Below are 60,738 nucleotides of genomic sequence, written 5' to 3' on the forward strand. Positions count from 1 at the left end.
TTTCCTATCTGGTCTACATGGGAAGGTTGACTCTCCTCAACCTTCTCTTCTGCAGGCCAAATTTATTTATAATTTTTTACTCCTCTTCATAAAACTTCATTTCCAGTCCCTTCTTCATCTTGGTAACACTTTTCTTAATTTGCTCCACTTTAACAATGTCCTTTTAAAACTGGACCATCACAACTGAACATAATACTCCAGGTCTGACTAAGGCAGAAAAGAACTGATAATTACTTCCCACAATCTGAACTTTATGACACTCATGATACTCTTCTAGATGCTGTTGGCCTTCTTTGCAGCTGCGACGATATACTGTACTCCATGAAAATGGCTTTGTCCTTATCTCACCAACAATTCTCTTCCATTTTGAAATAGCCATCAGTGGAATTCTTTTGGTGAAACCACTTAGCAGTGAAATGTTTTCCATGGTGTTCATATATATATATATATAATTTGCAGTAGGAGTCACATCTTCAGTTCCCAAAGCAATGAAAGATCCATAATTTAGAGAATCTCCTTTTAAAAAGTAAGGAGTGTTGTTTTACACCCTAAGGTCACTTTCTTATATGGTAAGGAATATCCACTGCACTTAGAAAGCAATCTGTTTTAGTTGCTTATATAGCATGTGTTTGTAAAAATGCTGAGATAGCACTGCTGAACACCTTGCTACATCTATATCTGGACACCTCCAATAAAGTATGAGATATTAAAAGGTTGCATCACTTCAGACAGGAAACCAGCAAGGAAGTTCAGATGCAGTATTTTAAGATTATTCTTCTTGTCACTTTTTTTGCATACAATTCACTGTGGCTGGTTATGATTAACAGTTAACATCCAGATATCAATTTATATGGCAACTTGTCAATCATAAGCAAGAACACAGCAAGGAATCGACCTTAAGGATAAGGTCTGCAATTTATATTTCAAATGTCTGATTGCCACCACTTAAGGAGGACACTAGTGTTTCATACCCTACATCTTCCAAACGCACAAGCAACAAGGAAACCCTCTCCCCCCATAGACCATGCCTTATAAACCTTAGGTAAACAATTTTGCCATGAATTTCCTCCTTCAATATAAACAATCAACAGGTGGGATTTTCATTCCATTTCACTATTTACTATTCTGGGCTAAAGCACAAAACTCAATCTAAACCTTGAAGCGTCTTGTCCTTCTGGAAATGTATATAAGTGCTATCGCCGGCACCACCGAATAAACTGCAGCATGACCTACATTTACCTCGGCGCTGAGATGCGGGGAGATGCAGAACAAGAGCGTCAAATCAGTTCTGACCTCACTTTTTTTAGTTTGGAAACCCTCTCCCCGCTCTCTTCCTTTTTCAGTGTTCCTCTTCCTCTTTCAGCGTTCCAGTGTTTACGGTCGTGTGCGGTTTCCCTTTGCTATCCAAAGCAAGGGCGGGGCGGGGGAAAACCTCCCAAACTGATCTAAACCGCCGCGAAGCGAAGCGAGGCGCAGCCCCGGAGAAGCAGAAGGAAAACAAGAGCACGTTTACCCTCAGAGAGTATGCCCCGCCCCCTTCGGCCCCTCAGCCAATAGGGCTCAAGCGCCGGCAGGATGCTGAGATAGAACCGCCCTGGCGAAGAAGCGGCCGGTACCTCGACCGGCCCTTTTTTCCCTTTGCTTTCCCGGTGCCGCTTCTAGACTAGCAGCCGATCAATCTCGGCTCACTGCGGGCGCTGCTGCGGGTTCTTCTCCGCCCAATCCTTCCAGTCCTCTTGGTTTGTTCGTCTCCTGGTCTCCTCTTCTCCTCCCTTGATTGCAGCCTCTCGGCTGGGGGCACATGGCATGTCTGATGGCTGCTTTCTCCTTGGGCACCGTTCTGGTAAGTAGATGCTTTTGGGGTCTCTCTCTTTTCCCCTCCCTTCCTTGGTAAGGTGCAACATCGAAGCTGGCACCAAACCTCTGCTCATCGTAGCAGGATCTTACCTTGGCTACCTTTGCCGTAGGCATTTTGAATACCCCTCAGAGGAAGCCGGGAGCTCGAAAATCGTGGGAGGAATCGAGCAAGCAAAAAAAAAAAGGTGCCCATTTGGGCACCTGGCAGGAAGCGTTGCTGGAGTTTGAAGGCGCGGAGAACAACCCCTGCTGCCTGCCAGTCCTCCCTGCCCTCCCTTTCCGCGTCTGCATCCTTTGATCTTGTTTGCCCCTCTGGCTGGTTCCTCTTTTCCGAAAGAGAAGCCGGGCTCTTAGCTGGATCTCTATTTTTAAGCCGAGCGCTTAGAAGCCCCCGAGAGAGGAGGCCGAGTTCAAAGCGCGGGGTTCATTCATGTGTAGACCGAGGGGAAGGACGTCGCTCTCTCCTCTCCAGAAGGGACCCGGAGAGCCTGCTCGGAGGTGGGTTAGCGGTGGCTTTCTAGATCCGACTCTCCTTGCCAGTCCTTGCTCTTATTGGAGGGACAGAAGAAGAATCCTTCGCCTTTTCTCTTGCGTTATTTCCCAGCGCGCAAATTGCTGTGGTAAGCGAATGTTTCTCCCCCTTTTTTCTTTTTTCTTTTGACGGATGTTTTCTGGCTGTTGACTCGTTTGCTTTTTGAAGGTATCCTTGACACGGGAATGGCTGGTGATGTCAGACGCGGAAAGGTAGAATGTCATTTGCACAATGCAAATCCCCCTAATGTCATGGTATATAAATGTATTGCCCATCGGCTCGGCAGGCAGATGCCCAAACCGAAAAAGTTAGACAAGATCTAATGTATTGTAACAAAATAGACGGATGAAAATCGAAAGGTTTATGTTTATTTTCCTCGGCGCGGGATGGGGGGTGGGGGGGGTGGGAGAGCGTCGTTTACATCAGCCTGTATTTGAAGTCAGCTGCATGTAGCTGGGTTTGACCGAAAGTTACCTCAGTGTTGCGCTCATTAAAAAAAATGGAGAAGGGGGGGGGGTTGAGAGGATGATTTTCTGAGCATGCGCAGACTTTCACGGGCGCATCCTGTCATTCGAAAACACTTCTAATGAAGCACAAATACCTTTCCAGCTCTTTAGATAATTAATTTGATGTAAAAGGAACAAGCAAGTCCATTTTCTTAAAATTAATCTTAGTTGGAAGATAAACTCTCTTTTTTTTGTAATCAAATACTCTGCTGGCTAAGGAATGGATTTACAGTTACTGTTGTGTAACAGGATTTAAAATCCCCCCCCCCCAAGTGATGAAATCTGGATTTAAAGAGCCACAGGAAAGTGGAACGAGCAGAGAGAGGTTACTTAAATTGTGATGGAGAGAGCATATCTGTTACATCATGTAATGCAGGAAGTTAGACGTATATAAGTTAGGCATGCATACTATTAAGTCTCTTCATTACAGTTTGGAATGATGGGCTCTTTCTACATTATCCAAGACTGAACTGTTTTTGCAGGCTGCAATCTGGGTGCGTATAGGGAATCAAGAGGTTTAGTTTTCTGAGCTTTCGATTTGTGGCGGAGCCCATCCTCAGAGAACTTCTCTACCAGAATGTGTTAGGTTTTTCTATGAACTCTCATTTCCCAAAATAAGCACCTTAACATTATTATGATGACTCAATTTACTATTACCAAATTAAATTCCCTGCCTCATACCCAATAAAACTCTTACATATGGTAGCTAGGGATGAAGAATTTAAAAGGAAATAATTTATTAAATTTGTATGCTGCCGGACTCCCAGTGGTTTATAATTGTTAAAAACATTTAAGAACAAAACTAAAATCTTACAAAAACAGCACAAGACAAAAGAACAATCATGGCAAATAAAAGTGGGAAACAAAGGAGAAGAAAGGGGCATCAGTTGTCCTCACCAAAGGCCTGGATGAAGAACCATGTCTCTAGGCTCTTTGAAATACCAACATAAGGTAGGAGCTATTCAAATTTGGTGGGAACCTCATTTCAGAAACCAGGTGCTGCTATAGAGAAGGCGTGCTTCTGGGGTCCAGAGAAATGGCATCCAGATTAAACAATTGTTTAATCAGTAAAATATGAGCATGGCAGCTCTGTAGGATTAAACCAGCCAGTCAAATACAATGGGAGACAGGTGGTCCCTTGAATAACTAGGCCATATGTCAAGCAGGGCTTTATATGTGGTGACCAGCATCTTGAATCACAACCAGAAGCAAACTAGAATTAATTAGTTTGGAAATGCTCATTTTATCATCTGAGGTTTTAAATTAAGTTTCTGAATTCTTGCCCAAATTGCATGTTTCTCTTTCCCTCTGCACTGCAAAAGAACTACGTATCTAAACAAGGCAACAGAAACAAACATCAAAATGATGTACTTTGACCTAAGCCCAAGTATCTCTTTGGAATCAGAAGTCCTTCCTCAAGAGAATTCTACATGCAGTTACAAAGCAGTTTTCCAATTTTGTGGTCTCCTACCATCAGAATGCTTTATTTCAGGAAAAGGCATAGAACATGAAGTAGAGGATGTGTGTGCATGCAAGCAATTTAATATTTCCCCCTTTTTGGGAGTGGAATGAGAGAATTTTTGTACTGCAAGACCTGTAGCAGCTGAAGACAGGATGGTAATTCTTTTCTCTGTGTTCTCAATGTTATAAGATCAGGAGAAAAGGAAGTTACAGCTTATCTTCACATTTCTTTTGAGGGACTAGAGAGTGGAAGTTGTGATGGAGTGGAAGTAGTCTAAATAATCCAATAGATTGAAGGTATGTCTGAAGCAGATAAATTGATCCTTAGTTCCTGCTATGTGAAATATGTGTTTATGGTCTTAAATATGACTTTAAGTTGGGGCTAATACTAAAAATACTATGGATAACCAAGAAAACACATGGACCACAGATCAAATCAATTCACTCATTTAGGGCACAAATGATCAGGGTCATATTTTGGGCTCTCTTGAGAAGTCTGCAATACTGATAAAATGGAAGAAAAGAGAAAAAGATGACCAGCAGCAAGGTGGAAGGACTCAAAGTGTATGCCATTAGAAAACCCAAAGGACTTCCTTGGGGGATAGATCGTTCTCAAGAAAAACTATGTGATCAGTAAAAATTGACACCAAAGATGAACATAAACAAATACAAATGTTCTCATATTGGCACAAAGTGTATATATCAATGTCATAAGTATTACGTATACCAAGAATAACTACAAGCCTGTAAACCATTAGTATCTGACAGCAATGTGTATGTCTGGAGTCGAAGTTATAAGCTCTCTCATACTCTACCATCCCAAATTGGAAAGAACCAGGAGAGACCTTGAAGCAAATATTCAGAAACAGTTATGTAAACAAAGAAGACAGTCCTGGGAAGAGGAATAGTTTTAAGAAGAGACACAGGCTGACTCCTTACTGATTTAGTGGGGTATAAGAGGGAGGGGAGGAGAAGCACAATCAGGTTTGCAAAACTCTGTTTTTATAAGCTATCTCAGGAAAATATAGTTCTATGGGGTGTGTTTCCTGATATGGCCCATCTCAAAGATCCCACACAAATTCATGTCAAGACATTTCCCTTGGCTCCTTAATTACTACACTGCATTGTAAAAGATGCCATATAAATGGGAAACAATAAACAACCTGTTTCTGACTGGTTGTCTGGAGAGGTTACTTATTTAATAGCTATTTAGACATTCCCTTCTGTTCTACCAACAGATAGAAAGGTGAAGAAGCAAGTTCAGTGTCATCCTGAACACAAAATATAAGTGCATTTTTGTCAACTTTCTTGCCCTAACAATCTCCATGCCTTATGAAAGTTGTTCATGAGAGTTTGAAAGAATATGAATTGCACAGAAACATATTTTATAGTCTGAGGAAATAGCAGAAATCTGGTACCCTATTTAGCGTAAGCATAAAAGGAGGGCTTTCTGTTATCTCTTAAGACACTGATATAGCCAAGGAGTTTATTCTGTGTTCTTTCATTTTGGAATCCACCTTTGATCTTCCATTGATGTTATAGAAATATGATGACTCCCAGAATGGCCTGATATAGTGCAGCTCCATAGATTATTGAGTACTTCTATATTTGATTTTGTCAGATGTTTTACACATTATCAATTTATAACATCTTCATTTTATTGCCTGAATATACAAATAAGTTAAGTAACATTATTACTATCAAGTTGGCACAAGACTCATTGGATGACTCTGGAAGGTTCTCTAAACCTTTAACGGTGTTGTTCAAATTTATCTTTGGTGTGTAGCCTAGCCTTAGCAATAAAGTTTTGTTGTAAGCTTTCCACATTGACTATACTAATGACACTGTTACTAGCTGCTGCTAGTACCTGTGCCTATGGATACTCATTCAGTTATGAGGTAGCATACAGTATTACAATAAACAGTAATGAATATTGTTTCACATGTTACCATCTTCTGTCCTAGCATGGCCACAAAGAAAAATTGTGGAAGCTTTCACTTATGGTATTTGGATCAAACAATGTGCAGTTGATTTTAACTATGGTTAATGGATCCCTAATGGTAGATTATCCAACTGATAATTAGAGTTAAAATTAACCTTAGTGTTCAATTTTAGTACAATACCATACTAAACTGTGGGTAATATAAAATATGAATGTTATGTGGACCTGACAGAGGCAAAAAAGAGAGGTAAATAAAACCTGAAGTATTATGAATGTACTGGATTCTTGTTTATTTGTACAAATGGAAGATAAGAACATGTCAGGTTGTTTATGAAAAAGAAACATGTAAGCATCAATTTACAGAGAAAGAAACCAACATAATGCATTTAAGATTGGCAAAAATGAACACTAGACTTGAAGTAGTCCTTTCAGCATGAAAAACACATTTGTTAACTTGTGCTTTACTATGAAATAACATAGTCTAGAATTCTTGAATTTACACATTAAGTGAAATGCAGTTATGAAACAATATTTTATGGTGCAGAGTCCTATTTAAATGAGGGAAATGGGGAATGATGCATAAAGGCAGAACACATTTAAAATTGAGAAGTGAGATAGTGGGCCACACTTTGACTGATTTGTCTATTTCCAAAGTCATATTTTCTTGTAAAATAACAATGTCATCAGAACATCATAGAGTTAACTCTTTTTCTTATGAGACATGCATTTTGAGACTTGTTCTGAGACAAATATACAATAATTGCATTTGCAATGGGGGGAAAGAGAGAGAAAGAAAGGGAGAGAGGGAAGGAGGACAACGCAAGAAAGCTATCGTTTATTTTTTCCCCTCTTGTCTTCTAGAATGCCAGTAATTCTTCATCTACCATGCCTGAGCCAAAGTCAATATGTGTTTCAGTAGATGAGGTGGTCTCTGGTGGTACAGAAACACAAGAGATTCATTTGCTGAATGGCCATTTAAAGAAGATGGACAATGTTTTGACTGAAGCCCATCATTTCTCCTACCTTCCTCGAAGACCAGCTGTGAACATTGAATTTAAAGACCTCTCCTATGCTATACCAGAAGGACCCTGGTGGAACAAGAAGGGTAAGCTAGCATGAATATTTATGTAATTTACATTGAGGTAATCAGAGGTGGTATTCAGCAGGTTCTGATCAGTTCTGGAGAACCAGTAGTGGAAATTTTGAGTAGTTTGGAGAACTGGTAAATACCACCTCAGACTGGCCCTGCCCCCATCTATTCTCTGCCTCCCGAGTCCCAGCTGATCAGAAGAGAATGGGGATTTTGCAGTATCCTTCCCCTGGAGTGGGGTGGGAATGGAGATTTTACAGTATCCTTCCCCTGCCACGCCCACCAAGCCATGCCACGCCTACCAAGCCATGCCCACAGAACTGGTAGTAAAAAAAATTTGAATCCCACCAAACAGTAGCAAAAGCAGTGAATTGTTGGTTTGTACATCAGAGCATATTGTAGTGTAATTTTGCTCAGTATAGGTGTGAATTCAGTGTATCTAATTTATGAATTAAACTAAGTTATATAGCTTGCTGGGAGACCATAGTTAATACATCATGGCTAATGCATGAATTCTGTTTATTAGATGTTTTGAGGTTAAAATTAGGTCCTTAATGGTATAGGACTTCTGTTTCTCACACTGAGATCTTGCACTGCTGTTATGATGTTGATTTCTTTATGTGGTTGATTCTGTAATTTAGTGAAAAAAATATAGTCAAATGTTTTAAGAACCTCTATTACACACTTATGCTCATCTTCTTAGGTGGCATAATTGCTTGCTCTTGATTGCTATCTACAATTTCTTATTAGTTTGCTTAGGCTTAGTCTGTAAATCAGTCTAATGTAGTTTGGAACATTAATTAATTTTTTTTAAAGATTAATTTTGACTTTGAGAGGTTCTTGAGGCTCTTTGAGCTTGTTTGTTTTCTTGCAGATGTTTAATTATCCAAACTAGGTAACATCATCAGTGCTGATGCGGAGCACTGATGATGTTACCTAGTTTGGGTAATAAAATGTCTGCAAGAAAACAACACAGCTTAGAAAATACTAAGGGCCCCTCATTCCAACCCTGAACTAAAAATAGTTTCTTTTATCAATAATTTTGACTACTTGTAACTGTGGTACTTGAGAAGAGACTGAACTGCCATCTGTCAGAAATGGTGTAGGGCAGTGATGGTGAACCCTTTAGACACCAAGTGCCCAAACTGCGCATGTGCATGCACAAACTAACAGGTGCACACATGTGTGAACATGAATGCGCGCATGCGCAGCAGAGACCCAAAAACCAATTGGCTGGAGTTGGGGGGGGTGCATCCCAACCCTGGCAGTGGGCAAAAGGTAAGATCTTTTTCTTTCGTGAGCTTCTGCTTCATCATTTACAGAAGCTCACAAAAGAAATGCCACAGAGATCTGACCTGGGGCGACGGTGCGCGTGCCAGCAGAGAGGTCTCTGCGTGCCACCTCTGGCACCCGTGCCATAGGTTCTCCATCACAGGTATAGGGTCTCCTGTTTGGGCGGGATGGTGGTGTTGACTAGATGACCTACAAGGTCCCTTCCAACTCTATTAGTCTATTAATTTGGTACTTTTAATATTGTATAAATCGTTGGTGTCATGTTTTCAAAGTTTTGATTAACAAAATACGTAGTTGCAATTTAAAAAGTAGTTTGGTGGTGTTTCATTTTGGGAACTTTGTGTCTGAGATGGGAGGATTTGACATTTTAAAAAATAATTTAATTTGATACTATTTTAACAGATGTTTAAAAGTGCAACCAAGAAAAAAAGAAAATAACAATAGCAAGAAATAGGAAATATGTTTACAAGCCTTTTAAAATAGATAATTTTGAACAGAGTAACATGAGATTAGACTGTATCTAAGCATTACCATTGGGATGTTTACTCAGCCATTTTAATCAGAGTACATGTTGTCCTATATAGCTGGTATTTATAAGTCTATGAAAAGTGTGTTGTTTTTTTTACTGGAAACCAGAAGATTTAGCATCCCTCAGAAATCTATTCATTAAAATGCTATCCCAACCTAAGGAGTAGATATCTGACTATTGGGTTGACTAGAATCTTTGCAGATAGCCTGTGCAAAAAGGAGGCTCCAGCTCAGACGATCAGCTTCAAGTGTCTGATGAATCCAAAAGTTTTCAAATTGTGCTTGAGAGATCCCAGTGCTAGTTCTGTTGAGCATCTTGTTAATGTTTGAAATATAGAGGTACACAGGGTGATGGGAGAATTCTCTGGACTCTCCCTATATACCAGTTCTGGGTGGTTCCTGGATTCTCTAGAGAATGAAGCAGGTAACAAATCATCTGGACAGTTATTGGCAGAAGATGAAGAATAAGCAAGATTGGACATGTGCATAAGCTCAACTTTAAGCAGGCGTGTAATTTAGGGGCCCACTTGGACTCACAGCTCTTGCTAGAACATGGCTGGATGCCATGGCCAAGACGGGTCTGAGTAGTACACCACTTGTGGCCTTTATTGGAGCAGGAAATACTGAAGACATTTATACATTTATACTTGTCATCTTACAGTTACTGTAATTTTCTTTACATGTTAAAACTGCATCAGCTGCTGATACATTTCTGAGTGCACTTGAAGATGCTGATTATTATCTGTAAAATTGGGTCTGTACATTTGTGAGGCTACCTTTCTTAGATAGATTCTACCTGACTAACTGTCTGACCAGAAAATGCCTGCTGAAGATATGGAAGTGGGGATTCTCCGTGGGAGCTCCTGTCCTTGGAACAACTTACAACTCCCACTTGTCAAATTAAACTTTAATAAATTAAAATTGCAAATTTATGGAAGACTACAAAAAGGGTTAAGGCTTCTGTTAATACAGTTTGCAGTTTGTGTTTCAACAGAAAATTGTTGTAAAAGACTATAAGCATCATCCACATGATTAAGAATTAGAAAATGTATTTGCCAAACTCTTCAAAGTGGTCTTTGGCATTTCTGAAATGTTTGCTAAAAAGAATGGGTACTCATCCATACTGTTGTTCAACTTCAGATAGTGAAAGGCAGTGCTTTCTATTTAGTACCCAAGTTCAAATCTATATTGTACTGATAATCTCCAACGACATTGATCAGCCTGAAGGTAATTTGTTAAAACTGAACGGAATATGTTGACGGAATTATAGTGTTTAGCAGGAACGATTCTGGACTTCTAAAGTTATACATTATGCTTTAATTTTTATGATGTGTATTCTGCCAGGAAAGAAGAAGCCACACATGATATTTCCATTAGTCAATAAATCTATTGAGATAATTACTCTAGAGAAAAAAATGAAGCTCTTGAGGCTAATGTCCCATATTTATTATGAAGCAATTAGATTTTCACCTGGGTCTTTGGGCTTGGCTATATGATATCACTTGTTTGTTTTACACTTTCAGAACATAGTGATGCACAGAATTTTGTTTCTGATGGGTAATTCTCTATCATTTTTTCCACATAGTCTGCTAAAATGCTTATCCCCTTCTCCCCTTCCTTGATTAATTCAAAGATTCAGCATGTTAGAGAATGAAGTTTAATTTCACGGAGTGATGAGTGAACAAAGAATGATTTGTGATCTAAATGGTTAATGTTAAGCTAGTAGGATATAATAACTTTATGGAAAAGCTATATTTTTATGAATCCTCCATTTTATTCAGGAGAGAGAATGTTATTGATGGTCCTTGTAGCAGAGAGATGCCCTTATAGAGAGCCAAACCTAGATCAGGTTCCAGGCTGTCCACTTAACTTGGAAGCCTGGAGTAAGAATTCAACAAGGAAAGCACAACTCCCAATTCCTGAAGCCTCATTCTTTGAATCAAAGCCTACTTCCAAGTTACTTTGCAGAATCAGTAGGAAGAGAATGTTGATCAGTTTTATCCACTTCAATTCTGGTTATATAGATTAGGAGAATCCCCTTTGCAACATACGACAGCAAGTAGCTATGATTGAAAATCCTAAAAGTCAGACTTGGCTAGTCCTTGAATGGGATACCATCAAAAATCCCAGTGGAATGGGATGATGGACAACTGAAAAAACAGATCAGAAGAAAGAAGGAACCATCTGTTTCTGCACTATTGCTAAGAAAATTCATGGAAGTGCCAGCTTAAAACCAAAACAAAATGGAAATATATAGAGCTCTCATCTCACACTGCTATTCTGCTGCCATTTTAGTTCCTCTGGTTTTTTTTAGTGAAGATAGAGTTACCTACATTCAGCAAATTAATGCATTTAAGCCAATCTTATTTCATCCATTGCTACCCTGTCACCAGATCAAAGCAAGATAAAGGTTGCAAAATATTGAAATAGTATTTTTAATGAAATAGTTATAGGGGCTGTCAATTTTTGACTGTAAAAAATTATCTTATTTATCTGATACATTTTTAGAATTGATAATTTGGCTTTAAAGGGCTATGCTAGAATTTTATGAATTCTTGGGAATAAATCCCTTTAAACATTGTGAGACTTGCATGCTAGTACGCATATGTTACAATTATGCTATTAAATATTCACCTTAAAAATATGTGAAGGACTCTTACAACATTTCAGGTACAATCGATTGACTAATTCCTATGCAGCCCCCAACAAAAGATAAGTTTATAGTAAATACTACAAATATCTAATCATTGCAAATAAAGCTTTTACGTTATTTGCATAAACCTATTTTTTCTGTATATATTCATTAGTGAATTGCATGCATGCCATTAAATATTTTGCTTTTCCATTTTGTAGCAAATATCTGAAACATTCTCAACTTTTTCAGGTTATTAAGAAACACAGCTGTTTTTTCATTTGTTTATCTTGCTATGCAAATTAATGTATTTTGATTAGCTGCATATAGCTTAGATTGTTTTTTCAAATAGCAGAATTAAAGATAAACTTGATCCAGTAATAGACTTCATTTGTTAAGTATTTATGTTTAATCTGCAAACTACTATTTAAACACAATTGAAGTAGATTTTACAAAAGAATACACCCATTTGGTAAATCAAATAGTGTGGTATAAATATGCCATTGTTTCACCTTTTAAGAAAAGTAGAGGTGTTGTAAATTCCACTTTGACACATTCTTATAACAAATACATATCTTGCATTGTGCTGGCAAGATTCCACCCCCTACCTTTTGAAATGCAAATGGTGAAAAATAGGATTTATTGTATACGTTTTGCTGTTTCTAGTCAGAGAATTCAAGAAAAGCCTGTTCTTGTGTAGCAGGTGCATTGCAGTTGAGGTGCTGCATGAAGCAGTTCTCTCTCACTCCTGCTCGGTTACTATCAGTCATTGCACTACAGTAACCTCAGCCTGTGATGCTGGGGCTGTGACGAAGCAGAAGTTGATTGGTTGCATTACGTCTGTTGCTAAGAGGAGTTAGGAAAGCAAGGAAGGAAGGAAGGAAGGATTGCCAGAGAAAAATGCACATTCTTCTTAACATTCAAAATAACTAAATCTTATAGTTAGCATTTTGCTTACATTTTCTGACAGTAAGTGTGCTTACATATTAGTTAACTAAAGATTTAACCATCTTTAAAAAAAAAAGGAAATACCCAGTTAGACTGAATGAAATTCAGGATGTAGCAACTCACTGTAAAGACAGTGCTAAAGGAATCTTTTTAAAAAATTCTAAACTCTGCTTGATCAATTTAATTGTCTTTATTCTAAACCAGCAAATATAATGAAAGACTTTGTTGCTGCAACTGCTGCACATTTCAGTACTGGACTTCACAGACCGGAATCTTTGATCCAGTGAGTTATTTGATGTTGGGAAAGCAGAAATTAGCAGATGCTTTTCCCTTTTTCATATCAACTGAAGGTGGCAGAAGAAAACCATTTCTGCTTTTTAAAAAATGATATTTTTTATAAATAGCCTGATCTTAAATAGGCTGCAGGGACGTGGTGGCTCAGTGGCTAAGACGCTGAGCTTGTCAATCGGAAAGGTTGGCAGTTCAGCAGTTCAAATCCTAGTGTCGCGTAACGGAGTGAGCTCCCATTATTTGTCCCAGCTTCTGCTAATCTAGCAGTTCAAAAGCATGTAAAAATGCAAGTAGAGAAATAGGGACCACCTTTGGTGGGAAGGGAACAGCGGTCCATGCGCCTTTGGTGTTTAGTCATGCCAGCCACATGACTACAGAGACGTCTTCGGACAGCGTTGGCTCTTCGGCTTTGAAATGGAGATGAGCACCACTCCTTAGAGAGGGGAACCTTTACCTTTAAATAGGCTGCTTTAAATATTTTTCATTGATCACAGTGCATTCCTGCAATACCAATAGCTCAGTCAGTAATGGCGAACCTTTTTGTAAATGCATGCCAAAATTGTGTGTGCACATGCGATAGTACACATGTGCATGCCCACACCCACAATGCAATGCACCTCGCCCATCTGCACATACATGCATGACCCACCTGCACATGCACGCATGACATCCCCCATGTGGGGGAGTTTTTGCCCTCCCCAGGCTCCGGAGGCTTTCCTGAAGCCTGGGGATGGTGAAAACCGTCTCCTCCAGAAGCCCTCCGGAAGCCAGAAATGCATCATTTCCAAACTTCCAGTTGGCCTGTTGGGCTCGTTTTTCACCCTCCCCAGGCTCCAGAGGCTTTCCCAAAGCCTGGGGAGGGCAAAAACAGCCTCCCCTGGTCCTCCAGAAGGCCGAAAATCATGCATGTATATGTATAGGCATATGCGCTGAAGCTGATGGCTCGCATGCTGGCAGATACGACTCCGCATGCCATGTACGCCTTAGGTTCGTCATCACGGATGCTTCCCATTGTCTGATGAATTGAATCTAGTTACCTACTTTGGGAAGAAAAGAGAAATCCTTGTGTTATGAACAAAATACACCCTGGAACAACTTACACAAATTTACAGATCTATGGTTTTTATTAACAGGCTGAATGGCTCCGGACTTGATCATTGTGGCTCTATTAAAATAAACACAAGCTAAATTTTACTCTCATTATTTCAGTGAATTTAGTTTAAAGATGACTATTTATTTATATATTAAAGTTATATGGCTATCCAAATCACTCATGGGGACTCAAGGTGGCTTACAGAAATCAAATCCCAATACAAAACCTAATAAACCCCTGGCCCCTGATTATGTTTGTGTCTACCTGTGTATATGGATGTACATTGAATAAGTTTCACATACAGTACTTTGTTTTATTGAGGCTTCTAAAGAATCAGCACAAGTGTTAAAAATATGTGTGCCTGGAAATGGCAGTAGCTATCTTACCATTTATCTTTGGCTACTTGAATTTCTATTGTCAGTAAGGCTCAATAAGCACCCCAGCTTTCATCCTAATGCCTCAAGGAAGGGCAGTTCCATCTATGATAGATCTCACCTTTTGCGATCCTGGGAGCCATCCAATCCAAAATTTTGTTCAGATTGGGATGCTTCAATGGCAACCTGCAAGTGTTTATTCTGGCCAACTACCATAATCCCCAGGGAATAATTGCCTCTGTCTGTGCCCCCCCCCCCAATGGCCAGTTCATTTCCTTTCTAGCAGCAGTCCTTAAACGGATTGATATATTGTGTGTATGTGTACACAATTTGTGTACACAGAGTTAAAATAATATGTTCAAAATCATATATGTATTCATTGTATATATATTATGTACAGTATCTTATAGGTATTGTATGTATGTAAGTACATATGCATGTATTATATGTGCATGTATTGTATTGTATAGCTTGTATGTACAAGCAGACACAATAACATTTAACATCAAAATACTTTTTTTGCATTATCCTAGGTTTGACTCAGTAAAGTCTGGTACAGCTTTTGTTATAGAGGGGTCTTTCAGTAGTGGTGGTAGTGGTGGTGGTGGGTAAGTAATAACCCATATGAGAAGATGTAGCCAATCAAAATGTAAGGTTTTGTCTAAAAGAAAGTAAAATGCATAGGGTAACTGGATAGCAAATCTTATGCTGGCATAAGCTGTAAAGCAGCTGTCCCCAACCTTTTTGGCATCAAGGACCAGTTTCCTGTAAGACAATTTTTCCACAGAACAGTGGGAAGAGTGCACAATCTACATCCCATGCATGCACAATTTCGCTCACCCACTGCTATGCTATGGTTTCCTAAAAAGCTGTGGATTGACACTAGTCTGGGGTCTGGGGGTTGGGGACCCCTGCTGTAAAGTATTATGTACTTTCAACTTAACGTTAAGCACAAGGACATTCACAGTGGACTGAGGTCAAGTAATGGATGACAGTGTTCATTGTCCAGTTTTGCAGAAATGGTTGGTAGCTTGTATTTGCAAGAGGGCAACTTAGCAATATGGTTATGGCCTTAAGACTTAAGGCTCCTTTAAGTCTAAGTTTCTTATCACAGTCAAAGTCTTAGGTTGGGTCTATGATGCTGCATACATAGTCTTTTTTTGTAGAATAGAACATATTATTTATGTTATTAAAATATGTTTAAGACTTAAGTATTGAAATACTTTAAAACAGTACTTTCCTCTGCTTATTCTCTTTAGTATGTAAGTTTCTAGACCTTAAAAGATAGATATGTATGGAATGTGAAAGAGAATGTTAAAAACTGCATAGACCAGGGGTGTCCAAACTTGAGAACTTTTAAGACTTATGGACTTCAATTCCCAGAATTCCCCAGCCAGCATGGCTGGCTGGGGAATTCTGGGAGTTGAAGTCCACAAGTCTTAAAGTTCTCAAGTTTGGACACCCCTGGCATAGACTATGCAGCATTCATTTTAGAGGCAGTTTAAGAATCATTACCTAAAATGCATACAAATTGTATCTTCCACGGTTGTCTATATATTATGCTATTATCTAAACTGATCTCAAATGCTGAATGTAGGTCAGTTAGGTCTTTTGAAACAGAAGGTGGTTCAGGATTATTTTAACGGTTGTTAAGTGAATCTGGTTTCCCCATGGACTTTGCTTGTCAGAAGGTTGCAAAAGGTGATCACTTGACTCTGGGGCACTGCAACCACCATACAGGTGAGTCAGTTGTCAAGCATCCAAATGTAAATCACATAACCATGGGGATGCTGCAACGGTCAGAAATGTGAAAAGTGTTCCCAAGTCACTTTTTTCAGTGCCATTGTATCTTGGAATGGTCACTAAGTGAACAGTTGTAAATTGGGGATTACCTGTACAGTTGCTCAGTTTTAAAGTTGAAATAGTTTTTAATTGGATCTTTTATCTTAATATGCGGCTTTATATGTAAACATGATGTAAATGTGCTTCTCTCCCACCCCATGTTTATTTTCTGCACATCTATTTCCATAATCTCCTTCTTAAGTATATGCTTGTGTATTTTGACACTCTATAAGTAGATACTTACAATACTCTGAAAAAACCAACAACCCTTCATCCTTTTCCTTCTAGATTCTACACAATTGAATTTAAGGGGTCGGGGAGTCCATAATATTTGTATAAATGGTCAGTCACTCAAAATATTAACATCCTGAATCATGCAAGCATTCTCTTATTGTTTCTCCCTTTATCTGGTAAAAAAGCAAATGGGCAAATAGTGATTACTGAGCAACGTATACCTTCTTCAGGTGGATGGCAGGGAGATTGCCTCATGGAAGACGTCCCAGAAACATTTGCATGTAGTCTGGTGCCTGCAGGGTTATTATCATTCATTGACCTATTTAAAAGACTCACTCTGATTTGCATCTGCCTTAATCTTTCTCACATAATCCTTAGTGCTTACTATTGAGAAACGGGCTCTAACATGTTTGACCATTTTAAGTCTACCAGATTGCACTTTATCCAACTTTTCGAGTAGGCTAGCACTGAAGACTTTGACAGATGCTTTCTTGATCTCAAGAAACATTATATAGCTGCTTCATTTTCTCAACCTGCTATGTTACCTCATTATTTATCTGCTGAGAAAAAATAAGGTTACTATGACCTGATTGTTTTTTTATGAATTCAAACTAATTTCTGGAAATGGCAGCATTTTTTCCTATATGCTTACAAACATGGTGCTTGACGATCTGTTCTGATATTCTGTGTCCACATCACTGGAATACCTGAAGGACAGGTTAGGGGCAGATTGCCATAGAGAAAAAGGGTCAGAAAAGGTTTATGAATGAAATTGATGACAATTGCTGCTGTCAATAGTTATTATTTTGAATATGTTTGTCACCTTGAGTTATTCGTAAATATAATAAAGACAGGATATAAAGAAAGAAAGAAAGAAAGAAAGAAAGAAAGAAAGAAAGAAAGAAAGAAAGAAAAGGAAGAAAGAAAGAAAAGGAAGAAAGAAAGAAAATTATGCTATATTCATATATCATGTATTAGAGCAGGGGTTTTCAAACTTTTTCAGGCCATAGAATCTATGTTAAAAATAGCAACAAAACATTTTCCAGAACCTCTGATCAAGAGACTAAGCTTTAGGGATAGAAAATTGGCTGCGTTGGACAGAATTTGTTTTCCTTCTTATTTTCTCATGGAACTGAATAGATTTTAAATTATGAAGAGACATTTTATTTATTTATTTAATTTTTATAGCTGCCCATTTCAACAAATGACTCCTTTTAAACCATAAAAACAAAACAGTACAAAATAAATATTTATAACACTAAGTAAAAAATGATAATATGGCTCTTAATACAGCCAGGAAATGGAGCTCTTAACACTGTTGGAGCTCTGGGCCCAGGCACATAACCAAGATTCTGAGTCTGGAGAAATGCCGACAGCTTCAGGGTCATCTTGATATCTGAAGGGAGAATATGTCTCCTGATTCCAGCAAGCTGACATTCCTTGACTAAGGGACCCAAATTCCAACCTGCCTGCATGAGTTCGAAGGGTAGAAACAACTGGAAGAAAATGTTCTTTAAGGGAACCTGGCCCCACCTTGAATTGCAACCAATTCAGCTCACAAAGCAGTGGTATTATAGGTATTGAATATCTGACACTTATGCACCCATGCAGCTGCATTCTGCAGCAGTTGAATCTTCCAAATGCTCTTTAAGAGCAGCCCTATCTATAGCACATTGTAGTAATCCATATGGGAGGTCATGAGGTCGTGAATAACTGAGAACAAAGCCTCATGATCAAGATCCAGCAATGATGCTTAACAAGCTGTTTTAACTACCATGGGACTAGGAAATAGCAATGTGAATGGAATGGACCTTAGTGGTCTTCTAGTCTACCTCCTGCTCAAGCAGGAGAGCCTATACCATTTCAGACTAAGGCTGTCTAGTCCAGGGGTGTCCAAACTTGGAAACTTTAAGACTTGTGGACTTCATGGCTGGCTGGGGAATTCTGGGAATTCTGGGAGTTGAAGTCCACAAGTCTTAAAGTTACCAAGTTTGGACACCCCTGGTCTAGTCTCTTCTTAAAAACTCCAGTGATGAAGCACCCACAACTTCTGAAGGCAAGCCATTTCACTGGTTAATTGTTCTCACTGTTAGGAAGTTTCTCCTTAACTCCAGGTTGCTTCTCTTCTTGATTAGTTTCCATCCATTGTTTCTTCCTGTGGTGCTTTGAAAAATAAGTTGACCCCTTCTTCTTTGTGGCAGCCGCTCAAATACTGGAATACTGATATGTCATCTCTAGTCTTTCTTTTCTCTATACTAGCCAAACCCAAATCCTACAATTGTTCTTCATATGTTTTAGTCTCCAGGCCTTTAATCATCTTAGTTGCTCTTAGTTAGATTCTACCCAATTTGGAAGATTTTCATGTTTCCAACACATGGATTAAATGGTATATCAGATAGTATAACAACATGATTTATAGTTAAAATAGGAAATAAAGTCAAGCTTGACTTACTGGTATATATTTGTGAGGCTACCTTTCTTAGATAGATTCTACCTGACCAACTATCACTCCTGCTGAAGATATGAAAGTGGGCATTCTCTGTGGGAGCTCCTGTCTCTTGGAAGAACCAATCAAAATGACAAGTTTTTCCTCTTTTCCTTTCACTATACAGAATGATATTGATATTGCATTTTACTTTAACCTGATGCCTTCAGGTTTGGAGTCTAGTTACCAGAATTCCCAACCAGCAAATTAGGTACTGATGGTAGAAAATAAGCAGAACCTTGCAATGGATAATGAGTTTGACAGCCGAAAACTGTTTGTCCAATTGAAATGGGATCTTCTGCTTTAATATTTCAATTTTTAAAAACCCTCCTTTCTCTTACATAAAATTCTTATAGGTATTTTTAGGGACAGTTATATATATATATTATCGCTATTCAGTCTTGTATTAAAATGCTGCTACAAAATTCCAACGCTTATTTTATTTCTGACAAAGTACACCAAAACTTCCCTTGGGGTGTTTCTTGCAGTTTCTGCCTCTATATCATCCTCTTCCCCATCTAAATAATTGCCAAGACTTTAATAATCCTTTTTAAAATATCTTCATCAGAAACTTCTGGGATTGCTCTAGGCCTTTAAACAAAATCCCTTCTCTCTCAGTTCCCGTGGAGCCAGATGATCTAGTTCTGTTTCAACTTTCTGTCTATAATTTCTGTCTTACTCTCTAAAATTCCATTTTGTCATAATGTGGAATAGAGTAATAAAGACTTTAAGAACCAGTATTTGCCATTTTACTCTAATTTTCTGTCTTATCACTACAATCTTGTAGCAGTTGTAGTCTAGTTTAGATAATTAAATTAAAGTAAGTTTTTATTTTAAACCTAAACTAATTTTGATGTGTTTGTGGGATTCCTCCCCCCCAGACATTAATTCTTTGGTTTTTGGGGTCCATGTCTTTAAAGGCTGATTCACATACAAGGTATGCTTAAAAATGCCATTTTTAAGCATGAAAAGTGAGAATTTGAAATATGTGTTCACTAATAAATGCTGCAGAGGATGACAATATTTTTTAATTGTGAATTAGCTAATCAATTGTAAATTGGCTCACAGAGGTTGAAACTGATTAATCAGATCAGTATAAGACTTATGAAGGAAGTCCTTCATTCCTTTTATGCAGGATCTGCCTCCTTCAGCCACCAATTTCTTAGCTTAGCAGGTGTTAGAGATGTTGCTATGTCTTCCAATTTGTCTTGGATGACTGCACCCGTGACTAACATTTAGCACTGAATAACTAGCTGGACACAATACAAATCTTTGTTGTGAAATGATAGTGCTTTGCCATAAACTTTATTTATAGTGACTGCAATTTAACTTCTGTTTTGAAATGGCTGTATATTTTCTTTTCTCAGAGATATGATGACATATCACGTATTACCTGTGTTGGCAACTTAGCACAAGAGACAATCATACATGTAATAAATATTTGGGAAGCATCTGGTGCTTTGTTCAGTGATTAATGGTAGATATGTTGTATATATCTTTTTGTCTTTGTTAGCTGTGCAAGTAGATAGCAAATAATCAAAATGACAGTTTTTCTCTTATCCGTTCACTATACAGAATGATATTGATATTGGATTTTACTTTCACCTGATGCCTGTTTGGAGTCTAGTTACCAGAATTCCCAGCCAGCCAATTAGATAAAGGTGTAACTGATGGTACTGATGGCAGTATTTTTTTTTCAGATATCATATGGCCCTTATGTGAGTTTTGTCCTGTACTAATGTAGCTTATTTTCTCAGGCAATGACTCTTTAGTGGAATCCTCAGCCATTTCTAAACTCTTTGATTCTTGGTAATTCCATGGCAAGCAACAAAGATCTGAAAGGATCAGTATTGCCAAATATACTTGTGATGCCAATATCAAATGTATGGGTCAACACATTCCAATGAATATTCAGCCTGTTAAAGCAAAGAGTCCAGTTATTTGAAATCTATGTTTACTAATAAGTGCTGTAGAGGATGACAGCACATGAGCCATGGTGGCACAATGCTAAGAATGCAGCATTGTAGGCTAATTCTGCCCACTGCCCGGAGTTAGATCCTAACCAGCTCAATGTTGACTCAGTTGTCCATCCTTCTGTAGTCAGTAAATTGAGGACCCAGATTGTTGGGGACAATATACTGACTCTGTAAACAGCTTAGAGAATGCTGTAAACTAAAGCACTATGAAGTGGTATATAAGTGTAAATGCTATTGCTATTTGTGTCTGAGTATTTTAGATTACAAAGAGCAGCGTTGGTATTAACTAGTCAACTTGCATGGTAGATTTTCATAAGACCTTTCACCCATTTCCAGAGGGATTGCCTATGTCATAGGGTTTTAAATCCCTCTGGTCTGCAGTACTACTTAAGAAAATCCAATTTGATAAGTTTTTTATATCCTCTCCTTTTAAAATGGAAGTGCAAATATACTTGTATGGTACATTACAAGGAATGATTCAGAAGCTTAATACAGAAACATGGTATAAGATCTTTCATACCATTAAACCAGCTCTGCAATCCCACCAAATGAAATAATATATTTATAAGGACAAATAGGGATTTCTTGTTCATATACTATAAGGGCTCCCAAAATCGTTTCAGCTGCATTTTGAAAATTATTTGGAAGTACACTAAGAATCTCTATAAAAATTAAAATGTGCTGAGGTTTCCCTGGTTGCATTTGCAGTGCCAAGACTTGTACTGAGGCCAAACCAAGCCACAGCGCATGTGGGTGTGTGTAGTAAGATCCTGGGGAAGCCTTGGAGCAGCCACATGGGACTTCCTGGAGGCTGTAGTTGCTCCAGTCCTTTGGGGAAAGGCTCTTGGCCTGTATCCACAAGCTTAACATAGCTTTGATGAAGAGCAATCCAAACATAACTTGGGTTGAACAAGTACTATGAGAACTATTTTCATTCTGAAATGAATACCTCCCACCACCATCTTAAATACTTAGAAATGTAAAGGGTAGCATACTTGTTGACTCTTTGTAATTAAAAAGTGACTGAAAACTAGACAGCCTTCATGAAAAAAGATAAACATGTGAAAAACAACAGGCAGATAAAGCATTTTTCCAAATCTTTATGTCAAATATAAGAAACAAGGAGAAAAGAGAGATACAGAAAGAGAAGCAAAAGGCATTTTTAATTGATTTTTTTAATGTCCACTTAATCCAGAACAGATTCAAGGAATCTTTTAAGCATCCCTTATGAATGGCTATAAGTAAGGCATTGAGTATAGCTCATGAGATTGGTGCAAAATGCTTGCAGTTTATCCATTATAGTGCTAATGAATAATGAAGATAGAGAAACCCAAAGAATAAAATTTGCTGAAGGTTTGTCCAGTCACTGGCTGAGAAAAGGAGCCCTGAGAGATCATGCTGTTGATACTGCAATGATAAAATCTTGTCCAAACATTCTAACTCAGAATTCATATTGGAGCTCTGCCTGTACACTTATATGCTTCAAATCACCAATAGACACTGGGGATAGTTTATGCAACTGAGAGCAGATTCTTTCAAATGTGATTTGGACTGATTCAAAGATAATCCTATTCACAAAGTAGGCAAAACAAAGGTGAACAAACTTCAGAGGGTTGCCTTGGGGTTGTGAACCGAAGGGAGGGTTGAGTTTTTTTCCCTTTTATAAGTAGTCCTTGACTTATGATCTCAATTGAGCCCAAACTTTTTGTGGTTAAGCAAGTCATTTGTTAAGTGGACCTTGCCCCATTTTACAATATTTTTTTTTGCCACAGTTGTTAAGTGAATCACTGCAATTGTTAAATTAATAACAAGGTTATTAAGGGAATCTAGCTTCCCATTGACTTTGCTTGTCAGAAGATCACAAAAGATGACCACATGACCCTGGGACACTGCAACCATCACACATGTGAGACAGCGCCCAAATATGAATCATACGGCCACCAGGATGCTGCAACAATTTTAAGTGTGAAAAATAGTCATAACTGACTTTTTTTCAGTGCTGTTGTAACTTTGAACAGTCATCAAATGAACTGTTGTAAATCAAGGACCACCTGTAGTTGAGGTTTGGAAACTATATTGACATCATTCTTTGTTTCTGTTTTTATATTTGAAGTATATACTTTGCTACAATAGAGAATTCAGTTTTAAAAAGAATTCAACAAAAATGTATCTGTAAGCTAAAATTCCAAAGTAGGAATTTGTCTGTTTTTATTTTGGGAAAACAGCAATTGTTTATACGTTTTAAACTCACCATGAAACTGTGGTTGACTGACTATGGGACATTTCAGTGTGCCGTTAAGACAGAGAAAGATTGGTAGGGTCTTCTGAATAACCATTCTAGTCCTCATTAATGACAGCCTGTACATAGCAGTGTCCCAATACAAATCTGACCTTTATTTGTGCCCTGACATCAGATTTAAGCATAGAGGCCACAGGGTTTGTTGTCCCCACTGCTTGGATGCCTGTGCAATTAGCCCTGAATTGTAAAAGATCCATGAAAATAGAACCAAAATATACGTTTTGAGTTATGGGTTGTAACAAAGCAGTTGATGTGTATAAAATGGAACACCTAGATGTCCTGAATGAATTACAATGGTTAATACAAAGTAATATTACTTTATAGGCACCCATACACAATCCTAAATATAGTGTAACTGCCTTTATGCCTGCTCAAAATCTAGAAACTTTATTGTATTCATTACATGAATCTTATTCACCAAATTAAAATGCAGCCTTTGCTGAAATTATCAGGGAAGCTTCTAAATAGTCATCATCCAAGTAAGTTTGTTGGTGTTGAAGCTAATGTCTTTGTGGTAGTAGAAATATTTATATGCATATGTTTTGCACCTCCTAAACAATTTTGATTGCTGAAAGAAATAAGGAAAACAAGCACTACGTCTGTCTAAGAACGTGGCAGATTACTCCTTTTGCAGTTGTTACTCAACTGGCTGGTGTTTCTTTTTAGCCTGGTCAGCTAACTTTGCTTTGTGATTAAGAGGCAGAGAAAATGTAATGGAGCAAAACAATGAAAAAGAAAATAATTCTGTCACAGCATGCTGTCTGCTAAATGCCATCCTGCTTTCTAAAATATCTGTTGATCGCTTTAGAAATCTCCTGAATCTTCAAGTAGGGAAAATATGCAAAATTTGGTTTTTATCTCATTCTTCCAGTCCCTTCACTGTATCTTCTTCATCTCAATATTTTTCTTCCTTCATGATAGACCATGGTTCTTGAGGGACTTATTCTATTACTGTTGTAGTACAAAACTGATAATGCAAAAACATGTTTACCAGAAATAAATATTCTCATTTATTCCATATCTTCCTCCTTTTACATTTTTCAATCAAATTACATTTACATTTAAGATCTCCCAGTTTCCATTAAATACAAATCAGGAAAAAGGGAATAAAAATGAAAAAAATGGGAAGAAATATAAGAAAAATGTCATAATACCTGGCTTTTGTAAGATAAGCAAGAATCAATTAGATAGATAGATAGATAGATAGATAGATAGATAGATAGATAGATAGATAGATAGATGATAGATAGATGATAGATAGATAGATAGATAGATAGATAGATAGAGACATCTATGTCTCTATATCTATATTAGCCAAGAAAAAATGTAACCAATATTATTTACAGTTGCTAATGTCTGATCAATATCATTTTATTTATCTGAACATGGTTAAGATTTTATTTCTATTAAAGTAGCTAAGTTTTGTGAAATGGGTGACACCTTCACCATACCAGGTTTGTAATTAGTGGGTTTCACTGTGCTCTTTTACTTGCTTTCTTAATCTGTTTTTTTTTATTTGTTTCTTTGTTTGGTTTGATTTGAGCTGGTCTATGGCTGTAACGAGGTGCCTACCTATTTTAGAAAACTATGTTTTCTAAATTTTAACTCTCTCTCCCTTCCATTTGTATAGGTTTCAAGACTTTGCTGAAAGGAATTTCTGGAAAGTTTAGTAGTGGCGAGCTGGTGGCAATTATGGGTCCTTCTGGAGCTGGGAAGTCGACACTTATGAATCTTCTGGCAGGATACAGGTCAGTAAGTGGTATTACCAAGATGTACTGTGATTATATATGTGTGTGTGTGTGTGTGTGTGTGTGTGTGTTTGTGTGTGTGTATGTGTGTTAGGTAATTTATGTTTATGAGATAGGCTACATCTCTTTGTCAAGTTTAAATATTAACAATGGTTTCTGTCTAAAAAAGAAAAACTCAGAGGTTGAACAGTTGGAATCAGGGTGAAAGATTGGAGGTCTCATACCCTTTCCTTTCCAGAAATCATCTGCATCTTTACATTTTGGCTTCATCTATTGCTTAAAATAAGCAGTTTGGACACTTCCTCTGCTATGATCTATTTTCTAGGGGTACTTGATCTGTCATCTTGTCCATATCTCTGATCTGTGGGACCGCCTTTGCAACAAATACTGCCATTCTAACAATTATAAGGAAAAATATTATTCATTCTTATCCATTCTTGGCCATGAAGCTTAATGCAGAGGTCACCAGCCTCTGGGCTGCAACACACTAATGGGCAGTGAGCTTTTTGCAACCAGGCTGTCTCTCTCTGTGTGTGTGTGTGTGTGTGTGTGTGTGTGTGTGTATGTGCATTCCCGCTTGCGTGAGCAGAGGGTAAGTACACGCTCCATATGCAGAAAAGGTGGAAAGGTTGGTGAACTCTGACTTAATGCACTTAACTTTTAATTATGAAGATATTTTCAGCCTAAATGTATTAGTCTTTCAGGAACTTCAGAGATGTGAATCCAACACTGTATGCTATTAGGAGAGTTTGCATATGATAGTTGCATATGTGCAAACTAGATAAATAAATACAATTTGTGAATGGAGAGCTTTTCTACAATTGTCCTTAAACTGTAAACTCAGATTCTGATAATAATGATTTCACACTTCATACTTACTTGCATATGATAAAAAAAGAACTGACTCCTGTACTGTGAAAAACTTGAATGTGCAGGATTGCCTGTTTAATCTGATCTAAAGGCATGAAAAAAAATAGACTGTTTCTTCTCTTACTTTCAGGGAGACTGGGATGAAAGGAGAAATTCTTATCAATGGGCAACATCGTGATTTGCGTTCTTTCCGCAAAGTATCTTGTTACATTATGCAAGATGACATGCTGCTTCCACATCTTAGTGTTCAGGAAGCTATGATGGTATGATTATTAATAATAGCAATCACATCTATATAACATACAGCTCTCCTTTTTCTGAATTAGCTTCTTCCTGGGTTAGGCAGTAATTATTGTGCATCAAAGAACATGAAAAGAAATAAGGTGCATTCATGAAAAGTATTAAGAGGAATTGTGGACAATATAATTCCTGTCCCAATTCACAAGAAGGAAAATCTTGCATTAAATCTGCCTTGCTAAAGAACTAATGGACAGATTGTATCTTTTGCCCATCAATTGTGTAAATTTCCAAAGAAAGAAAGAGTGGGGGAAGAGAAGGAGGGGGGAAGGGCGAAATAGAGAAAATGGTAAGCTATACACCAGTGTTGGCTAACCTTTTCGACATCAAGTGCTGAAATGGGAGTGTGCACATATGGGAGCGCCAGAAACCGGAAGAGCAGCTCCCAGGCACGCATGTGCTGAGCCTCCAGTTTCCGGCATGTGATAATCTCTGGACTTGCTCCAAGCAAGTCCTCCAGGGAACCAGACCACACATGTTGTGAGCAGTCTTGCAAAATATGTTTAATAGTTTCCATAGCAGCAGCACAATCACAACAAGGGGAATCTTTCCATCCCCTCTGATACAGGGCAGAGGCACTTCTTTCAGTGTCATACCTAATTCTGTACAATTCCGTCCAAACAAAACAAGTCAGATCAAAACCAGATAGTTTGGTAGAGGGATCACTAATGGTCAGACCACACAAGAAGGTACCTTGGATCATTTCTTTCTCTGGGCATTCTGTTTTGGTTAAACTGGGTTGATGTTAAGTGAATAGCTGGCCTGCGGGATTTCAGGCTCATGATGGGCTATGTATTGTCCTGGTGAATAGGGAGGGCCTTGTTTTTCAGTATCCTTGACCATAGCCAATTGAGAGCTTATTGTCTTCTAATGTGGGGTAGTATGATATTGCTAAGTATTGGTAACCAGTGCACAGGAGTGAAATGCAATGATGATACACATTGTTTGGCAGATTTGGACATCAACCATTGGGTGCTGTTAAGCCACACACCGGGACAATATTCACTTGTGAAATAAGCCAAGCTGTTTGTTTGTTTGTTTATTGGATTTATATGCCGCCCTTCTCCCAAAGGACTCGGGGCGGCATACAACATTAAAAAAACACATATTACAAAAGTTAAAAAGGAAGTTAGATAGAGTATCCAAAAACAAACCCAATTAATATTAACAATAACATTTTAAAAATTAGATTAAAATTAACAATTAAATCAATTGTTTATTTTATTTTGTTCAGGCCAGGCCGGCTTGCTGGAAAAGCCAACTTTTTAGGGCACGTCGGAAGGACTGGAGGTCGGGGATTATGCGAAGCTCCGGGGGCAGCTCATTCCAGAGGGAAGGCGCTCCCACAGAAAAGGCTCTCCCCCTGGGGGTCGCTAGCTGACACTGTCTGGCCGACGGCACCCAGAAGAGGCCAACTCTGTGGGATCGCACTGGACGGTGGGAGGCTACTGATGACAGTAGGTGGTCTCGCAGGTACCCTAGGCCTAAGCCATGGAGCGCTTTAAAGGTCATAATTAGTACCTTGAATCACACCCGGAAAACAACCAGCAACCAGTGCAGGCCGCCTAAAAGGGGTGTAACATGGGAGCACCCAGGTACCCCCATGATAACCTGCGCAGCCGCATTCTGGACCAGCTGAAGTCTCCGGGTGCTCTTCAAGGGCAGCCCCATGTAGAGAGTGTTGCAGTAGTCCAGACGAGAAAGGACGAGGGCATGAGTGACTGTGCACAGAGCATCCCGATCCAGGAAGGGGCGCAATTGACGTACTAGGTGAACCTGGTAAAAGGGCTCCCTGGTCACGGCCATCAGGTGTTCTTCTAAACTAAGCCGCATATCCAGGACGACTCCCAGATTGCGGGCCCTCTCTGAGGGGACTATGTTATTCATAGATCACATATTTTGGGGGGCGGGTGGAATACATAAATGCATTCGCAGCTTTGGAAAATATTATTTTTCTAAACAGAATTATTATAATAAAAGTATAATTTTCAGATCAAATGTTTCCAAGTAGTTTCTTGAAAAAATGGTTCAGTTAAAGGTGGATTTTTTTTTCCTTCATGAATACCTGTGTCAGGCCAGCCTTGGGCATTTAAGAAAGAAAGACCCTCAACTCCATTTGTAGAGAAATGTATAGTTTTAATAAAGCCAAGAGGTGTTATAGTATAAGCAAAGCCAGATCTGAATATTCCTGGGCAAACCTGGTGCGTTTCCCATCTCCTGGATCCTCTCCCCTTGGTCCTTTCGTCAGTGTCCATTGGTAACAGTCCTAAAGTTTGGCACCTCTTTGGTGGATGTTCACATTCTGCTCTCATGCTTGTGACCTTGGATCTGCCAGGCTCTGTTCCGGGCTGGCATCTCTGGTTCCTGTCATCCTGTCACTCCCCCTCCCTATATCCTTTTACTATTCCCTCACCCCTTTTATGGCAGGATGCCATTGAAGCAAAGCAGGGCTGAAGCGATGCAATGGCAGATCTGACAACCTGCAAGCCTCACAATACTCTAACAAATATTTATCCTAATTGAAACTATTGATAATATTTCACCTCTTAAGGATTTATTTCCTGGTTTCTATATAATAATAGCTATGTATTTTAAATAAGCAGCAACATTAGTTTCAAAAGACCTATACTGTATTATAGGAATTGGGTAAGTACTTTGCATGGCTGATATCCTCTCCCCCAAATAAATTGACTTAATAAGTATAATATTCTACTATTTCAGGTGTCTGCCGACCTGAAACTTCAAGAAAAAGATGAAGGCAGGAGAGAAATGGTATGTATATTACTTTATTCTGACTTAAAATGTGGTACTTACTTTCTTTTAGAAAAAACACAGTACACTTTTTATATTTGAAAGTATTATTTTTATATATAAAAGTAACATATTTAGAAGATTTTATACAATGATTTCTCTTTTTTTGACCAGATTTATAAAATGTTGAATGCAAAGGATACCCAGTTTGCATATAACTTATGTAATTAAAATCAGTGGGTTGAAAAGACTGAATGGAAGAAATATGGGAAATGAAGATATAGAAGAATTTGTGCAACAATAGGAATGCTTCATTGAACATTAAATTTGAGTTCTTAGCTGGATCAGTTACTTAGGGTTTGAGCTGGTGGTAAAATATGCTTTTGACCTGGCAGCCTGTCTGGTATAGTGATATTAGATCAGGAGATCCAAAGTCTATTCATTTATCAAACTTAGTGCGCAACTTTAGGCCATCACTGTCTTTCAGCCTAACTTACTATTTTAATAGGGTGATTATTATGTGATAAAATTAGGAGAGATCTGCCTGTATGCTTCCTTGAAGTCCCAGGAAAAAAGATGGGATATAACCATGATGGTGAACCTATGGCACGCATGCTGGAAGTGGCAAGCAGAGCCATCTCTCCGGGGACGTCAGCCATCACCCATTGCTCTTCCAAGTTTTGGCATGCGCATGCCAGCTGGTCTTTGCGCATGCGGGAATGCCGGAAACCAGAAGAGCTGCTCGCTGGCACTGCTCTTCTGCTTTCCGGCACTCCCATGTGCGCGTGTTCCCGCTTCGGCACTTGATGCCGAAAAGGTTCGCCAACACTGGGATATAGCATGGAACATTTAGTACATCTAGAATCTTTTCAGTGAAAGCTGACAAATTTACTTAGAAAGAAATCAAATGGATATTTGTGGAAGATGTGCATAAACTAAAAATACAATGTTCACTACATAAAAGATGATAGATGATAGATAGCTATATAGATAGATGATAGATAGATAGATAGATAGATAGATAGATAGATAGATAGATAGATAGATAGATAGATAGATGATAGATAATATTACTTCCTGAGAAAGGCTGGTATTTACCTAAAACTTAAGTGCAGGTGATTCAGAACATTCTAATTCGTGTCCAAGGGATTCTTCTTTCATAGGGCTACTATATCTGAGCTGATAAAGATGGAAGTAAAAAGATACAAAGGCGCTTTGCGGCAATTCTGACGTCCATTTTTGCAGCCCAAATTTGGTACCCTCAATTTTTCATTTGCTTTTTAAATGAAAAATAAGAAAGGGACCTCTAGTAAATGATAAAATGGATGCTTAGCAGAGCGTATAATACATGGATAATAGTCGAATAGGATCATAGTTTTCCTCCAAAATGACTACTTAGTCTTGTTTCCTTACAACCTTAACAATAATTAGAAATAGCAACTTCCAAACAGTTGAACTATATTAAAATAAATATTAAACAATGCGCTTCCTAATACTTCAGAGCTGGCATATTAGAAAAATTATGAAATATTTACCTATACACTTCCCTAGTTTCAGATATTTATGTTTCAGAGATCACTATTGTGATCTGAATACAATTACAGAAATTATTACTGAAGTTTCCCTTGTGTTGTTCCTCTTCACAGGTGAATGAGCTCCTGACAGCTTTGGGTTTGCTGTCGTGTGCCAGTACTCGTACTGGAAGCCTTTCAGGAGGGCAGAGAAAGCGTCTTGCGATTGCTTTGGAATTGGTGAACAACCCACCGGTTATGTTTTTTGATGAACCTACCAGGTAATTTGTGTTCTGGAGTAAAAAGCTGACAATTATCACAACTATGCTTTAAAACATTTATTATTTTTAGTATCTAAAGTATTAAAAAGTTGAAAGTATCCCCTTGATGTTTTAATTTTAAATTTTAAACAGATCTTTTTAAAGAAAAAAAGAGACCTTTGACTGTGGAAATTCACTTTGTGCATTTATGTCAGGGGTGTCCAAACTTGGGAACTTTAAGACTTGTGGACTTCAACTTCATTCTCCCATGCTGGCTGGGGAATTCTGGGAGTTGAAGTCCACAAGTCTTAAAGTTCCCAAGTTTGGACACCCCTGATTTATGTATTATATCAAGTTGAATATAATCCTGAATTTAAGATATTTTTCCCTCCAAAGGGAGGATAAGAAAAATATACTAAAATGCAGATAAAAAATTAGTGTAATGCTCAGCTTCCTCACCTTATCAACCTAGGATTGTCAACTCCAGATGAAACCAATATTGGAAACTTGCCTAAATTAGTCTATTAAATGTGTGCATATAAACCAGAATCAAATAAAAAAAAATATGTTGATGCTAAAATCAAACATCAAATTGACAAAAAAACCTATAAATTAAATTAACCATTAATATTGTTCAATTATCTGTAAAACAAGGTACTTATAAAATTCATGGATTTCCATCTTTGTATGTTAGAATTCATTCAATCAAACATAAATAATTCTCATATACAGGAACAGACACTTCCCCATAGGTGTCAAAAACAAAATGGGAAAACAGGATGGAGATGGGACAAAGTAGAGTAGCTACAGCAGGAAAGAAGGGAAAAAAGGAGAAAGAATGAGACAGTAAGAAGAAGAAATAGTTGGATGGTTAAAGAAAAAAAAAGAAACTAGATTTCATTATTTAAAATATTAAATTTACTGGATAGCTGGTCCTGCCAAGCAACAGCTAATCCTTAGGCTAATTTTTAGAAGCATCCATATATTTCAGAGTACACTCTGCAATTGTTTGCATCTCTCTATCCACTTATAGTGATTATTTGGGGAGTGGGGGAATCTTTCCTTCCTTTCAGGTAAATGTATTAATACATCCTTTATCTGTTCATTAAGTGCAGTGTATGTGGGTTGTGAAATCCTGCATTAACTGGAGTTGCCTACTGCTAAGTATACTACCTTGAGTTCCATTAAAAAAAACAAAATATACAGCATATGCCTATATTCATTGATCACCATGACTTCATGAGTTGGTCCCAAGGTTTTTTAAATAACTCTAATAATAACAACAACAGCCACAACAACAAATGATTTGGCATTTAGAATACCAGGAGGTTTGTGGACATATTCTTGCCACTTGCCAATCTCCCTATTTTAAAATAGAAAAAAATGACCATGAAACAAAAGGGGCAGCCTCCTACATTTTCAAGAAGCTCTCGGGGCATCCAATAAATGTATAAAATAAAATAAAATAAAAATGTTGGGTAGCTATAGTCCAGACTTTGCTTCTCCTCTAAAAAAAAGTCCAGCATAAGCAAAGATAGTAGGTAGCATCCAATATAGTGTGATCTAGAGGTTTCTGGTAGCATTGTAATAATTACATGCTTTGCAATTGTTTATATTTAAGAATTTTTGCTTTACAAAATGAATCATGTCAGTTTTCTGTTTTTCCAATATCTCATTTGTATTCAGAAAGTATTATTTAGCAAAAGTACTTTCCTATCAAATAACTTTCCTATCAAATAACCAAGCATAATATATGCTAGCTCTTTGAAAAGCTCCCAAAATGAGAGGTTAATTTGCTCTGAGTTCATGACACTCCAACATTGAATGTGCTGAGATACTTGAAAATGTATCGCATATTTATTATTATTATTATTATTATTATTATTATTATTATTGTTGTTGTTATTATTATTATTATTATTATTATTATTATTATTATTATTATTATTATTATTATTATTATTATGTTAATCTTTGGTGAGATTCACAGCCTTTGGGGCTGGTTGGTAGCCTAACAGCTCGAGTCCTAACCAAGGACCTAGGAACTATTAAGGTAACGTCAGAGGATATAAGTTGTTTCAAGTAGGGTGGTTTTTTGAAGAGTCAGAATGTTCAAGTCAGGTAAATTTAGAATTTTCAAATAGCAAGGTAGCCCTTTAGGTATTGCTCCAAGGGCTCCAATTACAATTGGGACAACACATGATTTCTTTTTCCACATTTGCTCAACCTCAATTTGCAAGTCCCGGTATTTTGTGATTTTTTCTTGCTGTTTATCTTCAATTCGTGCATCACTAGGTATTGCAATGTCAATGAACCATACTTTTTTCTTTTCAATTATTGTTATGTCAGGTGTGTTGTAGGCCAAGTGCCTGTCAGTCTGGATTCTGAAGTCCCACAAGATTTTGCCTTTCTCATTTTCTAAAACCTTCTCAACCTGATGGTCCCAGTGGTTTTTGCTGTACTCAAATCCAAACTTTTGGCACAATTTCCAGTGAATAACAATAACAATAATAACAACAACAACAACATGTATAACATATAATATGTGATAAGCTTAATAATATATAATAAGCATAAAAATCACTGATACATGAGGTAGTCAAGGCTACATTTTAGTGCACAGAATATGATATTAGCAACCTTCTAAAAGAGGAAAAGGGGAAAAAATACGTAAAGATTACTTGTAGGATTCTCATACTGAATTTTCATTCCAACTCTTCATTTCAAGTTCAGTTTTGGATATTAAAAGAACAAAGTGAACAAACTGTGTTTTCTTCCTTTTTTTTCATAGTGGCCTGGACAGTGCTTCTTGCTTTCAAGTTGTATCTCTGCTGAAGGCTTTAGCCCAGGGTGGCCGGTCCATCATCTGCACTATCCATCAGCCCAGTGCCAAACTCTTTGAACTTTTCGATCAGGTAGAATCGTAGGGCTGAAATATATGTATCTGGGCACACTGTGTCATAGCCACTTGGATCCTGGTCTTGAAAAGGCCTTTCCTCATTATTAACATATCCTTTGTTAGCCTCATATTTAATAATCATTCACAGAGAAAAGCTGTAATATATCACCTGCAGAAACGGATGAGTCAGTACAGTTGAATTTCTTTGGGAATCAGTTAGAACAGAGTGTTATAGAGAAGTTATCTTTTGCCAGCTGTTCCTTCAAAATGCCTACCTTGTAGTAAATGCATTTAGTAGGAGTATACAGATCAGAGGTGGGTTTCAGGTAGGACGGTACGCATGTACCGGTGCCAGAAATCCAGTGTGCATTTGCGTACTAGGGCTTCCGGAGGCTCCATACCGCAACGGTCCCTCCCCTGGCCTGCCCCCCCTGCTTGCTCGCAGACCTTCCCTCCCCCTCCAGAGAGCCCATGCTGGGAGAGAGGAGTCGGGTTGGTTTGAACATGGGGGAGCGGGCGGTTTAGTGGCCTCCTTCACTTGTTCGGGCAGGCAGAGAAAGAAAGGAGGCGCACGATAGCCGAGGGCAAAGGCGCTCCCCTTTGCCCTTGGTGGTGGAGGTGCATTATCGTGCGCCCCCTTTCTTTCTCTGCCTGCCTGAACTAGTGAAGGAGGCAGGTGGAGAAAGAAAAGAGACTTGCATTCAAACCGGCTATCACACGCCTCCTTCTTTTCTCCGCCTGCCTGAACGAGTGAAGGAGGCAGGCAGAGAAAGAAAGGAGACTCACATTCAAACTGGCTATCGCGCACTCTCCCAAGACCTCACTTGTTCTGGCGGCACCCAACGATAGGAGCTGAGTGCGGGAAGGAGGAATTCTGGGAGTTGAAGTCCACAAGTCTTAAAGCTGTCAAGTTTGAACACCCCTGGGGGTTTTTTTCTAAAGGGTTAAGGGTGCAAAGGTCTTGTAACTTGACAGCTTTAAGACTTGCATGCTTCAAATGCTAGAGTTTTTGAGCCAACATTTTGGTTGCTAAGCAAGAGCGTTGTTAAGTGAGCTTCACCACATTTTGCAAATTGGCCATGCCCACCTGGTCACATGACTGCCAAGCTACTCCCACCCGGTCACATGACCACCGAGCCTCTCCCACAAAACAGGCCACATCTACAGAATAGGTTCTAAAAATTTTTGAAACCCACCACTGATACAGATCATTCCTAAATATTAAACTAATTTGCTTTAATAAGGTGGTTTCCCCCACAGAATTCCACTGCAGTGCTTTGATGTGGTAATATTCTGCCTTTGTAAAAATCTAGGCAGGGTCAATCTGCTTTGCTCATCAGATCTCAGAACCATAGTAGGTGAAGTGAAAGTAACCATATCATTTTGATGAATATCAATGAGGATGTTTCATTTCACAAGGGAGAGGAGATTTGAAAAGGGTTGCTTTGGTCAGATATCAAGAAAGAGAAGTGCTGCCTTGAAGGTCTGCCAGTCCTAATGTTTAGCACAGGAATAAAACCCAAGACATTGCTAAATTCACACACATTTCCACTCATGCAGCTTTTTAACTCTCACTCAACCTTTCTCAGATTTGGACTTTATTATGTTCCACATATGATATGTAATAGGTTTAGGCAGATGTAATTAAGACATCCTTCATTTTGCTGGATGTCTAAGGAAATGTCTCTTCAAACTGCCTCTGTGAAGGGTGTCCTATTTTTCTTCAAATGAGCAGAATGACCATAGCTGCTTGATGACAATAGCTGCTGTCCATTAAATCTGTTCATTAAGATAGATGAGCCATATCATAACTCTTCATAAAGGTGGCTGAATGTAGTTCTGTGAAGATAGGGCAAAATGTATCTGTGAGGTGAAATAAGTCTTTGGAGTAGATTACCAATAATTTGTATAGTTTAACAATTCATATCAAAATTAGGAATACATTTATGATCAAAAAAAGTATTTAACATATTGAAAATTGTCAGCCATTAAAATATAATATAATGGAATTAAGAAATTGTTGAGAAATTAAAAACATTGAGGTTGTGTATTTAGGAAATTTGTGATGAGAAAAATGGGATTAAAAATTGTGTGAATGCATGTTAACATATGTAACGAATAATGTTGTTAATTAAAGTTTAGTGCTACTTTAAAACTACACCTGAGAAAAATGTTGATATGAAAACGTTGTACAAGGCTAGGCAGGTGAAAAATAGATGATTTTTTTAATGCATATCAGGAGAGAGATTAATAACTTAAAATACAAGAAATATCTTCCAGTAGTTAAACCTGGAAACAGATATTTTCTGTAAAACCCTATTGGTTCTTAGTAAGTATATTAATAACCAGGAGATTGAACTATGTCAGTGTCACTCCTTTAACTTGCATAATATTTTTGTAATAAGATTGCATGCCATAATTCAGAAGCTAGACAGGAATATTCTTCAACATTTCTTGTTTTTCTTTATTTCAGCTCTATGTCTTGAGCCAAGGGCAATGCATTTACCGTGGGAAAGTATTAAATTTAGTCCCTTATTTGAGAGATTTGGGTTTAAATTGTCCAACATATCACAATCCAGCAGATTTTGGTGAGCAAAATGATGAAGGTTCTCACTTTCTTTCACAAGCTTTTGGGAATGATACTGAGTTTCTATGTGTGCTTTGTGTCTGTTTTTGTGTGTATACCTATGCATTGTAATTATATGGTATCTATTTATTGATATCTTATACCCTCTAGTGGTAGATAAAATTACCAGAGCTAGTTCATTTAAAAAAAACTCTTTGAAATAAAACTAAGAGCAAGTAAAACACAACAGAGCTGAATTTGCTGAATTTTTTCCTTCTCTTTTATAATTAAAAATTCAGGAGCTCAAGACAGGCATTATTTGGGGGATAATTTCATATTCATATTGGAAATAAGCATACATTCCAGAGGATGTGGCAGCCATAATCAATTTGCATTAATTGATGGGTATACTTTACATACTGAAAATAGAATTTCATTAGGAAGGTGAAATGTTCATGACACTTTTTTTCAAATACTTTGGAAGTGTTCTTTTTTACATGGAGTAAAGAATAGCATACTGAAGTGTGCTTTTAAAAAAATTGTAATAACTTTGATTATTAAAGCTATCATTCTGCATGGACATTGAAATAGAATCCACATTTAAGTTCGTTGATCAGCCATAATTTTTAAAATCATTTTAAACAATTTCAGAAATCCTGCAGTTTTAAAACTTTGTTTTCTCCCCACCTGCTTTTCACAAACTGTCCTATAATATGCCCATAACAAATGAATACATATTAGATTTCAGGATTATACTGGTAGCTGTACCCATAAACAATCATGTTGTTTGTTTGCGGGGAGTACCAGATGGTTGCGGGGAGGCGGAACCGGAAAGTACCAGATGGTTCCGCCCCAGGCGCCTGATGGAACCTGATAGGTTCCAGACGGAGCTTGGGCCACCTCCTGTAACCTTGACCCGCCCCTGGGTAGAGGACCTGGTGGTCGCGTGGAATAATCGACTACCGGGGCCTTGAACCGGGTGGCACCTTTGCGGCCTCTCCGGCGGCAACGATCCACCCTGGCCCCTTGGTTTACCGAGGAACTAAGGGTGATGAAATGCCGCAAGAGACGTCTAGAGAGTCGTTGGAGATCCTCTCGCTCCGAATTTGATCGAACACAGGCACAAGCCCATTTAAGGACGTACCTTGTGGCATTGAGAGTGGCCAAATGCCAATATTGTGCCACTCTCATTGCATCCGCGGAGAACCGCCCTGCTGCCCTGTTTCGGGTGTCCCGCTCCCTCTTGTTTCAGAGGCCGCGGGAGGCCCCTCTACAGGGCAGGGCAGAGGAATTTGGTAAATATCTGCAGGATAAAATCGCTCAAATCCGGAGGGATTGGGTCCCTGTCAGTGGTCCAATGGAGACGTCCATGGCGAGTCTTGCGGAATCGATCTGGGAGGAGTTTGACTTGGTTGCCATCGAGGATTTGGACAGAATGCGTGGACGACTGCGACCCACCACATGTTTATTGGACCCGTGCCCCTCCTGGCTTGTACTGGCATCCTGGGAGGTTACACGAGACTGGCTCCTGGGCCTAGTGAATGCTTCGTTGAGCGAGGGGTCTCTCCCGGCCGCCTTGAAAGAGGCGGTGGTGAGACCCTTGCTCAAGAAGCCTTCCCTGGACCCTTTGGAGCTGGCCAATTATCGTCCTGTCTCCAACCTTCCCTTTTTGGCGAAGGTTGTAGAGAGTGTGGTGGCCTACCAGTTTCCACGTCATCTGGAGGAAAATGATTATCTAGATTGGCCAGCTCCAAAGGGTCCAGGGAAGGCTTCTTGAGCAAGGGTCTCACCACTGGATATTAGGAATACCTCTGACCTCCGCTCCTTTCGTATTAAGCTTAAGACCCACCTATTCCAAGTAGCTGGCCTGGCTCAACTTTGATCTAACCATATCGCTCCTGACGGGTTTTTAATTGGGTATTTTAATTATATTTAATTATTTAGGGGTTTTTTAATCACTGTATTCTAATTGTTTTTTATTCATCAGCCGACCTCCTCCTTGTGTATGTCTCGGTATATGTCTCTGTTATATGTTTGTTTTGTCCACATATTTATTTCATATGTTTCATTGTACGCCGCCCCGAGTCCTTCGGGAGAGGGTGCGGCTAAGAAATAAATATTTATTTATTTATTATTTATATGTTAATTATATCATCCAAACAATCTACATTCGTTCAAAGTCAGTTTGTGACTGCTAGCATATATTTCTATATTTATAGATGCAGAAAGTACTTTCCAATTCCTTATCTGATTCACAGATCTTTTGTAATTAATACTGGTTTTTTTCTTAATTTTCAATGGCTGCCATGTATCCAAAATATTGCTTCTAATTCCAGATATTGTTTGCGCTCACGTAGCTGCCTTAGATGTTGAAACAGTACAGTTTTATCACATACGCTGGAACTCAGTTTCCTATCTTTAAAACTCCAATGGATATTAGTCTTAATTAAAATTATGAATGTATGTCATAAAAATTTATGGTTACGGCATTGTTTTCAAATGCATGTGAAATGCTTTCAAGTGGCAACAGCCATTTTGATGTAGGGGAGTTAGTCAGGGTATTATGATGCAAGTCCTGACCCTTTTCTGATGTCACCCATGTCACAGCTTCACAATGCAATCTGTCCCATGTATGGCCCAAACAATTGAGGCTTGTGGCACAACTTTGTAATGCGTTATTCGCATGCTGATGAAAATGGCAAGTTCTGTAGATGCTGCCGCACTGTGTATTGAAGGTTAGGCAAATTCCACAATTTTATGCATACCTGACAGCTAGGAATAATGCTTCATGTATCTTGCTTTTATTCTACTATGTAGTAGGGTCAAATAGTTTTTTTTCTACCTGTTTAGTGATGGAGGTCGCCTCTGGAGAATATGGAGATCAGAATAGCAGGCTTGTAAGAGCTGTGCAAGAGGGAATGTGCGATACAGATTACAAGAGAAACTCTGGAGGAGAAAATGAACTTAACCCTTTTTTATGGCACAAACCATCAGAGGAGGTAATTCAAAGTAAAGGAGATCGTGTCAGTCACAGTAGCTCTTTGAGTTCTTTAGTTTTAAGCGTTTCCTTCAGCTGGGTGTTGAGCAGGGATGAGCGGTCAGGGGAGGCAGGGGAGGCAGAGCCTCACCTCTCTTCATGAAATAATATTATATAATATTATATACATCCGTCCAGCCGCGCCCGGGAGCTGCGGAGGCAGAAATGTTGTCGGCGTTCCCGGATGACGAAGCCACGAAAGCGACTGGGGAACGACGAGAACCTTCCTGCCTCTGCTGGATTTCGGCGCTCCTTGTGACTGCAATATGCAGTCGCGAGGAGCGCACAAAGTCCAGCAGAGGCAGGAAGGTTCTCGTCGTTCCCCAGTTGCTTTCGAGGACTGCGGAGCACGAGCCGGCAGAGCACGCTCAGGAAGGCGGGGAATGGGATCATGTGTGCTGGAGGCTGAGGCAGCCTGAGCCTCCAGCACACGTGGTCCCATTCCCCGCCTTCCTGATGACGTCACCAGCCTCACCAGCCATAAACCTCACCGCACGTCACTGGTGTTGAGTGACATATAAGCTTAATAAATGTATCATTATTTTGATTCAGCACATAGCAAGGCAAATGTTTAGACTAGGTTTGGTATTTTTATCCACTTATTGAGTATGATCAATATTATTGAATTATTTCTAAACTGTAATAAAAAGTGAACCTGCCTCAGCAGTTAGTTCCACAACAAAAAACCTCATCCTGCAGGGCTGCTTCTCAGGTAATTTTGTCCCAAACGTTTTATATTACCTACGTGAGCACTTTGAACTGGGCTCAGAAAACAACCAGCAACCAGTGTTACTTTTTCTTTGTAGAAATAAACCCCCCACATTATAATGCCAATTTCTGGCCCATCTGCAATTTAAGACTATCTTCAAGGATGGTCTCACGATAGATGATTTGTAATAGTCCAATTTTGCAACAACTAGGATATGTGTTACTAATTTGAAGTCTTTATTCTCCAGATAGAATTGCAATTGATTTAGCAGTCAATATGGTAAAAAGAATCCCATGCCATAGGTGTCATGTGGCTGTTCACCATGAAAGCTAGATCCAGGAGCATCCGTAGACTGCCAACCTGGAATTCCAGTCCATCCAGAATAGGTTTCTGTATGAAATTCAATCCCTGTAATTAGCAACACTAGGTTTAATTTCAGGCTTTTTCTGCCCATTCAAGTCTGGTAAAACACAAAGGAAGTGACAGATTAAGATTATAGTTGAAATCAAGTCTGAAACAGACTAAGAAAGAACTTCTCATACATGGATATCACTAGTAGTTAGTGGCAAAGGCTATGTTTAATGTTGTTGAAAAGGAGCTATATCTAAAAAAAAACTGCTTTAAATTCAAATCAAATGGTGGAGTTTTGTTTAGAAAGTGAAAGAGTTAGTTGGCCAGATCTTAAGTCTGATTCAACAAATCTTTTTTCTATCTTAAAACTGTAAATTTGAGTCAGACGTGTCATACATTATTTCAATTTAGGTTCCATTAAAATCAGGTCTGATATTACGCAATGTATTCTAATGGCCAATGCTTCATTGAGCTAAATTATTTGACTGTGTGCTGAATCTAGGTCAAACATCACTGCTCCAGCCCAGAAATGGGGAAGCTTCTATTAGATTCAGTATGTTTACATTGGTTTTCTGCCTTCTGAGAAGTCAGCTGATACAAATGTAGGTCTAGGCCAGTCTGACCTGATTTTGTGCCAGCATTGTGAATGTTTCTCTGATCTGGCTGCACTTGGTTATTTTCCTGGCTTATTTTGGCATATTTTGTTATTTCACAACATTGTCTACCTGCTAGAATATCTTAAAATCAGTGGATGATTTCAGCTGTTCCAAAAGTAACCCAACCAGCATATTTTAAAAAATAGTTTGCCCTTTAATAGAAACCAACTGCAACAAACCAAGTTTTGATTCAATATTATGCTTACTTAAATGCTAGACAGCAGATTTGTAGAATCAAAGTTATGTTCATTGATGTTGGTGTTGAAACCCGAGAAACAATACGAACCAAACATTTCTTTTCCACTTGTGTTTTGCACCAGGATTCTTCATCTATGGAAGGCTGCCATAGCTTCTCAGCCAGCTGTCTTACTCAGTTTTGCATTCTGTTTAAAAGAACTTTTCTCACCATAATGAGGGATTCGGTAAGGCTCAGATTTTAAGTATAAGAAAGAAAAGTGCATTGTAAACTATCAGTTTTTACCTATGAAGACATATTACTGAAATTAAGTGTATAAAATAAACAATAGAGAGGTTTGATTCTTTTAGTGTTGCATAATTTTATCATTACATTTCAAAAGTCAGGAGATGTAAGGGAAATATAGATATAAAGCTTCATATGGATGTATAATGTGCTTTAAATAATACTAAACATATTAGTATTTAAGCCTCTGAGGTTTTTTCTCCATCTGTTTTGATCTAGCATCCCTGTAGCTTCATCCATGCTCTTAGCAGAGGTCTTCAGTTTTGCTTCCTTCTAGTGCATCCCTATCAACCTTAATGTGTACAAAATACTGGAAATGTATGGAATTAAAATTATGAAGTGAACTGTAGCAAAAACCTTTGCCCAGTCCTGTATTGTCTTCCCAAATATATTTTCTTCTTTTTTTTTGTCTTCCCACCAGTCCCTCACTTTTGTCTCACATCTGATTGTTACTGCAAACTTATTCTCTTTTTTCACACTGAAAAATTTAGGAAGATACTTTAATTTTTCACTAACTTGGAACCATTAACTGGAAGCATTACATATAAGAAGCCTCTTAGGCTAGACTATTACAAAAATCACATTGTTTTAGAAAATTACTTACATTCTTGCTTCTATGCTATGCAAAGACATCATCCTATTTGTCATGCAGTGTGTGTGCATATGTATAGATGTCAGCATGCTATAGGAATTGCTAAGTCAAAAATATTCTTAGCTCAAAGATAATTTTTCTTCCTGACAGGTCCTAACACATCTGCGGGTAACATCTCACATTGGAATAGGACTTCTGATAGGCTTGCTGTATTTGGGGATTGGAAATGAAGCAAAGAAAGTTCTGAGCAATTCTGGCTTCCTCTTTTTTTCCATGTTGTTTCTTATGTTTGCTGCTCTCATGCCAACGGTCCTTACATGTGAGTAACCAGTATCGCACAGCCAACTAGGCTTCTTTAACCAGTTGCTTCCCAATTATCCTAAACTTCAATTCCCCCAAATCCTAGTCTTTGGTTTCATTGACAGGGAAACACAAGAGAAGCTCTAACTGTTCATATGGCACCAGTGGTGGAAGGTTACCAGTATGCTAATAGTTTGATAAAAGACACCTATTAGATGGTTTCAGTAATACTAGCAAAACTCCATGTAGTTGTTTTATGCATACATACATACACACACAAGGACTGAGCAGCACTTTGGGTTCATAGAAAAAAGGCAGCACAGAGGTTACAGCGGTGCATACATTATCATCATCGTTGCCATCATTTTCTGCCTTATATATGCCTCAAAGCAGTGAAGATGCCTAATATTCCTGCCATCTATTTTCCCCACAACAATAACCCTGTGAGGTGAGTTGTTCTGAGAAAGAATGACTGGCCCAATGTCTCCCAGTCAACTTTCTTGAATTAAGGTCAGCACTTGTCTGCATTTGCCCAAGCCAATGTATCTTTTCCATGGAGTATGTGGCAGGTGATCCCAGGAAATGGCATATAGTTCATCCATACATCCACTTTCCTCCAATCTATAATTTGGCAGGAAAGAATGTGTATAAACCACAGTACTTCCAGAGCTGAGTTTTACAGGTTTTCAGCAGTGAGACTGGGCAGTGTTTGCAGTCTTTGCAACATGGTGTAAGTTCGGAGAAGTGACTGGTACCTGAAACATGCATGTGTTTAAATCTTTATGAACCTGGGATTATCAGTTGATCATTCAAATGTTCCTTCCTATTTCCCACATGTGTTTCCTAGTTTTTCCATTGGAGGATATTGTCAGATAACTCCCCATTTTCACACAGCCCAGCTACTCTCACTTAGCTTAGTTAATAAAAGATACAAAAACAATTTTAAAAATCAACTTGGGTGGGGGCAGATTAGAGTGTAGAGTGTAGAGCAGGGGTGTCGAACTCGTGGCCTGCTGGCCATGCCCACCCCCTATTTAGCGAAGGGGAAAAAGTTGTGATACGTCATGTGATGACAATGTGACAACGCAAGTTTGACATCCCTGGTGTAGAGTGTTGAAGACTACCTTTATAATCAGCAGCAAGTGATGTTTCCCAATCAAGATTGAGGAGAAATATCTTAAATCTACCACTTTGGCTAACATTCTTTCACCAACAAACATGAGAACAATGAAAGGAAGCTTGTTTACCAGCTAAAACACTTTCCTCTCTCTGACCATTTATTCCCCTTCCCTCCGGTTAATCAGCTAGTCTGGTTTTAGCAGCCTTCATAATCCTTTTTCTTTACTATAAGGTAAGTGAATTCAGCAGCTGAAAGAGATCTAGTCTTCCAACCTAATCCTTGTCCTTCATTCCTAAATCTGTGCAACTAAGAGGGAAATTGTCTTTTCACTTTATGGTTTGATTATTTAAAGTGCCAACAGCTGCTCCAAAGTGGAGGATGGGAGGCCTGCAGTTGCACTTGCTTATCAAACAATCCCTTTCATCAACCAATAATGTACAATCATGTATAAAGGGTTATTAAAGATTTATTATTTAAAGAAAATGATCTTCCAGTAGTCTAGTGGGTTGTGGAAATTTTAAGCTGCTGATTCATGTCTAGCATCAATTGTCCATCTGTATTCACTTTTACTTTTCCCAATAACTACTATCTTAGTTTTATTATTTATCTTCCATTTTCTCCCTTTCACAACAAGGCTGGTCAGTAATCTGCTAAAGCCAGTTTCAATATGGGAAATAAGAGCCATGTCACCAGCATACATTAATAGTGGCATTTTCTATCCATTAAATAAATGGGAGAAAATACCTTGAGACTTTGTGACCATTGTAATATCATTAATATAGAAATTAAATCTGTAGAGATTTTCAGTCATCCAGGTTGTTCAAAATGTGCTTTTTTCCAGGAGGCAACTGGACTTTCTTGTTTTTTCCTTTGAGCGAAATGTCTTCAGAAGGAAAAACAAGAAAGTCCAGTTGCCTCTTGAAAAAAGCACCTTTGGGACAAGAAGGGAGCAAGTAAACAGCCCTGTTTAATTCCTCTTTCCAATAACATAAAGTCTAGCAAGAACTCTTGTGGGTCTGTTCTTATTCTAGCCGTAATCCAATCATTAGTGAAGGTGCTTATTGATATCTGCTCTATCTAGTTTCTCCCATAATCAATACCTGTCAATGGAATCAAAGGCAGAGGAATCAGTAAAAGCAACATAGAGTTGTTTTGTATGCCCACTGGTATATTTCTGAACAATCACCTTCAAAGTGATACAGTAATCTAGCATGCTATGTCCTTTTTGAAACCCTTCTTCCCAAACGTTTACCGTAATTTATTCAGAAGATGCTTGGTATACAGCTTAGAAGAAATATCTAGCAGACTAAATGGATGATAATTGGCAAGTTCCTGCCAGTTGTCCTTCTTAAGGATTAGGTGTATTATAATTTGTTTCCAAAGGGGAGGTATAACATACAGTATCTTTTACCTATTTCTGGAAAGAATCTAGTCAGGATGGGTTCCCACCAGGAATCATTGATCTTATATATATATATATCTGGAGGAATCATATCCTTTTCAGGAGTTATTCCAAGAGCCAAGCTTGAAACCAGCTGCTTACACTTAGATTTTGTGGTTAGTTATGATTAATTTGTTAAGTTAAATGTGGTTAGTTATGCTAAATATGCTTTAAAAAAGAGGTTGTTATGAGTTCAGTACATGGCAGTTAAAAAAACCTGGAAAATTAAAAACAATTCTCCAAAAACTTACTTTTCCTGCATAATATATTAGGGAAAGAATTTCCTGAAATATCTAAAACAGCGCATTACAGTTTTGAAAAAACAAATTGTGAAGATCTGCATTTTTCAGAATTACATATTCATATAAATAAAACCGATTCTTGGCTTTTCTATAAAATATATTAATGAATAACCACATTCAAATCATACGTTTTCAAATGAAGGAGAGGCTAAGAATGACAAGACAAAATATAAGAGACTCCGGACAGCATCTAAGTAGTTTTTTCTTCTACTTGCTGTGGAATGGGAAATTATCATTTATGACATTAATTTCTAGAATTGCTTTTGACTTTATGTATTTCAAGTGCTATCTTTATTTTTCCATATAGTTCCTCTTGAGATGGGGGTATTTCTTAGAGAACATCTGAATTATTGGTACAGTTTGAAGGCTTATTACTTGGCTAAAACTATGGCTGATGTCCCTTTTCAGGTAAATCTCTCTCTGCACCTCATTATTATTTTAGGATAGGAAGATAGATAACAGTAGTAATCAAATGAAATTTTCTTACGCAGTTTACAAAATGCAATATGCCATTTTATCAGGAGTATGAATTAATATTGCTACAAATCCTTTCATAGTACATAAGTATATGCTATATGGTATACAAGCGGTTGTACTGTAAATGTTTTATTTTTATTATACACTGGAAAATGGGATGCCCAAATTGTATTTTAGAATTGTACCAAGAAATGAAATGTAAGTCAGAGATGGAAGGTCTCATTAATCGGTTTCCAGTATTCCAGTGCCAAATTTTGAGGGAAAATGTAAACCAGCTATATTTCAATTGCAATTACGTTAAATCTGCAAGCTGCCCAGAGTTGCTATCATGGAAATGAGCTACATATACATTAAATAAATAAAATAATAAATAAATAAAACTTTAGGCCTGTGCTGAGCATTTAAAATAATATGTTTCATGCTAAGTGCCTGGGCAAAGAAAACACCCTCTTCAAATGATTAAAGTAGCTGTATTTTTTCACGAGGCTGGTGTCTGCTGCTGAAGTTGCTCCAGTGATCCCCATCTACATGTATATGCCAACCATTTCATAAAATAGAGCTCTACTCGGGAAAAATCCTGATAGGACATGACTCATCTGATAAGAAGTAGGAAAATTATTATGTATCTGACTACTCATGTGAATTGATAGATACAGGAACTAAAATATCATTCAGCTCATCAAGACAAAGACCCATCTCTCTCTTTCACTTTACTTTCTGGATGTTAAGTAGGGATATAACTCCTTCCTTTATTTTTGACTTAACAGAGCACCATATTCTGTTCTTTGTCTACTGCAGATTATGTTTCCTGTGGCTTACTGCAGCATTGTGTACTGGATGACAGCGCAGCCCTCTGATGCTCTGCGATTTCTCCTGTTTGCAGCACTGGGGACCATGACATCACTTGTGGCTCAGTCCCTTGGACTTCTGATTGGAGCAGCATCCACCTCACTTCAGGTCTCTTCTGCTTTATGTGATCTTCTGTAGCTCTTTCTTTGGCTCAACCTGATGTCATCCAAGGGGCTTGGGATTTCCAATTCCATTGTTTCTAGCCAAAGGTTGGGGAATGATGTATTGGTAGGTCAGTGACGTGCAGTCAGGTGAGGCAAGTGAGGCACAGCCTCCCCACTCTCATCATGAAAAAAAAAAAAGTAAAAGGAAAAAGCTGAGCTAGTTGCTGCCTCACCGTGGATGACTCTGCTCTCCCTCCCCAAGTGTAGTGACTTCCTCCCCAGGCCCCCATTCATTTCTCTCACACACACACAGCTGGATAAAACTATATAAAAATCTAGCCCAGCTTCACTGATTACAAGTTTGAAAAGGCAACGTGGCTCCACCTGCAATCAAACTACACTTGGGGAGGGAGAGCACAAGCGAGCACTGAGGAGACCACAGGAGGAGGCAGGAAGCCAGGCAAAGAGCCATGCTGTAGTACACACACTTCCCCCCAGCCTCTTTCTTTTGGAAGGCTGAGATCGGCTCCCCTCCGGCTTCTCTGCCTCTCCTCTCACCCCAGCCTGCCAGCAGGAGGTGGTGGGTGGGCTTTATTGTGTTCCAGGGATTTCCCACCCAGACAGCAGGCTGCATTTGCAATGGTGGAGGTGTTTTTGGTAAAGGCAGCAGGGGAATGGGGGGGGGGGATGGCAGAGGAGCTGCTTTCAAGCCACTGGAAAAGATATCCAATCCAACTTTTGTGTGTGGGGGGGGGGTTGTTTGAGAGTGAGTGAGAGAGGGAAGGGGTAGGAGAGATAGTCCAATCCAACTTGTGTGTGTGTGTGTGTGTGTTTGAGAGAGGGGGAGGAAGGGAGAGAGGGAGGAAGGAGGGGAAGGAGAAGAAAAAGAAAAAGAAAGAAGGAGCAAAGGAGAAAAACAAATGCTGTCGCTTTAAATTGGAACTGAGCATGCCTGGCTGTGGAATTCTGGGAGTTGAAGTCCACAAGTCTAAAAATATTTGAAACTCAGCACTGTGTCAGTGCCTCACCAGTCATAAACCTCACCGCACGTCACTGTGGTAGGTGGAACTGAACTGTACTCACTATGGTTTTGCAGTCCATACCATATGTCACTAAAACAGGGTTGTTGTTTTTTAGCCAATATGATTCTCATAGAAGTTTGATCCAAAGTTTGATTTGTTAATTTCAAAAAATATTTGTGTTTTTTTTAAGGTGGCAACATTTGTTGGTCCTGTTACAGCAATCCCAGTTCTTCTCTTCTCAGGCTTTTTTGTCAGTTTTGATACAATTCCTGCTTATCTCCAGTGGATGTCCTACATCTCTTATGTCAGGTACATTTGAAGGGTGCTTCTTGTTTTTTCAAGCTAACTCTGCAAAGGCTTTTAGACCATTCTCTTGGAACTTTATTTTCACAGAGCTAGCTATTTTCATCTTTAACTATTCTCGGTATGTGTATTTGTATATATACACAGATACACGCGCTGCACAAACATGCATTCTTGTGCTTCTAAAAAAGATGAGCATGCAGGGAAGCTGTATATAATTTCACTTTATGGAGTCTAAATATGGGTAAGCCAGTTTGATCTGCTGGATATCTGAAATTGGACCTGAGTTGTACAGCCTGAGTTCAAAGCTTGGATCAGCACAAAGCCTCTGAACTGCTTTGGGTCAAGTTACTTGTTTTCAGCCTTATAATCAATGCAGCTCTGCTGACCATGAGGGGTAAAAAAATCTTTGTTGAGACAAAACCTGTATTTTCAATTGGAGAGGTTTTTGTAAAAACAAACAAACATTTTTTTCATTAATTCAACTGTATGTGTTCAATATCTGTTTATAGTCTTTATTTTATTTATTATTAGCTGTCTTGAGTGCTCAGCGAACCAAAATATAAAATACTAATCAAATAATTCTGTTGCTATACATATCTGGCATTTCTTTGCTAGCATGGTGCTTGCTTTGAGTTTGACCTTGCAAATGATTCCTCCCCATAGGTATGGATTTGAAGGTGTCATTCTTTCCATCTATGGTTTGGATCGAGAAGATCTTCATTGTGACAAAGATGACACTTGCCATTTTCAGAAGTCAAAGGCTATACTCAAAGAATTGGATGTAGAAAATGCTAAACTTTATTTGGACTTCATTGTGCTTGGAATTTTCTTCATCTCCTTACGTCTCATTGCCTATTTTGTCATCAGATACAAAATTCGAGCAGAGAGATAGAGAACAAATGTGATAACATGAAGTTCTAGACTTTTGCTCTCTGGTTGTGGCTGATGAGTTTTCAAAGCTTCGTTGCAAATCATGTTGTCTTCTGACTCCTAGAAGAACTAAAATGGAAACTTGTTCCAGTTTTCAAAAATGCCACTGCTGATCCCAAGAGTTTCCTCTCCTGGAAAATGTATTTCTTCTAAGGTAGCTGTAAATGTGGCAATTAGAATGAGAATGTCTATCTTTTATTATAAGGGAAAAACATGAAATGTTGTGTCATCACTTCTTGCTGCATCTTACAAGTCTTTTTCCCACAAGAAATCCCGCAGTAGTCTACACATTTTTCCAGTTGTATGAAAAGGTGCTCTATAAACCGAATGTTTAAAAATAAAGAAGTGAGAAATCTGATATTAGTTCTCCTTAATACCCAGCTTTAGAGCTTTAATCATATGAGCTGGTCTCATGTACCAAATTTTTAATATTGTATCATATTACAGTGAATGATGTAGAAGAATTTGAAAATCAATATGCATACCTAGCTCCTTTCTCCTGGCATTCTGTTTTTGTAATGTCTTTTCAGTTCCAGTTTCTTATGGAATTTCAAATACTCATTGTCTGTTTTATCTATTTTCTGTGAATGCAAAACCCGAAACAGAGCAAAATGGAAACCAATCTCAAAGCCTATTTGAATACTCTAGCATGTTTTTAATAACACATATTCTAAAAAGAGAAAGGACCACCCATAGTTTGGTGTTTGATATGATGAATGCTTAAGGACTTAGTTAAAAAGGTCTCGGTGAAATGTATGTGCCCTGCCCAGCAATATACATAATACTGTATACAAAACCTATTATTTTTATTTTCATCATTTATGATTTTCGCAAAAAGAAATTCAAATCATGCTATTTTTACATTCCAGCAAAGCTAGGTGATTCCAAACTCATTCATAGACAGTTTATTTTTCCCTCACTCACTTTTTGCTGTATTCCAACCAAATTTATCTAAACAGTTTTTGTTACCAGTTTGACATCTAATTTGACAACTGAGATGTGTAAACTGATGCCGATTACTAGAAGTGCCTACATCCTAATTTCAAATACTAGCTGTACATAGCACTTTGTCTCAGAACATTATTTGATAAAATTAATATTATAGGAAAAAAGACTAGCACTCTGGGCCAGACTTATCTACCTCAGTGCAATGGATTCAGGTTGGTTTATTAGAGAAACCAATTAAGCTGTTTTCAATCCAAAACAGATTTCAAGTTGTATGTTTAGAAATCAGATCAAATGGCTGTTTCCACCAGAGGCTGTTGTTGAATGGATGCTAAATCACCCAAGCCAGATCTCCAGAGTTAAGCTAGAGCATCAAAGCAAACCAAATAGAAATTGAAACAAAAACAAGGGTATAAATTTGAAGATAAATTTGTCTTATCCATATTGTAAGATTTGCCCCTTCTACAGTTGTTCTAGATCAGTGACGTGCAGTCAGGTGAGGCAGGTGAGGCACAGCCTCACCACTCTCATCATGGAAAAAAAAAAGTAAAAGGAAAAAGCTGAGCTAGTTGCTGCCTCACCGTGGATTACTCTGCTTAACCTCACTGGTGCTCTCCCTCCCCAAGTGTAGTGACTTCCTCCCCAGGCCCCCATTCATTTCTCTCTCTCACACACACAGCTGGATAAAACTATATTAAAATCTAGCCCAGCTTCACTGATTACAAGTTTGAAAAGGCAACGTGGCTCCACCTGCAATCAAACTACACTTGGGGAGGGAGAGCACAAGCGAGCACTGAGGAGACCACAGGAGGAGGCAGGAAGCCAGGCAAAGAGCCATGCTGTAGTACACACACTTCCCCCCCAGCCTCTTTCTTTTGGAAGGCTCGGCTCCCCTCCAGCTTCTCTGCCTCTCCTCTCACCCCAGCCTGCCAGCAGGAGGTGGTGGGTGGGCTTTATTGTGTTCCAGCATTTCCCACCCAGACAGCAGGCTGCATTTGCAATGGTGGAGGTGTTTGGGAAAGGCAGCAGGGGAATGGGGGGGGGATGGCAGAGGAGCTGCTTTCAAGCCACTGGAAAAGATATCCAATCCAACTTTTGTGTGTGGGAGGGTTTGTTTGAGAGTGAGTGAGAGAGGGAAGGGGTAGGAGAGATAGTCCACTCCAACTTCTCTCTCTCTCTCTCTCTGTGTGTGTGTGTGTGTGTGTGTGTTTGAGAGAGGGGGAGGAAGGGAGAGAGGGAGGAAGGAGGGGAAGGAGAAGAAAAAGAAAAAGAAAGAAGGAGCAAAGGAGAAAAACAAATGCTGTCGCTTTAAATTGGAACTGAGCATGCCTGGCTGTGGAATTCTGGGAGTTGAAGTCCACAAGTCTAAAAATATTTGAAACCCAGCACTGTGTCAGAGCCTCACCAGTCATAAACCTCACCGCACGTCACTGTTCTAGATTAGTACATGTTCCTGAAGAGACTAGTTTATATTGCTGGAAAGCAGTCAGGTAATTAGGATTGTATTCATTGGCAAAGCCAAAGTCCTTCTCTCCCCATAATCCTGGTCTTCTAGTCTTAACTTTAAAGTAAAAAAAATAAAAACAGACACTGTTCTTTAAATTAGCATGCAACTTAGTCCAGACGTATCACGGGATTCAAATCTGTACCACTAATTAGATATTTGTAGGTTTGTATCCAGAAACCATTAAGAACTTACTTTGTAAATTAACTACAGATATGTAACAGCATTTGTGATTAGCCCAGACAACCTCCTGGAATGTAATTACATACCTTCAACAAGAAAACTTTTTTCGTATATTTTGGAGGATAATTGGCCTCAAAATCAGTAGATGGATTACCACCAGATTTGGAAGAGTCACACAAGAAGTGCTTTCCAAGAAACTCCTCTGGTGTATCTGCTAATTGACAAGTAAGGCATTCACGGGAACTGAACATCCTTTCATGGAATACCGCAAGTTGGTACTGCAAGTGTATGGATAAATCATTTATGGATTATATCTTTAAATATAACACTATTTTGTTACAGGAAACATGGGCCACAGAGAATATGGGGCTTGATAATTTTGCAATGCATTCTCTGAATGCTACTAGATTAAGGAAAGTGGTGAGGAGGCCAAGTGGTGGGTTTTTCAAATAAGATCCACCCTGTGGTGAGTAATATAAAATCCTGTAATCAATTTGCAATGGTTATAAACCTTTGAGTTGGCCATCTCCACATTCTTCCATCATGTTATAAAGCAGGTGGAAGGAAACTGGTTTATGTTGGGACTGTATATGACATATTTAATAATTGTTTTTATGTCCAGTGTAATGTATCCAGTTGGGTTATGTAATCATTCCCACATTCTGATACTATATTGGATCAAGTCACTAATAAATTCCTAATTCTTTTGAAAAAGAAAGAATACAATCCACATTAAGCCCCTTTAAGTTCTGTGATGGCTAGTTTAACTTGATTGTGGTGCTTCTAAGAGATTATTGGATAATTTGTTAACATGCCAGGATTGTCTATTATCAAGTTTAACAATACAGCTGTCCTAGATACTGCAGTTCAATTCTTAAACCAAAATTATAATTGGCATGATATTTCCACAATGAAGAAAATTATGTTATAAATTGCAAATCTACATGAATTATTTTCAGCAGTGGAAACTGGAAGAAATTACTGTGAGAAATTAGTAAACAAAAATGATTTCACATATGGCAAATGTAACATTAAAAAATAAGCATTTTTTTCTTGTTGACATACCTTAAATATATTATGCGGTGAGAATTTACAACAGACAAGCATTATTAGGAAGTCACATACATCTATTACAACTGAGGTTGTTCAGGACCTCCCTTGTTTTTCAGTTAGAGTAGTGAGCATGTCTGTTTCACACATTTTGGGAGTGCATTGCAGGAGGGAAGGATTCAGGAGTGCTCCCTATGGTATTACTTGCTTTTATAGTATGTTTTATCTGAAGACAAAAGACACTCATGGTATTGCTACAGACAAGCAGGAATCTTGTCCCTCGCCCACCTCAATACTATTTATTAATTGCATATATATTTACATATATCTGAGCTTAGCTTAGAACCCAACTAAATATATGGGGAACCCCCTGGATGAGATCATACAACACACTAAACTATAAATTAGCTAATCACAATTTAGTTTAATGCATCATGAAATTCCAGTCTGTGCGGCTAGTTTATGATTCACTGTGTTATACGAATCCAGAAAATTGGATCAATGGGGTAAACTATTATTCTAATAAACAAGCTTAAGCATGTTATGCAAATATAGCCATTTGGTTTATTGCATTTGTACATGAAACTTGCTATTTTCAGAAATATCAGAACAATGATGTATAGAGATCATGGAACTTTTCAGTTAATGTGCATGTTCTAAGTTTCATGCTATACATATCCTGCTTTTCTTTTAGGAAGTATATTCTATTGAGCTCCATGCCTAAGTATGCCCTAAATTTTGGTAAACCCCTACCGCAAAAATTTCTTATTTATAGTTTTAAAACAAATAATGGATTATTATTATTATTATTATTATTATTATTATTATTATTATTATTATTATTATTATTATTATTATTATCTGAGGCATCTTTAATGGTGAGAGAGGAATTACGGTATCACCTGTATGTGAGTATCAATGTGACAGTATTTTTGACATCTTTTGTTTTTAAATTATACCTTCTGTGCAATGTAGATTCCTAGTTGTGATGAGTTGTTGCCCTAAAAACCTACTTACTTATTTAAGACATTTATGCATATGTGTGGTTTTTCCTTTCCTTTCTTTTTCTTTTCTTTTTTTAAGAAAAGCAAAAGTCAATGCAAGTAATTTCAAAACCTCAGCGTGCTAAAGAGTGCATTTACTGTATAATAGCAGTTCTTCTGTCTTGGTTGTGTAATGCACACTGCATTACTTTGAATTCCTGCTGGTTTTGCTATTCTAGAGACTGCTGCTGCTTGCACGCTGTGATACATTTGCACTGTTGTAGATACATGTAAACATTGTCTTTTTTCCAGGTGGCTTGTTTATCTTTTATAGTTCTGATGATAATAACTAACTGAACTATGAGTACTTTGATTCTTGTATTAGAAGATTTAGGATGTTGGGCATTCTAATTCTGTATTTTGCATAAATTAACAAAATGCTTTGTATATTTCTGACTGTATAGTTGATTTCCTGTAGAATATTTGTATGTGCATTATTTTCCAGGTTAGAACTCATTTTCTGAAAATGGAGAACCCTTATGATAATGCAACAAAGGAATAATTAAATAAAAGCATTGATATTTTCAAACTGCTCTCTTTGTCCTGTTTCAGTGAGACTTCAGTTTTCAGCTTTTGAAGTTTTCTTTATTCCCAGTATTAAATACGTATCCCTTTTAGAATGTTCTCTTCTTTCTCTTTTCCTTTGCTTCCTGTTTTTGCCTCTTATTTCTTCCTTTTTTCTTATTTTCTCCTTCCTTTAGAATTCATGAGGCATATAAATGAAAACAAAATGTCAGTTCTAAACCATCCAATAAATGTAAGTTTGGCCAGTAGGCAAAAAGCAGTTTTCTCTTTATGGTGTTTTTTAGAATATAGTCAAGTTGTACACTAGAGTGTGCTGCATTCTTCAATAAACAATGAAATTAAGTCTTGCTCAAATTAAATTTCCCTCCTAACATTTCTCTGTAGTGTATTCTGCTTCCATGCTTCTGTATTTTCAGGGGAGAAAAGGGATTAGAACTGTATACTTTTTATTTTTAAAAATAAAATAAAATGCCAGTGACGTGCGGTGAGGTTTATGGCTGGTGAGGCACTGATGTCATCCAGTACTTTCCCTGGTGGAACCACAAGGCGACTGCAGGTAACACAAAGATTCCACAATTGTGCAAGCATTACCCAAGATGCTGAGGAACAGAAACATTTTACATTTACAAAATATAACAAAGACATTTCAGTACTTCAACAGCATACAGGCAGTCCTCAACTTACAACTGTTCATTTAGTGACTATTGAAAGTTACACCACTGAAAAAAGTGACTTAAGACAGTTTTTTACTTATGACCATTGCAGCATCCCCATGGTCACGTGATCAAAATTCAGATGCTTGGCAACTGGTTCATATTTATGAGGGTTGCAGTGTCCTGGAGTCACGTGATCACTTTGTGCAACCTTCTGACAGTAGACAACCAAAGTCAATGGAGGAAGCCAGATTTACTTAAGAACCGTGTTAGTAATTAAAAACCTGCAGTGATTCACTTAACAACTGCAACAAGAAAAGTCGTAGAGTGGGGCAAAATTCACTTAACTGTCTTACTGTGCAAAATGAAATTTTAGGCTCAGTTGTGGTCATAGGTTCAGGACTACCTGTCTCCTATTGAAACACGACAAAAGATCGTCATGAAGGGAGGACTGTGACATCTTTCATCTTTTTTTGCAATTGCATAGAAAATAGCGAGAATTAATATTCTACTTCAGTTCTACTTGGAAATGAACAGCTATCAGTAATAAAGTTTAGCAGGGAATGGCATACACTATTGAAAACATATTGTCCTCTACAACCCTGGGTAGAAGTTTTGGAATGTATTTAAGGCAAGTTAAATATTAATAATTTATTTAATATATGTTGCCTGCACTGGATGTTTGCATAAGCCATTGAATAAGGAACATTTCTAATACAGACGTATTTATGTTGACCTGCAAAAGTTGCTTCAGGTGAAGTTTTCTGCATATTTATTTCGGAATGGAGGAAGAGGAGGAGAGATGAAAGGCAAGCGGGGAGGAGGAATTCCTACTCTTTTCCCCCTCAGCAGCAGTATGCTAAAAGCCCTCAATGGCAGGTAGGGGTGGGTAGAAATTAGAAACAATGAAGAATAAACATGTTCCTCCTGGAGCTTGGGGGGGAGGGAGCAGCCATCCCTGTCTGTTACCAAAGGAACCTCAGGTGGTTAAAAGGGAATAAGTGTGGCCTTAGCTCAGGAGAAATGACTGGATTCTATTATTAGCCCACCTCGGATAATAAAAAGCGCTATTGCCATCCACGTTCCAGCAGGCAGGGGGGGCAACTTCCAACAAAACGCAGCAACCGGAGAAAAGCAGCGAGGGGCGAGGAAGCTTGTCGGGGAGAGCCAAGTGCTGTTTTTGCCTTAGATTCCTCTCCTCTACATGCGCACCTTTCCTCCTGGGCTCTCTCCCGGCAATCTCACCAGCTGCTTCTTTTGCCATGACGTTTCCCGGCATGGCAAAAGACTTTCTTTTCCCTTTGCCTTCCAGCCTACCAAGAAGCGCCAGATCTGAGCCAATCCATCATTTGCAGCTTGGCCCGGACCACTGGGGAAAGCTCGCTAGGGGAAAGCACTTTCTTTCGCTTGCGGCAGAGCTCAGGCATTCTGTCCTCTCCCCCGACACCCCACTGACTAACCCACCTATTTGTCGGAAGCTTTGGTAGGCTTGCATTCCCGCCCCCTCCCCAATCTTCCTCCCTTTGCAATTCATGCAAGGTTAACTCAACAGAGAAGACTCAATCCAAATGGCAACTGGCATTGCATTTATTAAAGAAAAAAGAAAGAAAGGAAATTTGAAGGAAAAGAGGGAGCGTGGGGTGGGGGTAGGGGGCATCAGAAACGGAGGAAGAGAGGAGGAAGAGCAGGCGCGATGCTGCAGCTTTAAACAGAATGACAGAATTGAAGCCTCTAAAAAAAGCGCCCTCTACTATGAGGCAGGAGAACTGTGTGGATTTTTAAGGCTTTTAACCCTTGCTTAACTCTGCTCGAACGATCATAAAACGCCTAAAAAGTCAGACTAAATGAGGCATGCAGTTCTCCTGCCTCATAGTAGAGAGCGCTTTTTTAGAGGCTTTTTTAAACAGTTAGGCAGTCATTCACGGTGAGGCAGCAGCCAGCTAGCCTCGGCTCAGCACTCGCCTTTTCCCTTTTACATTTTTTTCCTTTTCATGATGACAGTGGTGAGGCTGTGCCTCCCCTGCCTCCCCTAACTGCACGTCACTGCCGTATTTTTCGGAGTATAAGTTGCACTGGAGTATAAGACACACCAAGATTTTGAAGAGGCAAATTTTTTAAAAAAGTTTTTGTACTCTGCAGACCTACCAAAAATGGCGCGTTTTTCACAAAAACGGGCCCATTTTTTGTCGAAAAAAAGGGCACGTATAGCCTTTAGGAGGCTTATAGAGTGCTCCTGGGAGTTGTGGGGGGCAAAAACGAGCAAACAATGGCTCATTTTCCGCTCATTTTTTCCCTCCCCAGCCCCTAGGAGCACTCTGGAAGCCTCCTAAAGGCTATGCAAGGCCATTTTTGCAAAGGGGACTGGGTTTTGGGAGGCCAAAAATGCTGTATTCAGTGTATAAGACACACCCAGATTTTCACCCTCTTTTTTGAGGGGAAAAGGGTGTGTCTTATACTCCGAAAAATGCGGTAATATGTCTACATTTTTATTTAGATTACACTGTGTTTAGTAAAACTTCAAGGGGAGCTTTTTAAATGAAAATGTTGTAGCTAAAGTGATGGCAATAAAGAGAATGACAATAAAACATTGGGAATATGCAAGAGGCTTTTGCTATAAAAGCCTCAAAAAAAAAAATTCATAGATCCTCCTCGTGTTACTGATATGGCAGTAGGTAAAGCTACCCCTTGGGTAGAGTACATACATACATTAGCAAAATCATATATATATATATATATATATATATATATATATATATATATATATATATATATATATATATATATATATATATATATATATATATATACGATTGTATAAATCATATATGTATATGTGTGTGTGTGTGTGTGTGTGTAAGTGTGTAAGTATGTATGTATGTATATGTATATATGTATATATGTATATATATGCTGGTCTTGTTGTATTTGCGTCTTTTCCCATGTAAGATTGAGATTGTCTTGGCAATGTTTTGGTGAGGTCTCACTCTCCATCTTCAGGCTGGTGTTTTCAGCTTCGTGTTTGTGTGAGTAAAGCATGGTCGGAGCTGCTGTCTTTCTATAAATCTTGGTGGGGTGTGTGGAGTGCTGGCTTTGTTTCAGTAAGTGGATTGATTGGCTGTGTGGTTGTATCATGATTGATAGATTGGTGCTGATTGGTGCTGGCTGTGTGTCCATTGTTGTTTTGTGTTGTAATGGCCTGGGTGGTGGGTGGGGCTCGTTTGTTGACTAGGGCTGGTTTCCAGATGTCTGGTAGGTGGGAGGTATCATCACGTTTATTCATGTTGTGGGGTGTTTCTTTATTTCGATAGCTTCCATAATTATTCTCTTGTTGAAGTGTCAGCTTTAAGGTGCTAGAAAAGGGAGGAAGTTTTTTCTTTTTTTCTTACTGCGTTCTTGTGTTCTGCGATGCCTGCATTTATTCTCCCATTCGTTTGTCCTATGTATGTTGCAGGGCAGATTTTGCATGGTATTTCATAGACTCCTTGGTTTTCTAGCTAGATTTTGTCTTTGGGGTTTCTTAAGATGTTGGCCAGTTTTTGGTCAGTGTTGAAGGCTGTCTTGATATTGTGTTCATGGAGAATTTTGCTGATTTTATCTGTGGTGCCTTTGATGTAAGGGAGGAGGGTGATGCTGTTATCCTGTTCTGTGTCTTGGTTCTTGGGTGGAGTCTCCCTTTGGATTAGGTTGGTAATTGTTTTTCTTTGGAATCCATTGGAGATTAATACGTTTTTGAGAGTGTGTAATTCAGTTTTCAGGTGGTCTTTGTCGGCTAGGCGTTTGGTTCTGGAGATGAGGGTCTTGGCTAGAGTTGATTTGTGCAGGGTGGTGATGGGATTGTGCTTTTACGTAGCGGTTGGTGTTTTTTTTCCCGGTAGATGGTGTGTCCTAGAGAGCCATTGGGTTTTTTGTAGATTAGGACGTCCAGAAAGGGAAGTTGGTTGTTTGCTTCTATTTCCATGGTGAATTGTATTTTGGGGTGTAGGCTGTTGAGATGTGTGAGGAAGTTGTCCAGTTTTTCTTTCCCGTGTGGCCAAATCACGAAAGTGTAATCAACATATCTAAGCCAGAGTTTGGGTTTGTGTTCAGATTTATCTAATGCGTCAGTTTCAAAATGTTCCATGTATAGGTTTGCGATGACGGGTGAGAGAGGTGATCCCATGGGTGCTCCTTCTATCTGTTTGTATCTTTGTCCATTATGGATGAAGAATGTGTTGGTTAGGCAGTAGTTGGTCAGGTCCAGGATGTGTTTAGGGGGGTTGTGTTTGTTCTGGATAGCTGTCAAGGCTTCTTTTATAGGCACTTGGGTGAAGAGGGATATGACATCAAAGCTCATGAGTAGGTCGCTGGTTGTAGGTTTTGTTTCTTTATTGTTTCTATGAAGTGGAGTGAGTTTTGTACGTATGAGGTGATGGATTCTGCGTAGGGTTTGATTTGTTTGGTGAGGAATTTGATAAGATTCTGTAGAGGTGAGCCTATGGAGCTGACTATGGGTCTGAGTGGTGTTCCTTCTTTGTGTATCTTGGGGAGGCCATAGAGTTTGGGGCATCTGGAAGATTTCTCTCTGGGGATGATTCTTTGCTGGATCTCTTCACTGATGGGAGAGGCTTTTATTTTGGATTTGGTGGTTTTTTTTCAAGGTAGATGGTGGGGTCTGTGTTTAGGGATTTGTAAGTGGGGTCTTGGAGTAGGTTGGATAGTTTGGCTTGGTAGTCAGGCGTGTTCATCACCACTGTGGTGTTACTTTTGTCTGCTGGGAGAATGATTATGTTGTTGTCTTTCCTCAGGTTGGTGAGTGCTTTTTGTTCTTCTTTATGTAAGTTGCTTCTGAGTGGATTGCTGGAGCAGAAGACGTTAGTGACTTCAAGTCTGATTTTATTGGCTTCATCTGGGTTGATATTGGTTAGGGTAGCTTCAAATTCGCGTATGATGTTCTCAGTGGGGATGTGTTTGGGGGCGACTGAAAAGTTGAATCCTTTGGAAATGACATTGGTTTCTGCTATGGTGAGGGTCCTGTCTGATATGTTATGTACTGTTTGTTTCATGAGTTGCTGTGGAGGGGAGTTGGGCTTCTGACATTTTTCTAGATTGTGGAGTTTGTTGGTGTGTGTGTGTGTGTGTTGTGGGAGGTTTCTGTTTTGGCTCTCCAGAGGGCTAGTTGTTTGGATTTGTCCCAGAGAGCTGGGTGGATTTTGTTGCTGAGTTTGAGGTGAAGAGTGAGTAGGTCCCTGTTGGTTTGATTTAGTAGGAATCTTTTCTGTGGAGTTTGTTTTCTATATCTATAGAAAAATGGCAGCTCCGATCACGCTTTGCTCACACAAGCACGAAGCCAAAGGCACCAGCCTGAAGATGACGAGTGTGACCTCGTCGGAACATTTGTGGTGATAAATAAATAAAGGGAGACTAGTATAGATCTATTTCAAGCTATTTAGCTCTCATCAGCTAGCCACACCCTTACTGGGATTCGAACCTGGGCTGTATTACTTATTATGTAATATGTAATATTACTGGGTTGTATTACTCTAATATGTAATACAGCCCAGGTTTGAATCCCAATAAGGGTATGGCTAGCTGATGAGAGCTAAATAGCTTGAAATAGAACTATACTAGTCTCCCTTTATTTATTTATCAGCACAAATACAACACAAATATAAAAAGGCAACATTAAAAATATGGTTTTCTGCCTGGATGGTCTCCTGCAGTGAGCCGATAGACAGAAAGGGGGAGTAGTGAGTTCCCTCCCATATTTGGGCATACCAGGGGTTGTAAAACAAATACATACCTATTTCCCTGGCTCAGCTGATAAGGAGGAGAGCTTGTGGTTCAGTGGCTAATACATCTGCCTAATATGTAATACAGCCCAGGTTCAATCCCAG

General features: G+C 38.7%; 1 protein-coding gene across 6 annotated transcripts; it reads left to right on the forward strand.

Moving 5' to 3' along the window:
* The first annotated feature begins 1,622 nt into the window (after window positions 1-1,622).
* Window positions 1,623-49,320, forward strand: ABCG1 (ATP binding cassette subfamily G member 1). Of its 6 annotated transcripts, none has more exons than XM_081952489.1 (15): window positions 1,623-1,843; window positions 7,160-7,403; window positions 25,014-25,131; window positions 26,132-26,264; window positions 29,020-29,070; window positions 30,696-30,841; window positions 33,612-33,735; window positions 36,193-36,307; window positions 39,136-39,284; window positions 41,359-41,460; window positions 42,262-42,430; window positions 45,582-45,682; window positions 46,550-46,708; window positions 47,917-48,035; window positions 48,696-49,320. In XM_081952489.1, the coding sequence occupies exons 1-15, from the start codon at window positions 1,802-1,804 to the stop codon at window positions 48,922-48,924; spliced, it is 2,001 nt and encodes a 666-aa protein (XP_081808615.1). In that variant the 5' UTR covers window positions 1,623-1,801; the 3' UTR covers window positions 48,925-49,320. The 6 variants fall into 6 exon arrangements, 5 of the variants coding, with proteins under 5 accessions (XP_081808615.1, XP_081808616.1, XP_081808617.1 ...); XM_081952490.1 differs by lacking the exon at window positions 1,623-1,843 and adding an exon at window positions 2,192-2,477; XR_014175330.1 differs by lacking the exons at window positions 47,917-48,035; window positions 48,696-49,320 and adding an exon at window positions 47,767-47,870 and having other exon boundaries at window positions 46,550-46,832.
* Window positions 49,321-60,738: the final 11,418 nt, after the last annotated feature.

The sequence above is a fragment of the Natrix helvetica genome (genome assembly GCF_964273705.1).
Source record: "Natrix helvetica genome assembly, chromosome: 4".
Lineage (NCBI taxonomy): Eukaryota > Metazoa > Chordata > Lepidosauria > Squamata > Natricidae > Natrix > Natrix helvetica.

What these genes read in the sequence shown, in the direction of transcription:
- ABCG1 (XM_081952489.1), top strand. Translation starts at nt 1,802, where the DNA reads ATGGCATGTCTGATGGCTGCTTTCTCCTTGGGCACCGTTCTG. An exon ending in ACCCTGGTGGAACAAGAAGG is followed by an intron (nt 7,404 to 25,013) that starts GTAAGCTAGCAT and finishes CCATTTGTATAG; the next exon opens with GTTTCAAGACTTTGCTGAAA. An exon ending in CAGCATCCACCTCACTTCAG is followed by an intron (nt 46,709 to 47,916) that starts GTCTCTTCTGCT and finishes GTTTTTTTTAAG; the next exon opens with GTGGCAACATTTGTTGGTCC.